Source organism: Dama dama, chromosome 11 (assembly GCF_033118175.1).
Source record: "Dama dama isolate Ldn47 chromosome 11, ASM3311817v1, whole genome shotgun sequence".
Taxonomy (NCBI): domain Eukaryota; kingdom Metazoa; phylum Chordata; class Mammalia; order Artiodactyla; family Cervidae; genus Dama; species Dama dama.
In genome coordinates, this window is record NC_083691.1 from 12,905,660 (window position 1) to 12,966,607 (window position 60,948).

General features: G+C 38.9%; 6 protein-coding genes across 6 annotated transcripts; 2 read left to right on the forward strand and 4 right to left on the reverse strand.

The window, feature by feature from the left end:
* Window positions 1-2,003: 2,003 nt before the first annotated feature.
* Window positions 2,004-3,078, reverse strand: LOC133065424 (olfactory receptor 1L1). Its single transcript, XM_061156187.1, has one exon. It carries the CDS (start codon window positions 2,934-2,936, stop codon window positions 2,004-2,006), a length of 933 nt encoding a protein of 310 aa, XP_061012170.1. The 5' UTR covers window positions 2,937-3,078.
* An 8,375-nt stretch (window positions 3,079-11,453) lies between these two features.
* LOC133065265 (olfactory receptor 1L1-like) lies at window positions 11,454-13,402 on the reverse strand. The gene is made up of 2 exons (XM_061156083.1): window positions 13,395-13,402; window positions 11,454-12,399 (listed from the first exon to the last, which is right to left on the reverse strand). Exons 1-2 carry the CDS (start codon window positions 13,400-13,402, stop codon window positions 11,454-11,456), a joined length of 954 nt encoding a protein of 317 aa, XP_061012066.1.
* A 17,717-nt stretch (window positions 13,403-31,119) lies between these two features.
* On the forward strand, window positions 31,120-32,073 carry LOC133065425 (olfactory receptor 1B1). The gene has a single exon (XM_061156188.1). It carries the CDS (start codon window positions 31,120-31,122, stop codon window positions 32,071-32,073), a length of 954 nt encoding a protein of 317 aa, XP_061012171.1.
* An 8,113-nt stretch (window positions 32,074-40,186) lies between these two features.
* On the forward strand, window positions 40,187-41,179 carry LOC133065266 (olfactory receptor 1361-like). The gene has a single exon (XM_061156084.1). The coding sequence runs from the start codon at window positions 40,187-40,189 to the stop codon at window positions 41,177-41,179; it is 993 nt and encodes a 330-aa protein (XP_061012067.1).
* A 5,831-nt stretch (window positions 41,180-47,010) lies between these two features.
* Window positions 47,011-47,955, reverse strand: LOC133065426 (olfactory receptor 1Q1-like). Its single transcript, XM_061156189.1, is given in 1 exon segment — window positions 47,011-47,955. A coding segment is annotated over 1 exon segment (945 nt).
* Window positions 47,956-53,933: 5,978 nt separating this feature from the next.
* On the reverse strand, window positions 53,934-60,069 carry LOC133065427 (olfactory receptor 1361-like). Its single transcript, XM_061156190.1, has 2 exons — window positions 59,859-60,069; window positions 53,934-58,128 (listed from the first exon to the last, which is right to left on the reverse strand). The coding sequence occupies exons 1-2, from the start codon at window positions 59,888-59,890 to the stop codon at window positions 57,138-57,140; spliced, it is 1,023 nt and encodes a 340-aa protein (XP_061012173.1). The 5' UTR covers window positions 59,891-60,069; the 3' UTR covers window positions 53,934-57,137.
* Between the last annotated feature and the right edge of the window lie 879 nt (window positions 60,070-60,948).

Here is a 60,948-nt window from a genome sequence, read left to right on the forward strand (position 1 = left end):
TCCCTTCTATTGCCCTAGGTCTTTCCTCCCTCTTGCAATAATCCTTTCAAATAAAGTCTCTTCTTACTTAAGTCTGAAGATATTTGTTAATATGACACCTGTTCCTTAAAAGTATGCATGGTCCACAAACAACAAAGATTTACTGTATAGCACAGGGAACTATATTCAATATCTTATAATAACCTATAATGGAAAAGAATCTGACATATGTATATGTGTATTTATATATATATGTATATGTATGTATATAAACTGAATTACTTTGCTGTATACCTGAAACTAATACATTATAAATAAAACTTCAATTAAAATTACACTTCAGTTAAAAAAAGTGTGTGTTTCTCTATACCTTGTAAACTAAAACAACCCAAATAGCACAATGTTTTGCTCCAAATAACGTTGTCTGTTATTTTGTTTCCTCGGGATTCCACAGATTTTTGGCCATCAGATTGTTGACTTATTAACTAACACATACTCTTTGTTTCCAAGTCTGGTAGACTGGCAAATGGTGGACAAGAAACAGAAATTAGTTGAACAGACAAGTGAATTCACAAACCTCTGAATTTCCAAATAAATGTATGGACTAGCAGTATAGACTTTAATATTTTTGTATATTAATGTAATATTAATGTATAGACGTTAATATTTTTCAGAACTTATAAATGAACAAAAGCATTTTCTCCTACCCAATTTGATTTTTCTGTAGCTTGGCTTAAATTTGTTGAGAAGGAAGAATCCCCAGTAGTTGAAAACACCTACTTCTAGAATAACTGGTACCTGATGTTTACTGCCTGGGAAATTGGTGCAGTTGAATTCAGCTCAAATGAAATGAATAAGGAAGGGCATAATATTTCTTTACTTGTGCCTGGTGGAAAGCAGGAAGAAGAACACTGAAATGATGGGTACTTGAGGATGTGGCCTGGAACTGGTTCATTAAGAGTCATCTGGTAGGCTGGTTGTTTTCTTTTTTTTTTTAATATAATAATTTTAGAAAACAGGTCCTGAGACTTTGAGGTGGTGCAGAGGAAGGTGTCATTCTGATCTTTATAATCAGAGACAGAGATCTTGTTATTGAGGAGCCTTTGGACTAATGTGCTGAAGTCTCTCTCTTTCACGCACACACAAACACACTCAGATTTAAACGACTACATAAGAAAACTCAGCCTTATGAATAAGGACGTGTGTGTGTGCTAAGTTGCTTCAGTCAGGTCTGACTCTGTGACCCTATGGATTTCAGCCCGCCAGGCTCCTCTGTCTATGGGATTCTCTTGGCAAGAATACTGGAATGGGTTGCTGTACCTTCCTCCAGGGGATCTTCCTGACCCAGGGATCAAACACGTGTCTCTTATGTCTCCTGCATTGGCAGGTGGGTTCTTTACCACTAACATGACCTGGGAAGCCCCATGAATAATGATACTCAGGAGTTTGAAGTGATTAAACTCAAGTCCAGGAGGGACTTTGGCAAGGTTAGAGTTCAGTGAGGGGCTTCCCAGGTGGTGCAGTGAGTGGTAAAGACTCTTCCAGTCAATACAGGAGATGGGGGTTCAACCCCTGGGTTTAGAAGATCCCCTGGAGCAGGAAATGGCAACCTGATCCAGTATTCTTGGCTGGAAAATTCCATGGACAGAGGAGTCTGGCAGGCTACAGTCCATGAAGTCTCACAGAGTTGGACATGACAGAGTGACTGAGCACAGGTTTAAGTGAAAAAGATTCTCCTTCTGAAAGGAGAATGAAAGTTTGATTGAGATTTAGATCCAGGCACAGAGAACAAGATTTAGGTAGTCTTTGTCCCAGCCAGATAATATTAGAGACCACTGGGAAGGAGGCATCATATTCAGGAGTAGCTTCAACATACTAGCTTCAACACATGTGACGAGCATTCTTTTTATCAGGAATGAACCACCATTGAAAATACCATCCTTCAGAATCTAATCACAGACATATTAAAAACCTTCGGTCAGGAGCAAGAGATTTGTACAATTCTACTAAGACCTCAGCTCCTCTTATTGACCTTTCACTCTGTGCATGAGTTTCATCAAGCCCTGCTTCATGTCTTTGTTTCGTAGGCTATAGATAAATGTGTTTAGCATTGGAGTCAGTATGGTGTAGACAATTGTTGCTATTCTACCTTTGACTGTATAGTTGGACAGGGGCTTGAAATAGACATAGCTGATGCTTCCATAAAACAGGGTCACCACTGTGAGGTGAGAGCCACAGGTGGAAAATGCTTTGCATTTCCCAGCAGCTGAAGGGATCTTCAGAACAGTAATGAAGATTCTCAAATAAGAGATGATGATGCATGAAAAGGGGGTCATTATGATGGCTAATCCTTCTGTCATGACTGTGATTTCCTTGACAAAATGGGAGGAACAGGACAATTTTAGCACTGGTTGGTCATCACAGAAAAAGTGGTGAATGACATTGGAGGCACAGAAGATGAGTTGGTTGGTCAGGAGAATATGCAAGAGAGAGTGGAGGTGTGGAATGCAGAAGGAGAGGACCAGGAGCAAGACACAGCGTCTGTGGTTCATGATGGTGATGTAGTGGAGGGGGTTGCAGATGGCCACATAGCGGTCAATGGCCATGGCTGCCAGCAGGTAACTGTCTGTATTTCCAAAAGCAATAAAGAAGTACATCTGAGTCAAACACTCACCATAAGAGATGATCTTTGTCTCTGATAAGAAGTTTGCTAGCATCTTGGGGATGATGACAGTCACATAGCAAATGTCAACAAATGAGAGGACACTCAGGAAAAAGTACATGGGTGTCTGGAGGTGAGTGTTTGAGCAGATGGTCAGGATGATGAGCAGGTTTCCTATCACTGTGATGAGGTAGATGGGGAGAAACATGGCAAAGAGTGGCTTCTGATCTTCAGGTCGAGAGGAGAGTCCCAGGAGGATGAATTCGGTAGGCTGTGTTATGTTAGTTCTTCCCATAGTCTTGGGTTCACCTAAAGAGAAGTCATCATTATGAAAGATTCTTCCAACATAGGATAAATTCTAAGAATTTCTCTATTTGTTCTTCTTATCAGCAATTAGAACAACTAAGAATATTACCATTACCTAGACTGTAGCTTCTTTCTATTAATGCTGAGAATTCACAAATCAATATATACTTTAACCTCCTTTCAGTTTTCTACTGTCAAGCAAAAGTAATACAGAAATGGGAAAGAGAAGAGAGACAGGGAGAGGGAATGAGAATGGAAAAATTGTTTTCTGTTTGAGAATTTTCAGAAGCTAATTCATGGAAGGGTGATCAGTAGTATACTCTCCTGTTTAATTGCCAGCTGACAGAATGATGATTTTCTTTAATTCAGATGTTTCTCTCTGCTTCAATTATTCTGGATGCTGAAAATCATCTGAAAAGACATCAAAATAGGAGATCACCCAATAATTATTCCATGTTCTTCACTTTTTGGTGAAACCTTATTGGAGTGAAACAATAAGCAAAAAGACATAAAAGATAGGCAGACAGAGATCTTCATAGGATAGTAAAAAAACATTTCTTTTTAATGATAATATTAATCCCATCCTTAGTGCCCAATCCCTGGATCTAAAATGGTATGTTCTTGTTTGTGTTGGTGCAATTCTTTTCCAGTTTCCTGTCTTAGTTATAGGCCTCCCAGAAAATCTACATGGGAAAGGCACCTGATCTTAGATAGGATTTCAACCCTCATGAATCTGAAAGGTGTCTTTCTTGCCTCCTCTGGGTCCCCCACATGCTAAGGGCACTGTAGGCACTCATAGACGTCACCCTCTCTCAAGGGAGCATCCTTTGAGACTTTCAAGAGTCCCTGAAGTTCAGATGGAGGAGACACTAGAGAACAAGGCAACAACTATTGAAGTTTTGGAGTTTCTTCCCCAAGGAGGCCTTGGAGTGTCAGTGCTTTCAATCTCTCCTGGAAATCGTCCTCTTGATTCAGCTCCTTCAGGCCAAAAAGAACACCCATCCAAGGTTGGCAGAGACCACAGTGAGTGGCTCTCCCAAACTTCCTGAGTATCATCCTTAGTATCATTCTGTACTGTTCACACCAAAAGACAATATATAAGGTGGGAGGGCATTTTTTCAGAGTCCACATGGCTTTAGACTAAAAAGACTTGAACATCTGATGCCATCAGTCATTTTCCCATCTCCCAGGCTTAGAAGAAGCCCCTGGTTGGGTAATGAACTTCAGAACATAAAAATTCATAAGGTGAAGACTTTAGATGTCAGAATTTACTCTTTACTTTTCCATTCCCAGGTCTACTTGTAAAATACTAATGTATGACCCTGGGTTTTCCAGTCAGGAAAACCACCCAGTGAGTATATTTTATGCTTTATGGAATCTTGAGTTCCATGTTCCATTTGGGGCATCTCACTTTGTGTGCACTGCAGAATTCCCAAGGTAGGACCCAAATTACACCTTCTCTCAGTACAACCATCACCCAAGAATATCCTGTTCTTCATGACTCATTGCCCCCTTACCCATTTATACTATCATGCCTTTGTTTATTTACCTTCATCTACTACGCCTAACCTGGGAGGCTTAAAATCGGCCTCTTCCAGGACACTTTGCTTGGTGATCTACCATTGGACTGGGCTTGTCTTCTGTCCTCTTTTAACACTTGGGACCACCATTCTAAGTAATAACTCAGTCTCTTTGTCTGACAGCTTATTGTTGTTTAGTTGATAAATTGTATCCGACTCTTTTGCAACCCCATGGCCTTTAGCCTGCCAGACTATTCTGCCCATGGGATTTCCCAGGCAGGGATACTGGTGTGGGTTGCCATTTCCTTTTCCAGGGGATCTTCCTAACCCAGGGATTGAACCTGTGTCTCCTGCATTGGCAGGAGGATTCTTTACCACTGAGCCACCTGGGAAGTCCCTGACAGCTTATACATTAATTTAAAAAGTCACAAATTAGGGAATTCCCTGGTGGCCCTGTGGGTATGACTTGGTGCTTTCAATGCTGTGGCCCAGGTTCAATCACTGGTCAGGCGAACTAAGATCCCACAAGTCTCATGGCACAGCTGAAAAAAAAAGAAATGTCACAAATTAATAACTTAGCGAGTACTTTCTCTGTGCTATCCACTCCCCTAACTGAAGCAAATGCAGTATCTCATTTAATTATTACATCATTTTTATAAGGTAGGTGGCCTTATTTTCTTTACTTTAAAGATGAGGAGTCTGAACTCAGAGAGGTGAAGTATGTTGCCCAATGTAACACAACTAGGAAGTGACTGAATCAGTTTTTAAAATTTCTCATGAATTTATTTCACTCATACTTGACACCATCTGCTTTTTCATGATGCTAGCAAAAACAGTTTGCTGAAAAACAATTCTCAAATAAATCATATTGCAAGAAATATGAGCTATTGTTTATTAAGATTTAAAAAGCACATTATAATTTTAAGCTATATCCCACTAGACTGAATATTCCTTGAGATCAGAAATTATGCCTGTGTTTATTCCTTCAATTAATAAATTCATAAATATTTCTTGAAGGTTGACCATATGTCAGGAATTGTACTAGGTGCTAGAGATACATTGGAATATAAAACAGAGGCAGTTTCTACCAACTTTTGTGTCACCCAATTCCTTTGTCCAAGATAGCAGTTCCTCAATAAGCAATCACAATATTTCCTCATTTTTTTGTGTGTGGTAATTTGAAATAAAATATGGAAAAGTACAAATGGGAAAATAATCAATGCTCCCATCACCCAAAAGGACTGACTACAGTAAAATTTTGTCCTATTTTCTTTCAGTCTTTCAAAAAATTCATTTGTTCACAAATTTTTATAGATATTTATAAAGTGCTTATTATGGGAGCTGTTTCATTTGCTTTCTAAGAACTGACTCATTTTTATCCTGTTAATAACCCTATTAGGCACATATTATCTTTTACATTAAAAAATTTAAAGCAATTTATTGAGGTATGAGTATTTATCTATTTATTGGCTGCACTGAATCTTCATTGCTGCATGCAGGCTTTCTCCAGTTGTGGGGAATGGGGACTTCTCTTTGTTGGGACCAGCCCAACAACGAATTGACACGAGGGAACAGTGCCGCAGAAGTGAAAAGAAAAAGAAGACTCAGAAATAAAGTGGGGATCAGGGGGCTGTTGCCATTTGCAGGCAAAAGCCCAGATCCTAATCCTTGCGTGCCTTTTATTGTTAATATCTACTTCCTTATCTGTGCTCTAGAGATATCTGTTCTTTATAATCTCAGATAGGGGATAAAGATATACAATGCACAGGCCTCAATGTCAAACCTTCAGGCCTTTAATGACTCTGTTTAGCCCCTCGGCTAGTGACGCCCTTTCTCAGCAACTCTCTCAAAGCTCTGGTTATGGAAACAGTCACGAATTGTTTTCCATCAGTCACATTAGTACTTCAACATCTTGTTTTCAAGATGTCTTTCCACCAACTTTTTACTACTCCCAGCCCTTCGCCTGGGGGTGATGAGAAAGTCATTCTTATTTTTCAAAGAAGCCCTGTTAGTTATAGTACAGGCCTGTGCATAGCATATTCCCTACACTCTTCCTTGCAGTGCACAGGCTTCTCATTGTGGTGGCTTCCCTTGTTGACAGAGCACAGGCTGTCGATGAAGCACAGGCTTCAGTAGTTGGGGCACAAGGGCTTAGCTCCTCAGTGTGTAGAATCTTTCTGGATCAAGGATCAAACTTATTTTCCCTGCATTGGTAGGCAGATTGTTATCACAGTACTGCCAGGGACATCCGAGGTATGATTAACATATAGAAGCTTTACACATTTAGTGTATGCAGTTTGATGACTTTGGGGTTAAGTATACACCTGTGAAGCCATCAACACCAAGGCCATAAACATGTTCATTACTTCCCAAAGTTTCCTCCCACACCATCTATGATGATGATGGTGATGGTGATGATGGGGATGAACACTTAACATAAGATCCACCTACCTCCTTAGAAAAATTTAAGCATACAATAGAGTACTGTTAGCTATAGGCACTATGCTATACAGTGGATATCCAGAACATTTATCCTTTGACCTTTACCTATCAGCATCTCCCTTTTTTCAACCCCTGGAACCTCTATTCTACTCTCTGCTTCTCTGAGTTTGGCTGTTTTAGAGTCTACCTACCTAAGTGAGATCATGCAAATGTTTTTTTCTGTGTCTGGCTAGTTATGCTCAACATAATGTCCTCCTGCATTCATGTGGTCACAAATGACAAGATGTTAAGGCTGAATAATATTCCACTATATGTATATACTGCATTTTACTTATCTATTCATCTGTCAATGGACATTTCAGTTGTTTCCATATCTTAGTTATTATAAATAATGCTGCATGGAACATGGGCATGCAGCAGGTATCTCTTTGAGATCTTGATTTCAATTCCTTTAGATAAACCAGGAAGGGGATTGCTATATCACATGGTGGTTCTAATTTTTTGAGGAATTTCCATACAGGTTTTCATAATAGTGCTTGTACCTAGCTGCTTAGCATTGTCAGACTCTTTTTTTTTTAAATTAAAAGGTTTTTTTTCTTTCTTGTTTATTTTTAAAAATTTATTTATTATTTTTTTTTAATTGAAGGATAATTGCTTTGCAGAATTTTGTTGTTTCTGTCAAACATTATGACCCTTTGGACTGTAATCTGCCAGGCTCCTCAATCCATGGGGTTCTTCAGATGAGAATACTAGAGTGGGTTGCCATGCCCACTCTTCCTGACCCAGGAGTTGAACCTGAGACTCCTATGTGTCTTGCACTGCAGGCAGATTCTTTACCTACTTACATTTCTTCCAACAGTGTACAAGGGTTTCCTTTTTTCTTCTTCTTCTTTTTTTAAAGTGATAACCATTCTAAGAGGTGTGTGATGATAACTTATCATGGTTTTGATTTTCACTTCCCTAATAGTGATGCTGGTCATCTTTTCATGTACCTCTTGGACATTTGTATGTCTTCTTTGGAGAAAAAGTCTATTCAGTTGTGCTTTGCCCAATTTTTAATTGAGTTACTTATTTTTCTGCAAAGTTGTATGAGTTCCTTATATATTTTGGATATTAACCTCTCATCAGATGTATGGTTTGCAAATATTTTTCATGTTATGTAGCTTGCCTTTTCATTTTGTTGATGTTTTTTCTTTGCTGTGTAAAAACCTTTTAGTTTTGAGACAGTCCTGCTTAATTATTTTTGCTTTTGTTGTCTACACATTTGATGTCATACTAAAAAAATTATTATTAAGACCAATGTCAAGGAATTTTCTCTGTGTTTTCTTCTAGAAGTTTTACAATTCCAGGATTTACAGTTAAGTTTTTATGCCATTTTGAGTTGATTTTTGTATATAAGATTAGGGTACAAATTCATTCTTTTGTATGTGGCTCTTCATGAGGAGTCCAAAGTGAAGAATTCATTCAATTCCAGCTCTGCCCAGAACTGTAAGGAACGTTTTCATTCATTCATTCAGTAAATATTTTCTGAAGGTCTGCTATGTACCAGGGACTTTAGTAAGTTCTAGAAATACAGCAGTAAATAAAATAAAGCACAGGTACTCACAGAGTTTGAATTTTAGTGAGGAAAGACAGATATTAAACAAATAAAAATATAATCCACCCCAAAGTCACATGGAGTATTGTAAAAAAAAGTACAAGTGAACATAGTGTGACAGGGGAGGCAGTCTTTCAGAAAGCAGAATCAGAGAAGAGCTCACTGAAAGAGGAATATTTGAGCAGAGATCCGAATGAAGTGAAAGAGCAGAGTCTCTCAAGCTCATACAATCAGAACGTCTGTTTTAAAGGAAGAACACAAATAACTACAACAAATATATGCACAATTTTATTGTTTTATGTAGGTATATTTTTGTGATGTTACTTAATATGTATAAATTTAAAACAAGCTTTATTCTTAATTCTTATATTGCTTATAAACTCCAGCTCTCCAAACAACAGAAAATAAAGATTTTTACAAATTAAATGTCATGTAAACTATACTAACAATTTAAACTGAAAATAAAGTAATTGATGAATAATGTTACATTGATGAGATGAATTACCTTTATTGGTATTATACAATTCTAATCCAGTTCTTTACTTAATCTTTTTTCATATTGGAATTTCAACCATGCTAATGAAGATCAGGTCTATTTACATAAAGAGATAGTAAAAATGCCATTAATAAAATGAAGAATTTAGTTTTTGGTGCAGAAAAATTAAAACTTATACTAAATCAAAACTCTGCTAGTTAACAATTCATAAATGCCAACTTTAATGAGTTGTTTCTAGACAGCTTCATATATCTGTTTTGTTTCCTTGAAGATTTTATTAGCATGGGCTTCCCAGGTGGCAAAGAATCTTCCTGCCAATGCAGGAGGAATGCAAGAGATGGGGGTTCAACCCCTGGGTTGGGAAGATCCCTTGGAGTAGGAAATGGCAACCCACTCCAGTGTTCTTGCCTGGAAGATTCCATGAATAGAGTAACTTGGTGGTCTATAGTCTATGGGGCCAAAAAGACTCAGACTGATCACACTTGGATTAGCACTGGGATCTGTTAAAGACCTTGATGCTGGGAAAGATTGTAGGCAGGAGGAGAAGGGGTGACAAAGGATGAGGTGATTGGATGGCATCATCGACTCAATGGGCATGAGTCTGAGCAAACTCAGGGAGATAGTGAAGGACAGGGAAGCCTGGCATGTTGCAATTCCATGAGGTCACAAAGAGTCAGACACAACTTCAGAAGTGATCAACAGCATGTTGAAATATGCAGTAGAGTGTACCCAGATAGGTTAATAAATCTAGCCACTAATATAACAGTAATATCTATTAACATTTTTGAGTGCTCTATACCAGAGTCATGAGAATATGACAAATATTTATTATTCATATCTCAACATCCTACAACTTCTGTATGACCTTTGCCAATGGTTATGATGATGTCTTGGAGGAAGACATGATGTTATTTACAACATAAAAAAGCATGCAATGTGACCACCTGGCCATCACCATGAACTTTTAGGAAGGAAGTCTGTGTCAGTGTTCAAATCTGCATGAAAGATATCTTTTTTTTTTTCATTTAATTTATTAGTTGGAGGCTAATTACTTTACAATATTGTAGTGGGTTTTGCCATACATTGACATGAATCAGCCATGGATTTACATGTATTCCCCATCCCGATCCCCCCTCCCACCTCCCTCTCTACCCGATCCCTCTGGGTCTTCCCAGTGCACCAGGCCCGAGCACTTGTCTCATGCATCCAACCTGGGCTGGTGATTCTGTTACACCCTAGATAATATACATGTTTCGATGCTGATCTCTCGAAACATCCCACCCTCGCCTTCTCCCACAGAGTCCAAAAGTCTGTTCTGCACATCTGTGTCTCTTTTTCTGTTTTGCATATAGGGTTGTCGTTGCCATCTTTCTAAATTCCATATATATGTGTTAGTATACTGTATTGGTCTTTATCTATGGAAGATATCTCATGGAAGAAAAATCTGGGCATGATGATCTGGTCTGAAATCAGTCACACATAAAAAGCCTAAGTGGCTAAGTAGCTATTTAAAACTTTAAAAAATATATGTATTAAAAATATGTATGAATAAAAATTCAAATAGTGGTGAAGACTAAAGAGTGATAACCAAGTTTTTCTCTTGTCCTGGAACCATCCAGAGGCAGGTGACCAAATAGCAATTTCTAGGGTAAGCATCCAGAAAATAGACAGTCTGTGCACTACAATCATTCACATCTACTCAACCATGTATCTAAAAATGCATACAGTTCTGTTCCTTAAGTTTTTGCAATTCACAATATATATATTGAACATTGTTGTATGTCAGTAAATGGAAAACTTAAACTTTACACTGGAGCATCACTCCATGATGAGATTCTGTGTTCACTGTTGTATCCTGGCACCTAGAACACTGCTTGAACATAGTAAGAACGTACCATTATTTCTTGGATGAATGAATATAGGTTCACTCATTTTAACAGCTTCTTTTTTTTTTCATAGCATTCAACTGTATGTGTATATAATAAGAAACAAGTAGATAGATATTTAGCTATTATTGTTTGGCTTCCACAAGTACAATTGTAGGCTAAAATTTTAGATGGCATTTCCGGTCAAAGGGTGTACTTTATATATATTGACAAATTTCATTTCAAAGACCTTGTGTCAATTTTTCATCATAAACAATGTATGTATTCATTAATTTCCCTACCTCAGTATAGTTCAAAATATTATTAAGCTATCACATACTTTGATGTTTTCCTATATAATAATCTAAAGAGTCAGACATGACTTAGCAATAAAACAACAACAATGATGGATATCACTGGGTTCAATGTAGGAAATGTCAGGGGAAACATTATATTCAGTTAATATTTTCCCATCATTCATGAAGTACCTTTACTAATATTTCTCAGTTGATCACAAACACCAAGAACTTGCAATCAGGCAACAGTGAATCTGCAGAATTGCCTAAGACTTAGCATAAAACCCATGTCATTGTGACTTTATCCTACCTATCAGTTTCCCCAAGCCCTGTTTCAAATCTTTGTTTCTCAGACTGTAGATGAAAGGGTTCAACATGGAAGTTAGCATAGTGTAGATAACTGTTGCTATCCGATCCTTGACAGTGTAGCTGTTCAGCGGTTGGAGATAAACATAGCTGATGCTCCCATAAAACAGGCTCACCACGGTGAGGTGGGAGCCACAGGTAGAGAAGGCCTTATACTTCCCAGCAGTTGAAGGGATCTTCAGAACAGTGGTGAGAATCCTCAGATAAGAGATAATGACGCACATAAAGGGGGCCATCACCACAGACAGTCCTTCTGTCTTGATCACTATCTCATTGACATAAGTAGATGAGCAGGACAACTTCAGCATTGCCTTGAGTTCACAGAAGAAATGATGGATAATGTTGGAAGCACAGAAGGTGAGTTGATTCAGCAAGTGGACATGGAGGAGTGAGTGAAGAAATGGGATGGTGAGGGAGATTATCAGTAGAAGGACACAACATTTATAGCTCATGATGGTGATGTAATGAAAGGGTTTGCATATGGCCACATAGCGGTCAATGGCCATGGCCCCTAGGACGTAACTATCTACATTACCAAAGGAGAGGCAGAAGTACGTCTGGGTCATGCACTCACTATAGAGGATGGTCTTTGCCTCTGATAAGAAGTTTATCAGCATTTTTGGAATAATAACTGTTGTGTAGCAAATATCAACAAAGGACAGGCTTTTCAGAAAGAAGTACATGGGGGTCTGTAAGTGAATATCTGAATAGATGGCCAGGATAATGATTAGGTTTCCCATCAGAGTGACCAGGTAGATAGTAACAAAGAGGACAAATAGAGGCTTCTGGTCCTCAGGCCTAGAGGAGAGCCCCAGTAGGATAAATTCAGAAGGACTTGATATGTTGTCCCATCTCGTGGTTTTGATTTTGCTAAAGAGAAGTAAAATACAAATTAATAGACTCCCCTTTCACCTGAAGCATGCATTTTCCTAGTGCATTTAAGCTTTATTCTCACTGAGATACGGTAAGTACAATATTTACCTGTGATGTTTCTTTCCTCCAATAATGTGGAGAATTTTTCTACCTCCTTTTTAGTTTCTCAGCTACTTAGGGATGTTGGGAAAATAGGTTATAAGAGGGGTAGTAAGACCAGAGAGAAATGGACAGAGATAGAGAATTCCTTTTTTAACATCTGCATTCTTCATTAATCATATTTTTTAGAGCAGTTTTAGGTTTATAACAAAACTGAGAGGGAGATACAGAGATTTCCCATATATTCTCTACTCCAACACATGCATCGCCATGTGTGTTATCAACATCACTCAGTAGAGTGAAACATTTTTTAACAGGATGAATCTACATGGACATACCTTTATCACTCAAAGCCCATAGTTTACCTTAGAGTTCACTCTTTTTTTAAAAAATTATTTTTTAATGGAAGGATAATTGCTTTTCAGAATTTTGTTGGTTTCTGCCAAACATGGTTCATTGTAGTAGGGCTTGGACAGAGTTTGGGGCACAGAAAAAATCTTAGTTTAGAAATTTTAGTGGATAAATTTGTCTGGGTAATTACTTGTCCATTTTTGAATCATCTGTACTTTGTATTTGTGTGATTCCCCCATCACTCATCCTGGACTTTAGATGCTGAATTCTGATATTATACAAGCTTTTCATTCCCGTTACTGTTGTAACTATATCCTTCTTGCCTCAGTGAGTTATTATTTGAGAAGAGAAGATGGAAACAAAGACAGATCCAGCATGACATGGACGGATAACTTCTTTATTTTATATTTTTTACTGTATGCTAGGCCTCCACCTTGTGGATTCTAACATTGTTGTCTGTATATGTGCAAATGTATTTATTTTTAAGTGTGAATTTGTCTCCATAACTATATCAACCATAGACGCAGATGCCCAGGACTTACCTGATCATTAAGAAACACTTCTTGAATCTGAGTGATTCCTTTCTGGTAACTGCAGGGCTCTTCCCGCCTGATGAACTATAGTGACATGCTCTGTGCCTTTGTCCTGTGCCCTGTCCTCAAGTCCCTAGAGTTCAATTTGGAAAACAAGTAAAAGGCAGTCAATTTTCTCAATTACATTTGAGAAAGTAAGGTATTCCTCTAAGGAACCAAGCAAATATTTCATGCCTTCTTCTCCAAGTAGCCCTGTCTATCCCCATGTTTCTGAAAATCCTTGGCATGCCTGTACTTTTCTGGAAAAGGAAACAATCAACAACATGCAAGGCAATTTATGGAATGAGAGAAAGCATTTTCAGCCATATCTAATAAGGCATTAATATCCAAAAAATATAAGAAACTCACAGAACCTAGTAGTAGAACTCCCAAATAACCCAGTTTTTAAATTGGCAAGAGATTTGAATAGATATTTCTCCAAAGTAGACATCCAAATAGACAATAAGTAGAAGTGCGCCACTTCACTAGTCATCAGTGAAATGCAGGTAACAAGCACAATGAAATATCACCTCACATTTATTAGAATGCCTACTATCCAGAAGACCAAATGACAGCAAGTATTGGTGAGGATGTGGAGAGAAAGGAACACTAGAACACTTCTGGTAGGAATGTAAATTGATATAGTCTTTATGAAAAACAGTATGGAAGTCCCTTAAAAAATTTTAAATAGAACTATCATTCCAAGCATCTTTTCTGACCACAATGCAGTAAGATTAGATGTCAATTACAGGAGAAAAACTTAAAAATCCCAACATATGGAGGCTGAACAACACACTGCTGAATAACCGACAAATCACAGAAGAAATAAAAAAAGAAATCAAAATATGCATAGAAACGAATGAAAATGAAACACAACAACCCAAAACCTATGGAACACTGTAAAAGCAGTAGTAAGGGGAAGGTTCATAGCAATACAGGCTTACCTCAAGAAATAAGAAACAAGTCAAATAAATAACCTAATTCTACACCTAAAGCAACTTGAAAAGGAAGAAATTACGAACCCCAGGGTTAGTAGAAGGAAAAAAATCTTAAAATTAGGGCAGAAATAAATGCAAAAGAAACAAAAGAGACTATAGCAAAAATCAACAAAACCAGAAACTGGTTCTTTGAGAAGATAAATAAAATTGACAAACCATTAGCCAGACTCATCAAGAAACAAAGATAGAAAAATCAAATCAACAAAATTAGAAATGAAAATGGAGAGATCACAACAGACAACACAGAAATACAAAAGATCATAAGAGACTACTATCAGCAACTATATGCAAATAAAATGGACAACTTGAAAGAAATGGACAAATTCTTAGAAAAGTACAACTTTCCAAAACTGAACCAGGAAGAAACAGAAAATCTTAACAGACCCATCACAAGCACAGAAATTGAAACTGTAATCAGAAATCTTCCAACAAACAAAAGCCCAGGACCAGATGGCTTCACAGCTGAATTCTACCAAAAATTTAGAGAAGAACTAACACCTATTCTACCCAAACTCTTCCAGAAAATTGCAGAGGAAGGTAAACTTCCAAACTCATTCTATGAGGCCACCATCACCCTAATTCCAAAACCTGACAAAGTTGGCACAAAAAAAGAAAACTACAGGCCAATATCACTGATGAACATAGATGCAAAAATCCTTAACAAAATTCTAGCAAACAGAATCCAACAACATATTAAAAAGATCATACATCATGACCAAGTGGGCTTTATCCCAGGGGTGCAAGGATTCTTCAATATCCGCAAATCAATCAATGTAATACACCACATTAACAAATTGAAAGATAAAAAGCATATGATTATCTCAATAGATTCAGAGAAAGCCTTTGACAACATTCAACATCCATTTATGATAAAAACCCTCCAGAAAGCAGGAATAGAAAGAACATACCTCAACATAATAAAAGCTATATATGACAAACCCTCAGCAAATATTATCCTCAATGGTGAAAAATTGAAAGCATTTCTGTTAAAGTCAGGAGCAAGACAAGGGTGCCCACTCTCACCACTACTATTCAACCTAGTTTGGGAAGTGTTGGACACAGCAATCAGAGCAGAAAAAGAAATAAAAGGAATCCAGCTTGGAAAAAAGAAATAAAACTCTCACTGTTTGCAGATGACATAATCCTCTACATAGAAAACCCTAAAGACTCTACCAGAAAATTACTAGAGCTAATCAATGAATACAGTAATGTTGCAGGATATAAAATTAACACACAGAAATCCCTTGCATTCCTATATGCTAACAATGAGAAAACAGAAAGAGAAATTAAGGAAACAATACTATTCACCATTGCCACAAAAAGAATAAAATACTTAGGAGTATATCTACCTAAAGAAATGAAAGACCTATATATAAAAAACTATAAAACACTGATGAAAGAAATCAAAGAGGACACAAATAGATGAAGAAATAAACCATGTTCATGGGTCAGAAGAATGAATATAGTGAAAATGAGTATACTACCCAAAGCAATCTATAGATTCAATGCAATCCCTATCAAGCTACCAACGGTATTTTTCACAGAATAGAACAAATAATTTCACAATTTGTATGGAAATACAAAAAATCTTGAGTAGCCAAAGCAATCTTAAGAAAGAATGGAACTGACTGACTGGCTGCCTGACTTCAGTCTCTACTACAAAGCCACAGTCATCAAGACAGTATGGTACTGGCACAAAGACAGAAATACAGATCAATGGAACAGAATAGAAAGCCCAGAGATAAACCCACACATATGGACACCTTATCTTTGACAAAGGAGGCAAGAATATACAATGGAGAAAAGACTATCTCTTTCACAAGTGGTGCTGGGAAAACTGGTCAACCACTTGTAAAAGAATGAAACTAGAACACTTTCTAACACCATACACAAAAATAAGCTCAAAATGGATTAAAGATCTAAATGTAAGACCAGAAAGTATTAAACTCCTAGAGGAAAACATAGGCAAAACACTCTCCGACATAAACCACAGCAGGATTCTCTATGACCTACCTCCCAGAATATTGGAAATAAAAGCAAAAATAAACAAATGGGGCCTAATTACAATTAAAAGCTTCTGCACAACAAAGGAAACTATAAGCAAGGTGAAAAGACAGCCTTCAGAATGGGAGAAAATAATAGCAAATGAAGCAATGGACAAAGAATTAATCTCAAAAATATACAAGCAACTCCTGAAGCTCAATTCCAGAAAAATAGATGACCCAGTCAAAAAGTAGGCCAAAGAACTAAACAGACATTTCTCCAAAGAAGACATATAGATGGCTAACAAACACATGAAAAGATGCTCAACATCATCAGAGAAATGCAAATCAATACCACAGTGAGGTACCATTTCACGCCAGTCAGAATGGCTGCTATCCAAAAGTCTACAAGCAATAAATGCTGGAGAGGGTGTGGAGAAAAGGGAACCCTCTTACACTGTTGGTGGGAATGCAAACTAGTATAGCCACTATGGAGAACAGTGTGGAGATTCCTTAAAAAACTGGAAATAGAACTGCCATATGACCCAGCAATTCTACTGCTGGGCATACACACTGAGGAAACCAGATCTGAAAGAGACACGTACCCCAGTGTTCATTGTGGCACTGTTTATCATAGCCAGGACATGGAAGCAACCTAGATGCCCATTAGCAGATGAATGGATAAGAAAACTGTGGTACATATACACAATGGAATATTACTCAGCCATTAAAAAATACATTTGAATCAGTTCTAATGAGATGGATGAAACTGGAGCCCATTATACAGAGTGAAGTAAGCCAGAAAGAAAAACACCAGTACAGTATACTAACGCATATATATGGAATTTAGAAAGAAGGTAACAATAACCCTGTATGCGAGACAGCAAAAGAGACACAGATGTATTGAACAATCTTTTGGACTCTGTAGGAGAGGGCAAGGGCTGGATGATATGGGAGAATGGCACTGAAACATGTAAAACATCATATGTGAAAAGAATCCCCAGTCCAGGTTTGATGCAAGATACAGGGTGCTCGGGGCTGGTGCACTGGGATGACCCAGAGGGATGGGATGGGGAGGGAGGTGGGAGGGGGATCCAGGATGGGGAATACATGGTACACTCATGGCGGATTCATGTCAATGTATGGCAAACCCACTACAATATTGTAAAGTAATTAGCCTCCAACTAATAAAAATAAATAACCACCACCCCAGGTTGGATGCATGAGAGAAGTGCTCAGGACTGGTGCACTGGGAAGACAGAGGGATGGGATGGGGCGGGAGGTGGGATCAGGATGGGGAACACATGTAAATCCATGGCTGATTCATGTCAATGTATGGCAAAAACCACTACAATATTGTAAAGTAATTAGCCTCCAACTAATAAAAAATGAAAAAAATTAAAAAAACATAAAAAACAAATCAATGTATGGCAAAACTGACACAATATTGTAAAGTAAAATAAATAAATTAATTAAAAAAAAGAATAGATAAACATGTATGTATAACTGAATCACTGCTGTACACCTGAAACTGACACAACATTGTTAATCAATGATACCCAATATAAAATAAAAATTAAAATAAAAAAGAACTATTATAAGATTGAACAATCTTGTTTCTGAGTATATGGCCAAAGGAAAAGAAATAAAAATCTCTGAGATGACTCATCACAAATGAACATTCTCATGTTCACATCAGATTTATTTATGATAGCCAAAATGTGAAAACAAACTAAATGTCCATTGATGGATGAGTAGAAAAAGAAAATGCGATATCTATCTAGCTATCTTACACTTATGTATGTAAGTTAAAGTTGAAAGTGAAAATGTTAGTTGCTCAGTCATATTAGACTCTTTGTGACCCCAAGGACTGTTCCCCACCAGGCTCCTCTGTGCTTGAGACTTCCCAGTCAAGAATACTGGAATGGGTTGCCATTTCCTTCTCCAGGGAAAATTCTTGACCCAGGAATCAAACCTGAGTCTCCCACATTGCCAGCAGATTCTTTACAGTCTGAGCCCTTGGAAGCCCAATTTACAGTTAGATGTCCCTTCCTGATTTCCCATTGTACTTTATATATACAAAGAGCTGAAAAAGTTTCTTTAGTGTTTTCAAAACAATTGGCCTAGGAGATAAATGTGAAGAGCAGTGGAGGACTTGGAAAGATGGAGAGATTTTATGGAAGATGAGAGGGAGTGGTACCTTCTCTGAGAATGTATTAGGGATATAGTTATAAGATATAATAGGGGATTTGATGGAATTTCAGAACAAAAACATTGTCCGAACCCCAAGAAATTGACCCTGCATGGTTAGAGCAGAGAGAAAAGGAATATTCTTGAACTAGCAGGACACTGACTTCCCACGTGGAAGACAATGATTTATTTAGCAGAGAAATTATATTCAGACTGAGCTAGTATTAGCATATTGTCTCCAAATTGTGGGGGCGGGAATGAACCTCTTCCTTTTTATAGTTTCATTCATCCATATGTAGAATAATGCTAATGAAACTTCCCTCATTTGTAACTGTACTTCTCTTTTATTTACATGACACTTGACATTATGTTTAATCTTTCATCCTCGCTAGAATGGAGGATCTATTTGGGGTACAATTAATTATTTTTCACTGGTATATCCTTAATGCTTATCAGAATGCCTTACACATAAGTGAAAGTGAAAGTCACTCAGTTGCGTCTGACTCTTTGTGACCCCATAGGTTATACAGTCCATGGAATTCTCCAGGCCAGAATACTGGAGTGGTAGCTATTCCCTTTTCCAGGGGATCTTCCCAACCCGGGGATCAAACCCAGGTCTCCTGCATAGTAGGCAGATTCTTTACCAGCTGAGCCACCAGGGAAGCCCATCCCTACACATAATAGGTTATCAATTTAAAAAAATACAAGAATGAACAATAAGGTCCTACTGTATAGTGCAGGAAAGTATATTCAATATCCTGTGATAAACCATAATGGAAAAGAATATGAAAAATATATATGTACAACTGAGTCAATTTGCTGTACAGCAGAAATTAACACAACATTGTAAATTGACTATACTTCAATAAAATTGAAAACAAAATGTCCGGATGAGTGAATCATTAGTCCATAGTCAAAGTTAGTAGGTTTTCAGATAAATGGAACTGCTTTTTCACTAATTTCCAAGAGTATCTTGAGCATGAATGGGTTGAATAATGTCCTTATGACAAAGTCTTTATATTTAACAAGAATTGATTCCTTTAAAAATTAGTAAGAGAAAGATTGGGAAGTTGGAGAAATATGTTCTTACAACTTCACTTAGCACAGTCATAGGAAAGAGCTAAAGTTGGTGGTTAAGAACATAGGTCTGGTTTCAGACATACTAAGAATTAATCATTGTTAAAATTTAACAAAGACATTTATTTATATAGCAAAGAGTAAAGAAATAATAGTAAGTTTATTAGTAAACTTATTAGCATATTATTTTAACTCTACAATAATAGAGCAACAAATTAAATTCAAGCCAAGTGTTGTAGACACATTTCAAATAAGAACACTAATTAAAAGACATATGATGCTGTTTAAATGAAATCAAATAAAAATGGTGACACTAATAGTGGAGATTTTAAATTCAGGTCCAGTTCTGAATCTCTGTTGAATTAAGACTGTGGAGAACCTCAATTATCTACTTTTGAAGTATTTCAACAGGAAAAAGAATTCTTGGGTACTGTTTCCTGTGATTAAGGCCTTGTTTGAACACTTTATATATTCTCATTGATTACTAATTAATGACTTCATGAGGTATGAACTGTTATTATCCTCATTTACTGATGAGAAAACTGAAGTCCATATATAGGTTAGAACATTTGCCCAAGATCACATAGTTGGTAAGGGATAGAGGTGGGGTTACAACTTCCCAGGCTATTAGCCTAAAAACTAAGCTACCTTTCATAGTACTAACCCAAAGTGCTATTGTGAGTACAAAATGAACAAAATATATAATAGTTTAGCATGGTGTCTGTCACATAATCAATACTCAACATATTAACCAGTATTTTGTTATCATTCTGGTGGCTTATTCACTAAGTCATATCCAACTTTTTGTGACCCCATAGACTACAGCACGACAGGCTCCTCTGTCCTCCAGTATCTCCCGGAGTTCGCTGAGATTCATGCCCATTGAGTTGGTGATACTATCTAACCATCTCATTCTCTGCCACTCCCTTTTCCTTTTGCCTTCAGTCTTTACCAGGATCTTTTCCAATGAGTCAGCTCTTCGCATCAAGTGGCCAAAGTATTGGAGCTTCAGCTTCAATGTTATTATTATCCTCTCACAGAGCCTTTTCTGTCCTTGAGAGATATGTTCCTTTTTCACCTTGCTCAACTTACAGCATGTCATCAACCAACTCTTCTCCAGCACCCATCCTTCACAAACGTGATGACCAGTCTCCTCTAGCTGGCCTGAGTCCTGAGTTTCTTTCTGGCTGTTTTGACCACAGGAATGCTGGACTCAAAATGAGTCCCAGTTTGTGGAAATTACAGCCTAGTGTAATGGACACCGAGTGTAACCTTTGCTTGGAGCAAGTTTTTGACTTCTGCATGGTGATCACAAGCTATATTGCATATTCTACAACTTGAGGAAAGAAGAGATGTAAATTAGCCCCTGATATCCTTCCAGTCCCCAGGGATTTAAGCAATATATATTAATATACTGACAGTCACTTTTGGATCACTTTTTGGTAAATCATCTAAAACAGTAGTCATCAAACTTATGCAATATATGAATTCCTTTCAAATGAAAAAATTCCCTTGGAATCCCTGGGTTAACATGTTTTGTTGTATCAGTATCATGTGAATGAACAGAAAACTATAAGCCTTAATAAATATACTAATATGCAGTTTTAACTTTAAAACTTTAATACAGATACAAACTAAATTTAAGCCAAGTATTGCAGATACATTTAAAATAAAAAGACTAATTAAAAGACATATAATGTGTTGTTTAAGTGAAGCTAAATCAATAATGGTGGCATTATCAGTGGGGTCTTAAATTCAAGTACAGTTCTGAAGTTAAATCTTTCTGGTTTTTAATTTTTCCAATACTGTAAATGCATATAGAGATTTTTATATGACAAAATGATATTAATAATTTCAAATCTTTATTTACTAGTTTCAGATAAAACCAGGTGTTTAATTAAACTTTCTAGTAATCAGTCATATAAAATCAATTTTAATGAAGGTCAATCGACAACTTTTAGTGGAAGGTAGGTATGGGTTGCCCTATTACATAAATCCACATTAAATAGTATCCAATCTAGTTATTTCTGAAATCACAGAAAATAGCATCTGAATTTATCTTTATTTATGGAAGACACTGAAAAACACTTTCAATTTCAACGTAGAATTTGCTAGTTGACTCTCAAGTGAAATAAATAAATATTAGAAATGGTAACAAAAATTAACTCACAACAAATCAAAATTCTTATAATTAATTCCATTTTTCTTTAAATTGGAATGTATAAACTAGGAAATACCTTTTTAACTAATAAGGTCAGAAGAGTAAAAGTTGTGAATTAATTTCTGTCACTCTAAATTGCTTTCTTAATTATAAATCATAGCTTGAATAACTTAAAAAAAGTTGACATTAAGGACTTATTTTATAAAATGTGTATCAATTCCAAAAGTTTAGTCTTTAAACTTAAATTGTTCAACAGCCATATTATTAAAGATGTTGGGCAATTATTTCACGCTTACGTTGGGACAAGCCATTTTAATGATATGTAGAATTACTTAACAACATCAAGATTGGGTGACCTCATTTTTATCTTATTTTGTTGTAATTGCCATTGGAAATAAATATATGGATACAAGCTATGGAATTTCATTAGTAAGGCTTCTAAAAAGAGGCTTCCAGAGTCCAGACATTGCTTGCTGCCAGAGATCAAAGCCTGGTCCTGAGTCTCTGACTCTGATGATTTAATCAAGTGAGCATTGTGTCTGTTCTGTCTCACTTACATGAAAAGGATTAAAGCACCATAAAAGTGTGTGACTGTGTATTTTATTATTATAAAAGCTTCAATAACACACTGATCCCTCTTTCTTATGGATTATGGATGTTCAAGTAACTTAGTAATGAGATTGGAGAATGAGTTAACTAATTCTTTGTGAAGGCAGAGGAAGTAATGGGGAAAAAAATTCCTTAATCCCATCAATATTTACTCTTGGTAAATACTCTGTTGGAGAATGACAGGCAAGATAGGGCATTTTTTGTGGGGGAGGCTGTAGGGAACCAGGGTGAATGAGAGAAGGATTGTCACTGGCTGGTCATTTAGCCAGCCACTCTTTCTTGAGTACTTGTTTTGTGCCAGATACCATGCTAAACACTGGATACAGAGGTGAATTAACCACAGCCCCGTCCCTCCAGGAGCACAAAGTCTAATGGAGTAGTTGAGGTTTTCAAAGTGCATCCTACCAGCCTGAAAAACCTGAACTCACTTTGGTTGTGTAACACCCACAGTGATTGTAGCAGGACTGGTGGTGCCAAAAACAAGAAAATTTATTATTTGAGCCTTTTACAACATGACAGTCTCTATAATCAGAACTTTTTATATAATATTCTAATCTTTAAAGCAATCACTTACTTAAAAATTAGGTATTATTAGCACTTTCTACATAAATAGACTACAGTCAGTGAAGTGAGGTGAAAGTTGCTCAGTCATGTCTGACTCTTTGCGACCCCATAGGCTGTAGTCCATGGAATTCTCCAGTCCAGAATACTGGAGTGGGTAGCCTTCCCCTTCTCCAGGGGATCTTCCCAACCCAGGGATCGAGCCCAGGTCTCCCTCATTGCAGGCAGATTCTTTACCAGCTGAGCTATCAGGGAAGCCCATTCTTTGGAGAAATGCCTATTCAAATCTCTTGCCAATTTAAAAATTGGATTATTTGGGGTTTTTACTACTAGGTTTTGTGAATTTCCTATGTTTTTTGGATTCTTTATCAGCTGAGCCACAAGGAAAGCCCAAGAATACTGGAGTGAGTAGCCTATCCCTTCTCCAGTGGATCTTCCTTACTCGGGAATCAAACTGAGAGCTCCTGCATTGCAGGCAGATTCTGTACCAACTGAGCTATCAGGGAAGCCTAGACTAGAGTGAAGAAGTGTTAAATAATTGCAAATGCACAAAATTTGTAAGTGGTATATCTCAGAAATATAGTTACTTCTATTTATCTCCAGAGCTATAATTTAGGCCCTTACATCATGCTTATTAAATCACAGGAAGAAAATACAGTGATGACTGAGTGAGTGATTTGGGTAATGAGACACAAGAGTCTGCCATTTGTGTTGCCTGAACATTGATGAAGTTGTCTCCCATCGCATCAGGATCAGTGGCATGAAGTTGTTGCCAGGGACTTGAAGTGCATTTAGCCTTCCCTTAAGAGTATGTCCGTACTTTCTTGCTCTCTGCAATGGCAGGCAGTATACCTCACTTCCCCCAGGTGACTCTAGAGGAGAGGTCCCTAGGGCCCCACAATCTCTAAATCCCACCTCACCTCCCTAGTCCTGGCTTCCTGTCCCATGCACAGATCTGTTATTCAGCACCATGGCCAGATCCCTGATCTCTGGCAGAAGGCTGAAGCCATGAAGTCCAGGGTAAAAGTCCTTTCTTGCCAGGTGACTGTGTGAGCTGGAAAACTAGCCTTCATTCTATGCCCTGTTTTCTCCTGACCAATTCTTATCTTTCTATAATAATAACCTGTCTCTCACTCTGGACACATCCTGTTTAACATCATCCTTTCTCCTTTATGTTCTAGCAGCCATTCTCTTCTCACCTCACCATGACAATCTTGCTCACTAGCTCTCCTTTCTGTTCATTCCCACTTGATGTTCTATTTCTCACATCTGCCTACTCTTCTCTTTCATTTGCACCATTTTATGACCCCCCTCCATTCTGTTCTCCTATTCTTTTCACATTCCCACCCTTCTCGTAGTGGTATCCACATGCCTTCCTCCTTTCTCCCCCAAATCTTTATTTTTGCTCCTTATTTCTGTCCCAATCATTAAAAAGTTTTCCCTCCTTAATTATGTTTCTCTCTCTTCTCATTTCAAAAGTTCTTCCTCTTATTTCCTCATTTTTTTTCCATTTGCCCATTCACTCTCTACACTCTTTCCATCCTATGTTTTCATCCTCCCTTTCCCACTACTTTTCATTCTTACTTTGTTTTCCATTCCCATTAATTCTTTTCTCTATTGTGTCTTCATTTCTATGTCTCTGACACTCAGCATTCCTTCTGATTATCTCTTCATGGAAGCCACACAATTATTTTTAGAAATATGGAATGTCAAGAAACAAAAGTTTAGAAGAAACTCCAATTTGAGAATAAATTCTGCTTTTCAATAATTATTTTCTGACTTTTTGTCATATACATGAAGCTCATATACAACATGCACATATGTACCCACACAGGCACGCACATAGTTAGTTATATCACATTCAGTTTATTCATACAGAATGCCAGCTGCTCATTGAGTAAAATGGAGGACAGTTTTGGTATCAACTAGAAGAGGCTTCCCAGGTGGTACTAGTGGTAAAGAGCCCACCTGCCAGTGCAGGAGACATAAGAGACACAGGTTCGATCCCTGGATTCGGAAGATCTCCCAGAGGAGGGCATGGCAATCCACTCCAGAATTCTTGCCTGGGGAGCCTGATAGGCCACAGCCCATAGGGTCGCACAGAGTCAGCCATGACTGAAGTGACTCAGCACGCAGAAGAGTTTTTATGTTACACCCTGCTATGATTTTGTTAACTCTTGGGAATCTCTTCTTTCACTCAGCCCATCCCTGACCTCACCTAAGGCTGAGACCGGACATGTTCCAAGTAAGTACCACAAGCCCCTTTGCTTATGTTTGTCACTTATCACACTGTTTTTCATCCAGTATTGGTCTTACTTTCTTTCCATGCTGTGGTTTCTTCACGATAGAGTCTGTGTAGCTTGTCTAGCTTGTCTTAATGTCCCATCACAGAAAAGAAATATTTGTATAATAGACAAATTAATAAGTAAGTGGATGATAAGTAAATGATCTTCTGGATCATGTGATTACCTTCTTCCTTGATCTAGCCAAAATTATTTCCTGGGAATTATAGGAAAATTCAGGTATTCAGATGAATCTTTTAAAACCCAGCCCTTCTGTTCTCTCTCTTCTCAGACATTTCCAAAGATGCAAATTACAGTTGCCCATCATTATTTAAAGTAACAACTGTGCTTTGTGAGAATAATAGTCTTGGCAATTGCTCTTATAAATTATTGAAAGTCTCCAATGTGGATGATTTGTAGTAATTAAACCTATGTTTTATTCCCTGTTCCATATACCACCTCCTTTTGTGCTTTTTTTTGGATGGTTCTTGTGTCTCATGTTCTCTTCCAATCCTCACTATTCTCTCTAGTTCCTTCATCTATATTCTTAGTCCTCCCTATATACTCTGCTTCATTATGAACCTTATTTTTTATCAGAACTATCGCATGGTTCATCTAGTTCTTTACTGTAGCAGTGAGGTCAGCTAGGTTTGGAGATATGGATTTATGAATAGTCAGTATTAAGTTGGTCAATAAGGCTCTAGGACTAGACATGGTTTTTCAGGTTTGCTCTTGGGGACCCTTTGTGGCGAAGCAAATGGGAAAAGAGAAAACAGTAGATAGCAAAGAACTAACCACTGAGAGAAGCAAGATGAAATTCATAGTTTTGCAGCAGTAAGGAGATTAGAAGAAAACAAATGTCAAGAATGTGGGGGGGGGGTGGATAGTGGTTAATAATGCCATAAGTAGAGAAGGAAAATGAAGAAGAGTTGAGAGAAGCAATAGCCAGGATGTCCAATTCTCTGTGTTAAAATTTCAGCTCTGCCATTGACTAGCTGTGTAGTATTAAAGCTAGTTTGCTTTAATTTCTCTGCCTCACTTTCCTCATCTGTAAAGTGAGGAATAAAATAGTGTCTAATACAGTACAGATTTAATAAAATCACACATGTAGCATGCATTGTGCTGTGTTTGGCATATAGCAAGGATTCAAAAAATGTTACTTATTATTACCACTATTACTACTAACACTAACATTGTTAAATATCATTGCATATGGTGAAGATTGTTCACTGATAACCTTGTCAGCAAAACTTTGAATAAATTATTTTGTAAGTAGACTATAATTATACTACATGTATGAAATGGAGCAAATAGTTGATAGAGCATAAGATATGAATTACAATTTTAAAACACTAATTGGCATTTTATTGTATTCTAACAACTTTGCATAGTTTCTATGTCCATTTTATGGTAAAGGAATCTGAGACTTGAACAAAACTTGGACAAGTCAAGACACTTGGTCATGTAAAAGAGTTAGTAACTTGGAGCACAGAAATATAAACTTATGTCAGCCTAGGCCCATACTCTGTATAGCAGAAACAGGTACACAACACAAATACACATCACAGTGAATGGTTAAATACATTGTGGTGCATCCACACAAAAAGCTGTTACATAGCAATGAAAGATAGCCAATAATGTCAGTGAATCTAAGTAATATAATATTGAGGCATAAAATGAGATAACCACAAATTACTTAAAGGTTTTTACCCTTTTATAAATTTCCAATCGTTTAAAACTTAATAATATTCTTCTTGGAATACCTATAGCAGATATATAGCAAATATAAGCATATATTAACAAAAGAAAGAGGTAGGAGGAGAAGGGAGTGACAGAGGATGAGATGGTTGGATGGCACCCCTGACTCAATAGACATGAGTTTAAGCAAGCTCTGGGAGATGGTGAAGGATAGGGAAGCCTGGTGTGCTGCAGTCCATGGGATCACAATGAGTTGGGCATGACTGAGCAACTGAAAAACAACAACAGCAAAAAGCCTTGTTGGTTAGATGAGGAAAGAAGTGGCAAAATTTGAGCAGGCTGCTTTGGAGTTGAGATTCAGGAGGTTGGTTATCTTAGGCGAAGACTGACAAGGAGAGGTGATGGATAATGTTCATGGAAGTAGGGATGAATTATCATCAATATTCTAGTTTCTGTGTTGAATAGTAAGTTAATGCTCGTTTAATCATACTCAAAGCCGAAGGAGCAAGCAAGAAGCTGATGCTCAGACCAATGAAGAGGCTGTAGCATCAACCAAGTGTTATGATTAACCCAGTTGTGAGTTCCTGATGCCAGAGGAACATAGGCAGTGATGATTCCTCTACTGTGTTTCTTACAATTTGGCTAAAGATTTCTCCCCGCTATTACAAATCCTGCTTAAAAATTTTCTTTGGCTCTGGATCTCTAGAATCAAACTCTAAACAAAGAGCTTCCATCAGAAAATCACTGTAGAACTTATGAGAATGAGAAGAGAAATAGGAATGGTAATTGGAAACATGGAATATACCTTAGATTGGGGAAAAACAATTTAGGGAAACTTTGTGGCTCATTGGCTTATTTTAGGACTGACAGTTACAGTGCACATGTATTGTGACATCTTTTATTTTCTGTAAGGTTTTGGAAAATTATTTTGAAGCTAAACCCAAGTATCCCAGGTCTAAGATGAATATTACCTAATTTTGGATTCTGCATGACATACTGTCTTGAATGTCCTGATGCTGAGTGTGTGATTTGACTATGGTGGATGTTATTTTGATTTAGAATGGTGTGCTTAGTCTTATGATGGAATGAATAAAGAAAATATAGGAAAACACTCTCATATCTCAGTTGCTATCCTTGCTTTTACTGTTAGTATTTTTAATTGGAAAAGTTTCACAATATAGAAAAGTATAGTGAGACAAAGGCAATGAAGTACATACACTTAATATCTAACTTTAACAAAGCTTAATATTTTCCCTTTTTGGTTTCAATTCTTATTTTGAAAATATAAACTGTTACAGATACAATTAAAACCCATAGTACTTGCTTATGTTATCCTCTACCCTTACTTCTCCCCCAAAGAAGGCACACACTATCCTAAATAAAGTAGTCATAATATATATCTGTTTTACAAAAATAACACAGTATTTTCACATCTTAAAAATTCATATCTGCCGTACTTTTCTAACAACCTGAACTGGCAGTTTTCAGTTAATACGTGTTGAAGACTTAAGCTTATTGATGCACAGGGTTCTGGTTTCAAGTGTTGTGTAACATAAATAGATCACAATTAAAATAAATATATGCAGAGTACATCATGAGAAATGCTGGACTGGAGGAAGCACAGGCTGGAATCAAGATTGTCAGGAGAAATATCAATAACCTCAGATATGCAGATGACACCATGCTTATGGCAGAACGTGAAGAAGAATTAAAGCGCCTCTTGATGAAGGTGAAGAAGGAGAGTGAAAAAGTTGTCTTAAAGCTCAACATTCAGAAAACTAAGATCATGGCATCCGGTCCCGTCACTTCATGGGAAATAGATGGGGAAACAGTGGAAACAGTGGCTGACTTTATTTTTCTGGGCTCCAAAATCACTGCAGATGATAATTGCAGCCATGAAATTAAAAGAAACTTGCTCCTTGGAAGGAAAGTTATGACCAACCTAGACAGCATATTGAAAAGCAGAGACATTACTTGGTCAACAAAGGTCTGTCTAGTCAAGTCTATGGTTTTTCCAGTGGTCATATATGGATGTGAGAGTTGGACAATAAAGAAAGCTGAGCACTGAAGAATTGATGCTTTTGAACTGTGGTGTTGGAGAAGACTCTTGAGAGTCCCTTGGACTGTAAGGAGATCCAATCAGTCCATCCTAAAGGAAATCAGTCCTGAATATTCATTGGAAGGACTGATGCTGAAGCTGAAACTCCAATACTTTGGCCACCTGATGGGAAGAGCTAATTCATTTGAAAAGACCCTGATGCTGGGAAAGATTGAAGGCAGGAGGAGAAGGGGATGACAGAGGATAAGATGGATGGATGGCATCACCAACTCAATGGACATGGGTTTGGGTGAACTCTGGGAGTTGGTGATGGACAGGGAGGCCTGGCATGCTGCAGTTCATGGGGTCGCAAAGAGTCGGACACAACTGAGTGACTGAACAGAACTGAAAATATATATACATATAGTACAGTATTTAGCTGAATAATCCATCATTCACTGAGAATGCCTTGTCAATTCTAAAAATTATGAGTTTGTTTTGGGGCCACTTTCTGTATTCCATAGGTCCACTTAGTCACATTTTATTTCACAAAGTGAGTCTCAAAATGCTTCTAAGAACTAATCTCATAGAGATTTAATTACTTGGTAACAATGCTATTATATTAAAAACTGAAAATGAAAAGATAGTTTAAGAAAACAAGCTTGGAAACTAAGATACATCTAAAAATATTATTTAAGGCCTTAATGAACATTTGGGGAGGGCCCAAGTGCAATTCCTGCCAGCGCATGGAGGACAATTTGAGAAGGCTCTATTTCCAGAATTTGTTGGAATGAGATTATGAGTTTTTCTTGGGATAACTGGATCCAAGGAGGGTGCATGAGCTGTGTCATTTTGAAAGGCTTCTAGTTTGGGTTAGACAATCTTAGAAGATTAAGTCTGGAGGAATACAGTCTGATGTCAGTCCTGAGGGAGGGTTCCAAGGGATGAGCAAGGGTTTAATTTAGTCTTTTCTGGGAAGAATGCAGCAGTCATTACCTGTGGGTGCTCTCCAATGGGCTCATATGACGCTTCAAGAAGATTTTTTAGGTAGGTGATTACTGTAAGGGAAAAGAAGTCAAGGAGTGATTGGATATGGGGAGATGATGGAGAGAGTCCCCATGTTTTTGGTTTGGTCCATCAAATGGGTGAAAATGATGATGCTGTTAACCAACCAAATCAAATAAAAGGGAAAAACGAGTTAGTTCATGACAACCTGAAGCAATTTTGCTACAATAACCAACTACTTGTAAAGATCAATTTCTTTATATGTTACCTATTAAATGATACCTTATGTTCCTTACAGGTTCATACAGAAGAAATCATGAAGATGGCCAGGTGATGCAGTGTGACTAGAACATGAGGAGCTAGAGACAGTGAGTATAGAAATTTTTTTGTGAAGTTTGTCACTGGAAGAAGGTAAATAGTAGTTGGAATGAAAAGACAATATTGAATGAAACGTTTTTATAGTACAAGGGACTTTATCAGGGTATATGGATTACACTGAACTGTGGTGTTGGAGAATACTCTTGAGAGTCCCTTGGACTGCAAGGAGATCCAACCAGTCCATTCTAAAGGAGATCAGTCCTGGGTGTTCATTGGAAGGACTGATGCTGAAGCTGAAACTCCAGTACTTTGGCCACCTCATGCAAAGAATTGACTCATTGGAAAAGACCCTGATGCTGGGAAAGATTGAGGGCAGGATGAGAAGGGGATGACAGGATGAGATGGCTGGATGGCATCGCTGACTCGATGGGCATGAATTTGAGTAAACTGTGTGAGTTGGTGATGGACAGGGAGGCCTGGCGTGCTGTGATTCATGGGGTCGCAAAGAGTTGGACACGGCTGAGTTACTGAACTGAACTGAACTGATGGGTTACATAGAAGAACCCATTAGAGTGGATGGAAAGGAAGAAGTAATGGAAAAAATGCTATAACAAATTCAAAGACTTGGGAAGGGCTGTAGTGCTCAGTTGAATTTAAGTCTTTAAAGAGCTTGAAGAATATACATAAATTAACTAGAATTGTTATGAGCTGTTATTTATGACCCATGACTTGCCTTTTGATTAAAATTCTTTCAGAAGGGCTCTGTGTCACTCATCATGGGCTGTGCCCCTAATGCTTCACATTCCCCAGTTTTCTTGCTTCTCGTGTTCTCAGGAGCTGAAGTCCCCCCCATTGTCCTCTTTGTCCTATTCCTGGCTATTTACCTGACCACGATGATGGGGAATGTGACTTTAGTGCTGCTCATCTCCCGGGACTCCAGGCTCCAATCACCTATGTACTATCTGCTCCGAGGTCTCTCGGTGATAGACATGGGGCTGTCCACAGCCATTCTGCCCCAGTTGCTGGCCCATCTGGTCACTCATGACCCAGTCATTCCTGCTGCCCGCTGCCTGGCTCAGTTCTTCTTCTTCTATGTGTTTGGCGTTACAGACACACTTGTTATTTCTGTCATGGCTCTGGATCGATACATGGCCATCTGTGACCCTCTGCACTATCATTCAATGATGAATCGCCAATGCTGTGCCCGCTTACTGGCCTTGTGTTGGGTGGTGTCTGTGGTGCACACCATGCTGCATGTGGGACTCCTCTTGCCTCTCTCCTGGGCTGCGGATGCTGAAGGCAATGTTCGCCTTCTCCACTTCTTTTGTGACCACCGACCACTTTTGCGAGCCTCTTGCTCTGACATCCATCCCAATGAGCTGGCCATATTCTTGGAGGGAGGCTTCCTCATGATGGGCCCTTGTGCCCTCATTGTACTCTCCTATGTCCGCATTGGGGCCACCATCCTACGTTTGCCCTCAGCAGCCGGTCGCCGCCGTGCAGTCTCCACCTGCGGGTCCCATCTCACCATGGTTTTCTTTTTCTATGGCACCATCATCTGGGTCTACTTCCAGCCTCCTTCCCAGAACTCTCAGGACCAGGACATGGTGGCTTCTGTGATGTACACGTCCATTACACCTTTGGCCAACCCTTTTGTGTACAGCCTTCGCAACAAGGATGTCAAGAGTGCACTCCATAGGCTGCTTAGAGGAGGGAGGGTGGCCTCCTGATTAGCCTCATGCTTTTGAACTGTGGTGTTGGAGAAGGCTCTGGAGAGTCCCTTGGACTGCAAGAAGATCAAACCAGTCAATCCTAAAGGAAATCAACCCTGAATATTCATTGGAAGGACTGATGCTGAAGGTGAAGCTCCAATACTTTGGCCACCTGATATGAAGAGCGGACTCGTTAGAAAAGACTGATGCTGGGAAAGATTGAAGGCAGGAGGAGAAGGGGGTAACAGAGGATAAGATAGTTGGGTGGCATCTCTGACTCAGTGGACATGAGTTTGAGCAAGCTCTGGGAGATGGTAAAGGACAGGGAAGCCTGGCGTGCTGCAGTCTATGGGATTGAGAAGAGTTAGACACAACTGAGTGCCTGAGCAACAACAACAAAGAGCCATGTTGTTTAGATGAGGAAAGAAGTGGGCAGATTTGAGCAGGACTGCTTTTGGAGTTGAAAAGGGGGAATGGCCTGGGCAATTTATGGAACTCCTGTTTTAGTTCTTGTTGATCTGATGCTTTGACAGCTGTGAAAACTCCCACATTCATGCCACACATGTTCAGGGCTTCCTCATCAGCAAGCCTCTAGAATTTTCCCTCTGGCCGTTTATCTTCAGAGAATAGAAATGTGTCACTAAGCCTGGGTTATGTAATTCCAGTTGCAGAAATATGTGAATAATATTGTGAAATTCTGAGCTAAAGCAAAGACAGTGAACTTAACTATAGTCACATTGAATTTCGTGAGCTGGTTTGCGGGGAGTGGATTGGTGTATGTGAGAAAGTTAGTGGAAGAGAAGTTTAGGTAAATAGAGATGTCAATTTCTTACCTTTATCATTAAGTGAGCAAATACATGCCCAGAAGTGAGTGTGAAACAGGGGCTGTGATTCTGTTATTCCACAAGTGAGCCCCAGTTTTCATGGGCGTCTCATGGTATGAATGTCTTATTCTGATGCAATTGAATTCTGTTTTGTATATTAATATTTTCAGTTAATTTTAATTTACACTTCTTAAAGTAAAATATACGAAGAAAATTCAAGCTAAATACTTTGCTGCATAATACAAGAAACAGTGAACTATTTCAACAATAGATAAAATAAATTGGTTGTAATTAGATTTTTGAGAACTAGACAGTGACCTCTATTTTGTGATCTCTTAAATTTACAGTGATAATCAAAACATTTTAAATTGATAAACAATTAACATATGGCATTGTGTAAATTTAAGGTGTACAATGTGTTGATTTGTTACATTTATATACTGTAGTTTGATTACCAGTATAGTTCTATAAATCAGCTGAGAAGATAAATAGGTCTTTTCTAGACTCTCAATTATATTTTATTGGCCTATATGTCTATCATTTTGTATGTACCATAGTCTTTTTAAAATGTATTTTTCACAAAGTGTTTATTTAAATTTTTAGCTGCACCACATGGCTTGTATGGGATCTTAGTTCCTGGACCAGGGATCAAACCCAGACCCTTGGCAGTGAAAGTATGAAGTCCTAACCATTGGACTTCCATATTATTTTCATTGCTGTAGTTTCGAAATAAATTTTGAAATAGAAATGCATGAGTCCTCTGTCTTCGTTCTTTAGTGTTTTTCAAGACTGTTTTGGGTATCCATGGTTCCTTGCAAGTCCATATGAATATTAGATTTGCTTTTCTCCATTTCTACAGAATAGTCTGTTGAGATTTTGATCATTGATTTTATAAGCCAATTTGTGAAGACTTGAATAAAATTACATAATTCATTGGATGATGGGTCAAGTTGCAATGAAGGACAAGCACAGTAAGCCAGAAGACTTTGAATGCCAACAAAGGCATTTGGAACCAAAAAAAAAAAAAAAAAAAAAAAAGAAAGAAAGAGGATGAATCTCCAGGGGCAGTTCCTCCTTCGAAACTCCAAAAAAACTGGCAAATATTGACTTGGCCAAAAAGTTCATTTTGGTTTTTCAGTAAGATGTTACAAAAACCCAAATGACCTTTGTGGCCAACCCAATGCCATCAGAATCAAGCTTTTCAGAACTCTAGTAGGTGAAAAAGATCTTCACAATCCAGATAATCACAATGGTGTGATCACTCACCTAGAGTCAGACATCCTGGAATGTGAAGTTAAGTGGGCCTTAGGAAGCATCAGTACGAACAAAGCCCATGGAGGTGATGGAATTCAAATTGAACTCTTTCAAATCCTAAAAGATGATGCTGTGAAAGTGCTGCGCTCAATATGCCAGCAAATTTGGAAAACTCAGCAGTGGCCACAGGACTGGAAAAGATCAGTTTTCATTCTAATCCCTAAGAAAGGCAATGCCCAAGAATGCTCAAACTACCGAACAATTGCACTCATCTCACATGCTAAAAAAGTAATGCTCAAAATTCTCCAAGCCAGGCTTCAGCAATATGTGAACCATGAACTTCCAGATGTTCAAGCTGGATTTAGAAAAGGCAGAGGAACCAGAGATCAAATTGCCAACATCCACTGGGTCATTGAGAAAGAAAGAGAGTTCCAGAAAAACATCTATTTCTGCTTTATTGACTATGCCAAAGCCTTTGACTGTGTGGATCACAATAAACTGTGGAAAATTCTGAAAGGTATGGGAATACCAGACCACCTGACCTGCCTCTTGAGAAGTCTATATGCAGGTCAAGAAGCAGCAGTTAGAACTGGACATGGAACAACAGACTGGTTCCAAATAGGAAAAGGAGTACATCAAGGCTGTATATAGTCACCCTGCTTATTTAACTTATATGCAGAGTACGTCATGAGAAACGCTGGGCTGGATGAAGCTCAAGCTGGAATCAAGATTATTGGGAGAAATATCAATAACCTCAGATATGCAGATGACACCATCCTTATGGCAGAAAATGAAGAGGAACTAAAACCCTCTTGATGAAAGTGAAAGAGGAGAGTGAAAAAGTTGTCTTAAAGCTCAACATTCAGAAAACTAAGATCATGGCATCCGGACCCATCACTTCATGGCAAATAGATGGGGAAACAGTGGCTGATTTTATTTTTTTGGGCTCCAAAACCACTGCAGATGGTGACTGCAGCCATGAATTTAAAGACCCTTACTCCTTGGAAGGAAAGTTATGACCAACCTAGACAGCATATTAAAAAGCAGAGACATTACTTTGCCAACAAAGGTTCGTCTAGTCAAGGCTATGGTTTTTCCAGTAGCCATGTTTGGATATGAGAGTTGGACTATAAAGAAAGCTGAATGCTGCTGAATTGATGCTTTTGAACTGTGTTGTTGGAGAAGACTCTTGAGAGTCCCTTGGACTGCAGGGCGATCCAACCAGTCCATCCTAAAGGAGATCAGTCCCAAGTGTTCATTGGAAGGACTGATGTTGAAGCTGAAACTCCAATACTTTGGCCACCTGATGGGAAGAGCTGACTCTTTTGAAGAGACCCTGATGTTGGGAAAGATTGAAGGCAGGAGAAGGGGACAACAGAGAATGATATGGTTGGATGGCATCAGACTCAATGGACATGAATTTGTAAGGGAGGCCTGGCGAGCTGCAGTCCATGGGGTCACAAAGAGTGGGACACGACTGAGTGACTTTCACTTTCATTTTCACCTATTCAGTCAGTCCAGTTCAGCTCAATTCAGTCGCTCAGTCATGTCCCACTCTTTGTGACCCCATGGACTATACAGTACATGGAATTATCGAGGCCAGAATACTGGAGTGGGTAGCGGTTCCCTTCTGCAGGGTGTTTTCTCAACCCAGGGACTGAATCCAGGTCTCCTGCATTGCAGGCAGATTCTTTACCAGCTGAGTTATCAGGGAAGCCCCTAATAGGTAAAGGTTTACATCAACAAAAACACATCACCAGGAGAAAAATCACTGAAACAGGATAGAGGATCTTTATGGAATTTTATAAATTTCCCAACCCAACCCATGGTTGGTCTTGGTCTCAACAGTCTGCATTCCCAAGAATCTCCCCAATATTCATATAATCTGAGACTTTTCATTATGGTGTTCTACATCATTCTGTTTATTTTGTACACACAGATGTTTTTAAATCAAGTGTTCTGAGGTTGAGAGTTCTGAAACAGAGAGCAAAATGACTAAATGAAATCCATCAAAAGGATGCAATCCGGTGAGGGCAGGAACTGAGAAAGTCATTGGCGAGCAGAATGGCACTATCATAACAATGAAGTTGTCCCACTGCTGTATCATAAAGCCTCGTGTCTTGCCATTAATTCAGCTGAGTTAAAATGTTGGAATTAATAACAAACACTCAATAATTATAGAAAGGCTAGGTTAGGAGAGATGGCTTCTTGAGATGCTGATATGGGAATCGAGTTCCCCTTAAGGTTTTTTCTTGTCTAACCGTTGCTGTGATGCAAGGCTGTGTGTCCCCTAAGGGGTAGACCTTCCCTACAGACACAGTTGTTTTTAGAAGCTTTACGGTCTTAGCCTCAAAGAGATTTAGATATAAGGAAGAAGGAGGAACCACCTGTGCTACCATCCCAGTTGATAAAGGAAGATACAAGGGCTCAGCCCATTCTAAATAATATTTCATCTGAACAAAATTGGAGTCTCCTGGGGTTGGTAGAATCCCAGAATGAGTGCATGTAAGTGGTGCTGCCTCACTGGGATGAGCTGTTCTATAGAAAAGATTTTATGAAAAACGACAAAAAAGGGAATCCCTAGTTTTGTGAGAATGTGGAGAAGAAACACAGTTCCACCCAAACTGTCTAACTTGAGTGTACATTAGGTACAGAGAAAAGGTGAGATTAAGGTTACACTGTGCCCTAAGAGTAAACAGAAAGGGAATAGGAAATAAGTAAACACATAACCCTCTTGTAGAAAGCAATGTGATACTGGTACCCAAAACACCCAAGAATAGAGTGAGGTTCAAATGTCACAGTCCAAAAAAGCAATGGGATGGAGGAATGGACAATGATGACACAGAAAGATATGTTTTTGAGTGAAAATATTAAGGCATAGATGAAGAATATAGTCATGTAATTGGAGAGGGTATGGACAGACATTTCAGCCCCCAGGTGCAAGAAATGTGGGACAGAGGACCTAATTTATTTTGTGAGAATGTTGAAGATTTATTCTTGGGACAGAGAAAAATTGGTTCATATTTATACATCTCAGATTCAACCTTTGTGATTCATCAACACAGGGGAAAAGACTAGAGGTAGAATTTAGATCAAGAAGGCATTATATAAAACATACATGTAACATTCAGATATTGATAAAACAGGGAAGACTATATGTTCCTTGGTGCTTTCATTAAAGAAGAAAGACAAGAATAGCACAATTGGAGCTTGACACTCTAGCTCTCTCCTTTCTTCAGGACTCTGTTATGTTCCTAAAGTACAGGTGGAAATTGGGAAATCTGAGATGTTTTTCTGTCTCATTCCAGGAATTCTTCCCTTTGTTTTGTTTCTCTCCCAAATTTCAGTTTAGTTTGGTATTTTGAGTTGCTTAAATCTATATATGTGTATTTCTTCATCTCTCTCCTAAATGAACTACTCCTCTCTGTGTCTTCTAGAATCAGCATCCTAGATCTCTCCTAGTTGTCTTGAACAGGATCCACAGAGCTCAGACTCTGATGAGACTATGTTAATATATTGGAAAATAGCCAAGATATACAGATAAGTGTTGAAAAAGTCAGCCAACAAGAATACCACCACTGCTTATGACTGTTTTTACATGTAATCGGTTTTCAAATACAGTTTTGCTTTGCTTGAGAGAAACTGGACTCTATATTATTACATTTTAATCCTCATGATGGATAAATTTATACTCTTTGACACTCTTTCCATCTCAAGGATGATTTTCTGTCACCCTTTCCCCATGAAGGGACTTATTCAATCTTTCTTTCTTCCCATCTTTTTTTTTGTTTTGTTTTTCTCTCACCTTCTTTTATACCTCCATGTCTCACACAGATGTCTGTGTGTGATCACTGGCTTGAATGTATGATAGAATCATAAGAGCATATAGTTTGAGCCATATCACTGACATGGGAAAGGATATATGAAGAAATAAAGACAAAAGAACAGACACTGGAAAACGTAAGTTTTCTTTATCTTTTAAGCTCCTGTGAGCTTTTCTTTAAAGAAAGCACCAAGAGAGATGACCTTAAAATGGTTTTGTTCTTTATCTTAATATTAGGAATATTATCTTTTGGTGTGTGGAACACTGGACTCAGTAAAGAATAAATGCAACCATAACACATGATTTGGCACTGTCATGATAAATATTGACACAGTTATACTAATGTTAATTTTGTCTACTGATTTTTAGCATTTACTTGGAAGACTTAACTATGACTACAATTCATGATTTGTATGTTTTCAATCTTGACAATATGCAAATCAAGATATAGCTTTCCAAAGTTTGGCAGGGGTAGTGGTGCAGAGGTGAGGAAGATAAGTGCAGTCTGAAGTTGATGCACTATATATTGAAGCAAATCATTTAAAAGCAGAAAATTGACTAATTGAAGAGCTAAAATATCACCAAAAAATTAAGGAAAAGAAGGAAGAGTGGTAATAATGTAAATAAGATAAAACTTTATCTTTCAGGATAAAGAGCCAAAAGATAATCTTTAATTGATAAAAACTGGCACATAATATATAAGTAAGTATATAGAAGCAGAGAGGTGTGAATCACCAGAAGAGGTCAAACTAAACACAGAGGTATGTAAACGTAGGGTAAGAGACCTCTGCTTTTTAGTATATGTTCTCTTGCACTCTACTATTTTAAAATTATTTTACTCACATTCATGAGAAAATGCTGAAAATATATAAACATATCGTTACCCCCAAAACCTCAAAATGTTACCTCTTTGATGAACTGCCTAATTTTATCTATAGGGAAAACCTGAGCTGAAAAATCACAAGAATCTCATCCACTAGCAAATTACATTATTCCTCGAAAATAAATCACTAATAAAATCAACAATTATATTTATCATTGTTAGTCTCATCCCAGGTAAATTCATTTGACTTAATGAAACAAGAGCTCTCTTATGAAAAAAAAGAAAAAAGTTGAGTTTCTGGACATGCAAAGCTAGGACCAGATCTTCACTTCAGTGCCCCAGCAAAGACGTAGAGACTCAGATATCTGGCCAGAGTCTGAGGATCTTTCCCTTTTACTTCCAACTTTGAGAAATGATGAAGTGTGATGGTTGAGGCTGGTAAAACTGCACAGTAAGTTCCCTGCATATGAACCTTCAAGCTGTGAACTTTCAAAGATGCAAATGTGCATTTGGTTCTAGCAAGGAACCGCAACTTGTGCCATCAACATCAGGTGTGAGTGAAATTGCAGCTTGCCCTCCATCTCCTGTTGCTGATGATCCTTCAGTTCTTCATCTCCCACCTCGTCTGCCTCCTTAAGCCAGAACCTCTTCTTGCCTAATCAGTTGATGCCAGCCCTTGTACGCCAGCTGTTGTACTGTACTACCACATTTTTTAAGGCCCTGTATTGTAAGATTTAATATGTTTTCTTTATTTTTTGTGTTTTCTTATTTTTTAATGTATTATCAACATATTGCAGTACAGTGTTATGTAGCCAACTGTGTTAGGTGGGTATCTAGGCTAACTTTGTTGACCTTATGAGTGCATTCTTGAAACAAAACTTGTTTGTATATAAGGGACTTATTGTACAGGGTTAAGTCCAGGTTTTGTTGCTCAGACCACATAAGATCTTCACTGGCGTATTCTTTTTGCTTTAGCTTTCTCACCTGTAGTAAAAGGTTGAAAGCAGTTTCTACCATGAGTGACTGTTGTGAGAATCAAATGACTGATATATAGAATGTACACAGGAAGCACAAAAGACATTATATGTTCAGTGATGACTTACTTGTTATACAGTGAAGTTCAAAAAATCCAGGACTGTGTGTGAGTTATCCTGTTGTCACTAGTATTAATCAAAGTGAGAGATTGTAAGTGGTCAATACATGAACCTGAAATATACTAAAGAATGGGTAGGTGAGTGGATGAGTACAAAAATAATGGCCTGGGAAAGAAATTAAAGGGAAAAAAAATTTCATTTTGGAAAACTAGAGACACCTGTGCAAGAAAAGATGTTTCCTGCAAGCTATCTCTGAGTAAATTTCAGCCTTATTTCAACACTTGCTCTTCATGGGTGATGCGGATTGAGTCTTATGGCCACGAGAAACAGGACAGAGGTAACAGAATTTGTTTTACTGGGCCTGTCCAGCTGGCCAGAGATGCAGCCAGTTATTTTTGGGATCGTCCTTCCCATGTACCTGGTGGCAGTTATGGGCAATGCTCTGCTAATGATTGCTGCCCTCTCAGACCCCAAGCTTCAGACCCCCATGTACTTCCTGCTCAGCCAGCTTTCCTTCATTGACATCTCTCTGACAACCATCACTGTCCCCCAGATGCTGACGCACACACTGTCTGTGAACAGAACCATCTCCTTTAACTGTTGCATGCTCCAGCTCTTCTTTTTTATGGCTGTGGGCAGCATGGAAGGCCACTTGTTGGCGGCCATGGCCTATGACCGCTATGTGGCTATCTGTGACCCCTTAAGATACTCTGCCATCATCAGCCATCGCCTCTGCCTACGCATAACGTTGACCTCGTGGGTGGTCGTCAGCCTCAACAGCCTCCTTTACAGTGTGTTGGTCACCCGCTTAACTTTCTGTGGCAACCAGGTCACCCACTTCTTCTGTGACATCACACCCTTGCTGAAGCTCTCCTGCACCCGGCCAGTGGTCAGTGAGATGTTAATATTTACCGAGGGGGTAGCCGTGGTGGTGAGCCCCTTCTTCTTTATTTTAGGTTCCTATGTCCGCATTGGTGTGGCCATAGCCCACATGCACTCAGTTGCTGCCCTGCGTAAAGCCCTGTCCACCTGTAGCTCCCACATCCTGGTTGTGCTGCTCCTGTATGGCTCTGTGATCTGCGTGTACCTCCGACCGTCTTCCAGCTACGACTTGGACCAGGAGCGTCAGGTGGCCATCTTTTACACAGTTGTTACCCCTATGCTAAACCCACTGATCTACAGCCTGAGAAACCAGGAGGTGAAGGGTGCCCTGCGAAGGCTTTTCAGGAAGCTCTCTCAAGCAACTTCCAACCTGGTTCCCGGGCAAACAGGGAATGGCAGCACAGCTCCTGAACCCTTTAGGTAGCATGGATGTTTTAACAATATTCATTCTTCCAATTCATGCACATGAGGTTGTTCCTTTGATTTGTGTCTGCTTTCTTTCATCAATGAATTTATGGTTTTACTGTACAGATTTTTCAGCTTCTTGGTTAAATTTATTCCTAAGTAGCTGGTTCTTTTTATTGTTATTACAAGTGGGATTGTTTTCTTGTTTTTCTTTTCAGATAGATTGCTGTTGTTGTAAAGATACACATCCCTCAGAGATGAAGGAGGTATTATCCACAATTACACTGAAACAATAGAATCAAGGAGTTCTTTTGTGCAAACATAGGATCTCCCAGAAATTATTTTCCTTAAAGAAGTCAGAATGAAAGAGAGTTCAAAAACCCAAGGGAAAATGCTAGGGCTTGGTCGAAGGTAGTATAGTGTAAGCAGTTAAGGGAATGGATTTTGGAGACAGACTGGATTTGTATCCCAGCTCTGTCCTCACTTGCTGTGTGATTGTTCTGTGCCTATGATAACCAGTGAGCTGGTCAGGCGCTTGTGATTCTCACTATGATTGTAAGGCACCCTCAGCAGCTCTTTGGGGAAATGTGGGGGGAGAAAATGTTTATTACTCACAGGTCCTGGAAAGTACAAGCACATCTTGGGCCACCCAGTGAGGTTGTTGATAGAGGCAGAGTGTGGGCTTGGAGTTCTGCTTTTATTGGGAATGAAGATACGAGATTCATCTTCAAGGTTCACTGTTTGTGGATGGATTTAAAACCCAAGAGTGGGAATTTCAACCACAGGAAGAATAAAATCAAGTGGCCCAAACAAACAGTTAATCTAAATCAACCAAGATCTTTAAACCAAGGAGGCGGGTGTGGCTGGCAATGTGTCAGGTAGCCTTTGAAATGCATGTTTCCTCAATCAAAACTCAAGTCAGGCTCTTGCATCACAAAAAGAAAAACACAGGGTTTAAATATGTATGATCTTTGGCAATTATTCAATTACTCTCTGCCTCAGCTATCCATTTATAAAGAGAGAAATAGTATGTATAATTAAGGTTTAGGGTTCATAAGGATTTGATTAGGACAATGTATGTAAAACACCATAAAAATGACCAGTCCACATTAACTACCACATATGGATTTTCTATCATTATTATTATTACTTATTATTAATAGCATAAACATGAAGAAATGATGGGAGAAAAGGACAAAGAATGGCTAGATAAGGGTTTGCATATCTGTATGTATCCAAAGACTTGATGAAAGGAGAGAAAGGCCAGAAATTAATCTGCCTCACTCTTTGTATTGACTGCACAGCAATTCATAGTATGTGTGTTGAATTAGTTTGGATTTCCTGCAAAGTCCTGAATAAGAAACAATCCTAAACCTCAGTGGCTTATAACAACAGGCTTTTATTTCCCAGTCAAAAGTCTGGAGGCTGAAAGGGCCAACCATGCTTTAGACCCCAGGTCAAGTTCAGGTCTGTTCAATTTATTTCTTATCCTGAGATCCAAGCTAAGTGACCCTAACTACACAGGGTGAGTTTTTCTTCTTATGATGAAGACCAGAGCTCAAGAGGGCAAACCAAATCTTCTAAACCCATTCAAAGCTCTTTATCTGAAGCAGCATTTGTTATCCCTATTCATAAACTGTGGGCTAAAACAAGTCCAAAGTCAAAGGTATGGAGATGTGTATTCTGTTCTCAGTGAAGCCATGGCAAGGATATGAAGGGAAGGAAGAACAGATAGATACTATCTAACTACTAAACATGATAGTGTTACTGTTAGATGCTCAGTCGTGTCTGACTCTTTGCGACCCCATGGGCTGTAGCCCACCAGGTTCCTCTGTCCATGGAATTCTCCAGGCAAGAATACTGGAGTGGGTAGTTATTCCCTTCTCCAGGCGATCTTCCCAACCAAGAGATCGAACCCAGGTCCCCTGCATTACAGGCAGATTCTTTACCATCTGGGTCATGAGGTAAGCCCCAATATTCATTGGAAGAATGGATACTGAAGCTGGAGCTCCATTACTTTGGACACCTGATGTGAAGAGCCAACCCATTGGAAAAGACCCTGATGCTAGGAAAGATTGAGAGCAGGAGGAGAAGCAGGTGACAGAGGATGAGATGGTTGGATGGCATCACCGACTCAGTGGAAATGAATTTGAACAAACTCTGGGAGATAGCGAAGGACAGGGAAGCCTGGTTTGCTACAGTCCATGGGGTCACAAAGAGTCGGACATGACTTATCGACTGAACAACAACACTGGACATGATGAACCAAAAATTCCATTAGTATGCATGATGATTTTTTCTAATTTTTCACTATCATAGACAATAATATACTGAACCTAAAATATATGTGTGTATTTACACATAAAATATATGTTTATTCATTACATATGCTCATTCTGTGTGGTAAACTCCTAGAATAGGAAGATATCTAAATACAAAATCTTTGATGGAATTGCCCAATTCTATCCATTTCTTCAAAAACATTGTTTAATTTACTCTCTTGATCATTTCTTCACCTTAAGAAAATTCTTCCCATGGGAGCAGGGAGGATTCTTGGAAGAAGCTAGAGTGCTAAGAAGTGAGGATGAAAGAAAAAAGTGAGGCTAATCCATGGGTAAAGAATGAAGATTAGTAACGAAACTGCCACCTAAAGACAGAGAAGGAGGAAGGTGGGACTTGGAGGCAGGAAATGGAATCCAGAAAAAAATTTTTTGGCATATAAGATACTTACTGGCAAAGGTTAGCTAACTAACCACAAGTTGGCTTTATCTTTTCTTATCATTTTATAAGTGCCATGGCTCTCAAAATCACTGCAGATAGTAACTGCAGCCATGAAGTTAAAAGATACTTGCTCCTTGGAAGAAAAGTTATGGCCAACCTAGACAGCATATTAAACAACAGAAGCATTACTTTGCCAACAAAGGTCCATATAATCAAAGCTATGGTTTTTTCCAGTAGTCATGTATGGATGTGAGGGTTGGACCACAAAGAAAGCTGAGTGCCCAAGAATTGATGCTTTTGAACTATGGTGTTGGAGAAGACTCTTGAGAGTCCCTTGGACTGCAAGGAGATCCAACCAGTCCATCTTAAAGAAAATCAGTCCTGAATATTCATTGGAAGGACTGATGTTGAACCTGAAGCTCAAAAATTTTGACTGCCTGATGTGAAGGACTGACTCATTGGAAAAAACTCTGATGCTGGGAAAGACTGAAGGCAGGAGAAGGGGATGACAGTGGATGAGATGATTGGATGGCATCTCTGACTTGATGGACATGAGTTTGAGCAAGCTCTGGGAGTTGGTGATGGACAGGGAAGCCTGGTGTGCTACAGTCCATGGGTCACAAAGAGTTGGGCACGACTGAGTGACTGAACTGAACTGATGGCTCCCATTACCTTGGAAGATTTATTATCCCGGTGTAAAGACTTTGGCAGTATAGCTTCTCAAACTCATTTCAGTGGTGTAAATTTTGACCAAGCGTTATATACATATATGTTATAAGAAACCCTTCTTCTAGCTCATTACACAAAAATTATTACAATTTTATTTCCTTCTTGACTTTGTGACTATAGCAATCCGTATGCCATAATAGAAACTTTATGACAGATGGACTAAATTGACTTGTACTTGTGACATCTGCTTCATGTCCTGGGAGGCCACTTTCACTTTCCCTTTTGATCCTATACCCACAAAACTGAAGAATCAACATGACTGTTGACCACACCATACATCATGTGGGTTCTTAATTCCCCAACCAGGGTTTGAACCCTGGCCCCCTGCCTTTGGAGCACAGAGTCTTAACCATTGGACCATCCGAGAAGCCCAATAATCAACATATTGGTAGACATCTTGGATTTTGGACCTGTTGCCCATGTCCAGCACTGATTGGTCAGCAAATACATTGTTGCTGTTCAGTTGCTAAGTCATGTCTGACTCTTTGCAATCCCATGGACTGCAGCACACCAGGCTTCCCTGTCCTTCACTATCTCCCAGAGTTTGCTCAAACTCATGTCCATTGAGTCAGTGGTGCCATCCATTCATCTCATCCTCTGTCACCCCTTTCTCCTCCTGCCTTCAATCTTTCTCAGCATCAGAGTCTTTTCCAATGAGTTGATCTTCTCATCAGGTGGCCAAAGTGTTGGAACTTCAGCTTCAGCCTCAGTCCTTCCAGTGAATATTCAGGACTGATTTCCTTTAGGATTGACTGACTTGATCTCCTTGTGTTCCAAGGGACTCTCAAGAGTCTTCTCCAACACCACAAGTCAAAAGCATCAATTTTTAAGCACTCAGCCTTCTTTATATTCCACCTCTCACATCTGTATATGGCTACTGGAAAAAACATAACTTTGACTATATGGACCTGTGTCAGCAAAATGATGTCTTTGCTTTTTAACATGCTGTCTAGGTTTGTCATAACTTTCCTTCCAAGGAACAAGCATCTTTTAATTTCATGGCTGCAGTCACCATCTGCCGTGACTTTGGAGCCCAGGAAAATAAAATCTGTCACTGTTTCCACTGTTTCCCCATCTATTTGCCATGAAGTGATGGGACCAGATGCCATGATCTTTGTTTTTTGAATGTTGAGGTTTAAGCCAGGCTCTTCATGTTCCATTTTCACTTTCATCAAGAGTCTCTTATTTCTTCTTCACTTTCTGCCATTAGAGTGGTATCATAAGCCTTGTGGCAAAGGGCTTTTCATAACTCAGTGAAGCTTCACTGAGTTAGTCATGCCATGTAGGGCCACCCAAGATGGACGGGTCATAGTGGAGAATTCTGACAAAATGTGGTCCACTGGAGAAGGGAATGGCAAACCACTCCAATATTCTTGCCTTAAGAACCCCATGATCAGTATGAAACCCCTTCATGGATCACAGCAAGTACATAGTAATAGACTAATTCCACATTTCAACTATAGAAAAGATTAGGAGGATCCTGAGACAGAAAGAAGTTAAGTAATCCCAGAATAATGCAGCTCATCAAGGTCAAGGAAGTGCAAGTTGGAGAGCTGTGACAGGTGATCGATTCTGAAGCATCTGTAACTCTGAGCCCCATGGTGGACATTTGTCATTTTGTCCCTCTTCCTATTCTGGAGGAGTTCCCCCATTTCCTTTGTCTTGGTGGGAGGCAGAACCTCCTTTATTTTTATGGAATATAAAAGTAGCAGTATTGTTCTTCCAGTTCCCTCAGGAATTAGAGCTTAGGTGAGTGACCAAGACTTGGCCAATCAGATGCACCACTTTATTTTGAATCTAGAGGTGTTGATGCAGAGAATAAGAAGTGAGTGCTCTTTCTGGAAGTGATCACGTCTGGTTTTCAGGCCCCTACAGGCTATGCCCAGTGACTATTTCCAGTAGTGTTGGTGGGGATTCAAGTGGCAGTGAACAGACCCTAGCTACAGTGGTGACCTCATCATACCAGTTCTGGGATATGATTTTGACTATGGTTTTGCCTATATGACCTTTCTTATTCTTGTCCATTTTGCTGAACATGTTGGCTTAGCCTTCTTGGAAATTCATGAGTTTCACATATGCTTTCAATAAACTTGTTTCCTTCATGAATAACCAGAATTAGTTTCTGTTGCCTGCATCTAAGAACTCTGAAAGTTACAATCCTGGTGTCAAATATCAGGCCCACAGAACACCTTCAGCTGTAATTAAAATCTTGTCACCGATTTACACTAAATACATAGCTCCACGTACTTCGGGTTTAAGAAATATCTCTGGGCAATATCCAATGAGAAAACTGTGATACATACCTGATATTTCTGGGAAGTTCTAAAGGAAACAGATACTCGAGGGACAAAAATCTTTCTCCAGAATCATAGATAAAACTTGAAACTGTGTTTTGGGGCTTTATCTAAATGAAGAAGTCCAGATCCTGTTCATCCAGTTCCTGAAGGCTCCCTTGACATCCTTGTTCCTTAGGCTATAAATGAAGGGGTTCAACATGGGGGTCACTACTGTGTATATGACAGTCAGGATACGACCCCCGGCCACTGAATAGCTGGTAAGGGGCCGGAAGTAGACCCATGTGAGGGTACCATAGAATATAGCCACCACAGTGAGGTGGGAGCCACAGGTAGGAAAGGCTCTCCGCTTGCCTTTGGCTGAGGGGCTCCGGAGGACTGCTGAGATGATGCAGGCATAGGAGGCCATGATGACGGCCAGAGCTCCATTGATGACAATGACTCCTTCCCTGTGAATCATCAAGGTATTGAGGTGGGTGCTGGAGCAGGAGATCTTCATCAGAGGGTAGAGGTCACAGAAGAAGTGGGGGATCCTGTTATCTGCACAGAAGATCAGTCGGCCCATGAGAAAGGTGTGCAGCAGGGCATGAAGATGGGAGAGGATGTGGCACATGACCACCAAGTGTGAACACAGCTTCCTGTTCAGAATCATATGGTAGCAGAAAGGGTGGCAGATGGCGATGTATCTGTCATAGGCCATCACAGCCAGGAGGAAGTTCTCCATGGCTGCAAAGCAAATGAAGAAATAAGTCTGGGTTTAGCAACCCATGTAGGAAATGGCCTTGGTAGAGGAGAAAATGTTCTGCAGCATCTTGGGGACCGTGGTGGAGGTGAAGCAGATGTCTGCCAAAGCCAAATTGCTGAGAAAGATGTACATGGGCATTTGGAGGCGTGGAGTAGAGATAACCAGGATGATGATGACAGAGTTGCCAGAAATGTTGATGGGGTACATGAGCAGAAAAAGAAGAAAGAGCAGGATCTGCTCTTCCTGGTGGGTAGAAATGCCCAAGAGAACAAAATGGGACACACTGGTCCAGGTGGTATTGTCCATCTATTACCATTAAACAAACAGGATTATTATTATTTTTTATTGAGATGTGATTGATATGTAGCTTTATATTAGTTTCAGGTGTATAATATAGTGGTTCAATAAGTGCATGCATTATAAAATGATCACCACAATAAGTCTAGTTATTATCCATCCCCATACATAGTTACAAAATTTGTTTTTTCTTATGATGAGGGCTTTTAAGATTTATTCTCTTAGCAACTCTCAAATATGCAATATGATGTTATTAACTGTAGTCACCAAGCTGTATATTACATGCCTATTACTTATTTATTTTATTAACTGGAAGTTTGAGCCTTTGAATCCCTTTCACCCATCTTGTCCATCCCCTCACTCCCCTGCTTCCAACCTTTTTTCTGTGAGCTTGTTTTTTCTTTAATTCAATGTATAAGTGAGATCATAGAGCATTTGTCTTTCTCTCTCTGACTTGTTTCACTTATCATAATACCCTCAAGCTTCAATCATGTTGTTGCAAATGGCAGGATTTCTTTCTTTTTTATGGCTGCATAGTATTCCATTGTGTATATGTTTATGCCTTCTTTATCTATTTGCCCAATGATGGACACCAAGTTGTTTCCATGTCTTGGCAACTGCAAATAAAGTTGCAATGAACCTGGAGGCTGCATATATCTTTTAGAATTAGGGTTTTTGTTTTCTTTGGATAAATATCCAGAAGTGGAATAGCTGGATGATATAGGATTTTTAATTTTTAAAGGAGCTTATATACTATTTTCCAAAAAGAATTATTTTTATAGACCTTGATATCTGAGCAGTCTGTTTAGTTACTTTTAGTTTTGTGCTCCAGGGTAAACTGCACATGGGATGACTTGGTATTGATGACAGGATCAAGTGCTTAATTATTTTCCAAAATAATGAACTATGGATATTTCATTATCAGTAGCATCATCACTATCATCATAGATAACATTTATAGAGCACTTACTTTGAATCAAGGCCTTGCTAATTATCATATTTGATTCTTACAATAACCCCATGAGGCAAATATTATTATTATTATTATCATATTCATTATTATTCCAGTTTTACAAACCAGAAAATGGAGGCATAGAATGTTTAAACTCATGAAGGGCAAAATCAGAACTTAAAGTCATATTTGTCTGACTCCAGAGTATGCTAGTGACAAAATATAATACGACTTCCCAAATTAAAACTAAGACATCTAATTTACAGCAATAAAACTTGCTAATGGGCTACATAACCTTGTTAAAAGAGATTTCAAAGGGCATTTGGTTAAGTAGTGTCTATTTTGGGTAATGTGTACCCTTGGCAGTACCCACAAACTTCTCAGAGTACATAGACATGGTTTTAGGAGAATCAATTTCTAGATTTTCAACTTATTCTTTTTACTAAAATCATTTTGTTTTCAAGATATCACCTCATGCATTATCCTGTCTCCCACTTACCAAAGAAAAGACTTACTTTCATCCATCACAAATCTTATTAGATGTATTGACTCAGGAAATAAAAACTTCAAATAAACTAAAGAAGCAATAGTCAGCAATATTAAGAAAATGAATGGCTTTTTGGACTCGATAGCAAGTCTATTTTGAGATCAGGGCGCTTCCAGTTCTTTGCTCTCAAAAAAATAAAAAAAGGAGAGATATCGAAGGAGACCTAATCTACTTCTCAGCACACCATTTAAGTTAATTTTTGTTAGTATGTGACACTAACTTCTGTCATATTACTTGCACAGCGTTTAGTCCTCTGGAATCTCAAAGAACAAGTTAATTATTCTTTGACATAAAAAGTCCTCAAGAAATCTAAACATGAATTAACAGAGGAAGCACTGCATGGTGGGTTTTAAAGCCCAGATACTAGACTAGAACCTGGCTCTTCCATTTAATTGTTCTATGACCTAGAGGAATTTGCTTACCCTCTATGAGTCAGCTCTTCTCATTTGTAAAATGTGGGGGAATGGTAATAGCACATTACTCATAAAGTTGCTCTGAGGATTAAATGATACTTTCTGGTCCTTGGCAAGTGTTCAGTAAATGGTGACAATTATTCTGATCAACTTTTCAGACTTTTTCTGTGCTGAGTCAATGGATTTTTCTAGGAGGACAGTGTGCTGTCAACCGGGTCCCTCTACTGTGAACCTACTCTGCTTTGTCACCTTGTGTTTTTTTAAATATTCATTTATTTATTTGACTATGCCAGGTCTTGGTTGTGGCATGTAGGATATAGTTTCCTGACCAGGGATTGAACCTGGGTCCCCTGCATTGGGAGTGGAGAGTCTAGCCACTGGATCACCAGGGAAGTCTCTGTCACTGTCTTTAAAGTGTGGTTTCCAGAACTGAGCAAAATTCTATGAGTCTGGACTCTCATCACAGGGTAAACATAATGATTTGGTCTGGCCATCATTCATAGCTTTTTGGGTGGAGATCAAAGTTGGCAGTCCACAAGCTAGCTGTGTCCATGGCTAGCCCAAGAATTTTTAAATTTCATAGTTCAGTTGTTGGGAGAAAAAGTGCAAAGAGTTAAGAGCTGCCTGGTGGAAGGCACTTTCACATGCTTTATCACATGTAACATATAGTAATCCCAACATACTTCTAGTCACATCAGTCATCCTCATCTCACAGATGAGTAAACCAAGGCTTAGAGAGGTAAAACAATTTGCTCAGCATCACTCAGTGTTAAGTGGTTCGACTGGACTTCATATTTGTGTCTGGACACCTTGAGTGCTCATATGTGTAAGGCTCTATCACAGTGCCCTTTCATTGCCCAAGCTTCTGCCCCATGAAAATGGATTTATTCATCACTCCTGGTCTATCTGCTTTCACATCCCAAATTAAAGGATGTCACCATGGAAGCACTCAAGAGAGTAAACTTTAGATGTTTCAATGACAAAAATATGGAAATTTGTAATATGCCATTGAACCATCCTGAATTGATTTCAATAGGATATGATGATGAATGAGAACTGCAAGTTGTAGCCACATTGACTGAGCACTAACTATAAATGAGGAAGTGTTCTGAGAGCTTTATATGTGTGTTGCTCATCTGGTGATCACAGCAAGTCTATGATCAATTGAAACTCAGAGGAATTCTGTGAAATGCTCAAAGACGTTGAGTTAATAAGTGGTAGAATTGATATTTGAATTCAGTTCTAGCTGACCTCAATGTCTATGCACTTAACCCTGGGCTGTGCCAGCTCTTAAATGTCCTCTTCCCATTCCAGTTCCCACTTTCCTCTTTGTTCCTTCCTTTCCCACTGTGCTGTCTTGTGCACTTGGCCAGTGATAAATGTCTACACTATTTTTTCCTAGTTTAATCCTCATTGAACTTGAGAGTAGATATTATTGTTCCTACTTTCAGATCAGGAAAATAAGGGCTGGGGGATGAATTTGCTTTCCCAGGGACACAGGGCATAGGGCTGGAGTCAGGTTGATTATAGATCTGTTTCACTCAAAAGCAAGGCTCTCTCTACCCCACTTCACTCATTTACACCTATGTTTTTTTCTCTTCCTGCATTTGGGTCCCTTTTGTTAGTCTGTCACTGTAATTGAACTCTCCTGATTGAATCAGTGGTCCTGAGTCATGGCTTAGGAAACATGGGAAGGCTGGAGAAGGGACTGAGCTGTACTCGAGAGTCAGCAGGCTATGGCTGGTACCTGGGGCAATGTCCATATAGCTCCTGTGGTAGCTGCTCAGAAGCTAGAGAGAGCCCCAGAGGTGGGGGCGGAGGGCTTCCTGGAACCTTGGAGTCCTCACTCTTCTCTGGCTGGCAAAAGTCATTCTGTCTGACCCACAGTGCAGCATGTCAGCTCCTGACATGTGGTGTGAGGCATGGGGCTGTGCAGCCAAGACTGGGGAACTACTAGTGAAAAGTCTTGCTTTTATAGAGAAAGATATAGCTAAAGAAAAAGCAGGGTGGGGTGCAGGAATGGGTCTGGCATCAGGAATTGAAAGATTTGGGCTTTAGTCCCAGGTCTTCCATGAACACTCTGAGATCTTGGGAAAAAAATCACTCCATTCTTAGGAAGGCCTCAGTTTCTTCATCTGGGAAATGGGATGAATAATACCTGCTTTTCATGCAGAAGCTCCGTAAAATAACAGAGGAGGCTATGGACATAACAAGTCCTTTAACAAGTCTTATGAAACAGTGAGAAGTTTGTTTTACATTTCTACTTGGAACTTGGTTTCTGTCTAGCAAAGGTTCCCATAACTTCTGACAGTCTGATCCATGGACTTTGGTGATAATAAAGCATTTCATTCTAAAGAGACCTAAGCATTTGGATATTACAGTCTGTTCTCTGAGTTTCTCTGTTGGAACATTAGTGCCCAGATGTGGAAAGAAAAATCTGGGTTGGTTGTTAAGCAAGACAAAGTAGACAGCCTCGAACAGGGGCTGATTTTTGGGTCATTCAAAGCTGATTACCTACAATCCCTCCCTACCTGATTGAGGTCTCTGGAATTCCATTAGATAGTTTCTTTTTTCACTCAAGAAAATGTTCATAAAAGGAAAAACTGTTGACTATGTAAATCCTTCTTTCATTTTTGTGGCTCTGTTTTAATGAGGGGAGGGGAGAGAGTCCATCAAGACACAGAATACCTGAGGATGGCATAGGGAAGAGGCACCGTGAGGGGAAAGGAAAGGATGACCTGTGGAGTCAAGGACAAATGTCGCAATACACACCACGCTGTGTGGAGGATCAAATTTGAGAAGGATGGTCCTCCCTCCAGAATTTACAGGGAGCCTGTGTAGGGATTGTCGGAGGGGCTGTGTGAGCGTGGAGTCCTCAGCAGACACTCACCTCACTGTGGACCCCCTCTGGGCTGGAATGGGCTGGGCTTGGCACTTCCATCATCCCTCAGGCGGCGTGTGTCATCCTGTTGTGACAGCAGCTCGGATCTGTCCTCTCAGGGAAGACAGAGCAAGTTGCCCAGCAGGGAAGGGCTGACACGGTTGAGGACCAAGACTACTGGGCGGTGCTTCTGCTTGGCAGGGGCAAGAAGGCATGTCTGGGAAAGGCGTTGGGAGGTTTTTTTATTACACACTTCTGCATGAATTCCATGGCTCCCACCACCTCATAGTCCCAAGTGTGTCATCGTCCAAACTCACTGCCTTCTCTGGGGACTGGGGCCTGTAAAGTAGCGCTTCCAATATTAGTGGGAATATAAGTTTTAGTGACTGTGGCTTGGCAGCTTGGCTGATCCCAGGAGGGGAGGCCAGAACTTAGGGGATCATCCTGGACATGGAGTTCTCTGATCTGTGCTCCAAAATTCGACTGTAAGGTGGAATCTCAGATAAGCCCAGGTATGATCAGGGCATAGATTGGTGTCTCCTTGCCCTGAGTCCTTGAAGATGTAGCCTCTTGTTTTACATTTCTTTCAGGTAACACACACTTATTTTAAAAAATATTTAGGGACCTCCCTGGTGGTCCAGTAGGTAAAAATTCACCTTCCATTGCAGGAAACATGGTTTTGATCCTTGGTCAGGGAACTAAGATTCCACAGGCTGTGAAGCAAGTAAATCATGTGCCACAACTGCTGAGCCCTCGTGTTACAACTAGAGAGAAGCAACAAAGAGCCTGGACACTGCAACTAAGGCCCAACACATCCAAATAAATAAATAAATAGGGAAATATATTCAGAAAAAATATTTAGCACTGAAACACGTATCAAATGAAAAGTGAGAATCTGTTTCTCATCTTTCCCATTTCTCTTCAGGGGTAATCACTGTTAGAGTTTTGACCTGTACACATTCAGACACTTTTTTTTTCCCATTTATTTTTATTAGTTGGAGGCTAATTACTTTACAATATTGTAGTGGTTTTGGTCATATATTGACATGAATCAGCTGTGGATTTACATGTATTCCCCATCCCGATCCCCCCTCCCACCTCCCTCTCTACCCGATCCCTCTGGTTCTTCCCAGTGCACCAGGCCCGAGCACTTGTCTCATGCATCCCACCTGGGCTGATGATCTGTCACTCTCTATGCATATTTATATACGTGTGTGTGTGTGTGTGTGTGTATAGAATTTTGATTTTACAAAAATGGAATCATTTGTTCTGGAGCTTTCTTTGTTTCTCTCAGATATATCATGGACCTCCTATATCACCATGGGATCTACCTCATTATTTTTTAAAGCATTTAATAGATTATTAGACGTACCATTAGTAATGCACATTTCCCTAATCATGCCACTTACCTATCTACTTTTTTGGGGGGAAGGAATGGTTATTACAAAAGCAAAGCTGCATGGATATTCTTTTACAGACATTTTGTGTACATATTTTTTCAAGAAATGGAAATGCTAGATGGAAGTATTACTGGAGGAATTTAAAAAATATTTTTCAACCATTTTAGTTTCTTCTTTTTAAAAAAATTTCCAACTATATTGTTGCCCCCTTTTTCCTATGTGGTTGCTGTGCTTTTATTATTGATTTGCAGGAGTTATGCTTTAATTATGAAAATTTCTCAGGTTTTCCTTCTTGACCTGAATTACAACCCTAATTATTCTCAATGTCCAGCTCGAATAAACATTTTCTCTTTTACTTACACTCTCTGTTCATTCTGGAAACATAAATCATTAGTTTCCTTAGAACATGAAACAGAACATTTCTTGTCAACTCTCATATTTGTCAGCTCTCAAAAATCTGAAACTCACATAGACACAGACATAACTGAATGCATATTGTTAGCAATAATAACAGGTTATATATGTTGAGAGTTTACTATGTGCCAAGCATTCTGTTTAAAGTGTTCAAATGTTTTTATATCATTCAGTCCTTTAAGTAGCTACATTAATTACACTCATGTTCATTGCAACATTATCCACAATAGTCAAAATATGAAAAAACCTAAATGACTGTTGATAGAGAAAATGTGGTGTATATAAGCAGTGGAATATTGCTCAGTTATACAAAAGAAGAAAATTCTGCTATTTGTGACAACATGGATGGACTTGGAGGGCATGATGGTAAATGAAATAAGTCAGACAGAAAAAGATAAATACTGTATGATCTCACTTATGTGTGAAATCTAAAAACACCAAGCTCATAGAAACAAAGAGTAGATATGTGATGTCCAGGGTGTGGGTAAAATGGGGAGAGTTTGGGAAGATGCTATACATTTCCATTTATAAGACGAATAAGTTCTGGGTATATAATGAACAGTATGGTGACTGTAGTTAACAATTCTGTGTCATATACTTTAAAAGTTGTTAACAGTGTAGATGCTAAATGTTCCTAACACCCATACCCACACACATAGAACATAACTATGTGAGGTGATGGATGCATTAACTGACCTTTATTGTAGTCATGATTTCACCATGGATGTTTATCAAATCATCAAGTTCTATACCTTAAACTTCCACAAACATTATATGTCAATTATACATCAATAGCACTGGAAGAATTAAAAAAAATAAAAATGGGCAAAACCAAACTATAATGTTTAAGCACACATATGTATATGGAAAAATTGAACAGAAAGCAAGGAAGGGAAGTAATTGACATAAAAAGTCAAAGAATAATTTTTACCCTTATGGGGAAGAGAGGAGTAGCACTTTGGTAGAGGCACAGAAAACTATTTTATGATGTCGTTTATATGTGGAATCTAAAAAGTAATACAAACGAATCTTTATACAAAACAGAAACAGACTCACAGACATAGAAAACAAACTGATGGTTACCAATGGGCAAAGTGAGAAGGGGAGGGATAAATTAGGACTATGGGATTAACATACAAACTACTATGCATAAAATAACTAATAGAAGTTTACTGTATAGTACGGGGAACTATATCCAATGTTTTGTAATAACCTATAATGGGAAAGCATCAGAAAAGTATATAAGTAAAACTGAATCACTTTGCTATACACCTGAAAGCAGAACTCAGAGAAAGAATGTTCCTAAAGTTACACAGTGTGAAGTGGTGGCTTTGGTTCTGACTTGTAACTTCTGACGTTGTCTTGGGTTCTTGTTACTACAACACTAAACATTATTAGAACTGGGGAACGTGTATGCAGGGGCTTCAACTCATATAATGTAATCACTTTATTTTACAAATAGGGAAACCAAGGCTCAGAAATGTTAAATGATCCCACTCCTGGGAATACACACTGAGGAAACCAGATCGGAAAGAGACATGTGCACCCCAGTGTTCATCGCAGCACTGTTTATAATAGCCAGGACATGGAAGCAACCTAGATGTCCATTGGCAGACGAATGGATAAGAAAGCTGTGGTATATATACACAATGGAATATTACTCAGTCATTAAAAAGAATTCATTTGACTCAGTTTTAATGAGATGGATGAAACTGGAGCCCATTATACAGAGTGAAGTAAGCCAGAAAGATAAAGACCAACACAGCATACTAACACATATATATGGAATTTAAAAAGATGGTAACGATAACCCTATATGCAAAACAGAAAAAGAGACACAGATGTACAGAACAGACTTTGGGACTCTGTGGGAGAAGGCGAGGGTGGAATGTTCTGAGAGAATAGCATTGAAACAAGTATACTATCAAGGGTGAAACAAATCACCAGCCCAGGTTGGATGCATGAGACTAGTGCTTGGGGCTGGTGCACTGGGAAGACCCAGAGGGATGGGATGGGGAGGGAGGCAGGAGGGGGGATCGGGATGGGGAACACATGTAAATCTCTGGCTGATTCATGTCAATTTAATCTAAAAAAAAAAAAGAAATGTTAAGTGATTATCCAGCTGTCACACAATATATAATTTCAAAGCCAGAATTGGAACCCAGAACTTATAGCCCCATCCTTATTCTTCCATCGATCACTGCTTGTTTAAGATAAAGTATCAGATTATTTCCTTTGTATTTCATTCTACTAATTACAATCACTCCTGTATTCTTGGACTAGAGATATCTTCCATAGTTCCTTTGTGACTTCAGTGAAATAAGAGTTTCACTTTCATGTTCATTTTCACTTCATTTCCACAATCCCCCTACCTGTGGACTAAAGGTAGGCATCTAGTAAAAATAAGCAAGAACCTTTTTGGAAGTGAGTAGCAAACTGCTCAGAGCATGGACACTTCACAGGGATGATTAGTGGTTACTGGTGTCAGTGGTCCCTTCCCTGAAATGTAAATATGAAGGAAAGAGAAGTCTCAGGTTCAGGGGCACTATAGTGGTTAGGCTCTTAGGAGACCATTTTTCAACCCTCAACTCCGAGTGTTGGAGATTTGGACCTTTCTGTCCCAAGAAAGAGTGTTAAGCGTGTTTCTTCTGAGTATTTTCCCCAGTGCCCCCTTTATATCCCTGTTTCTCAGGCTATAGATGAAGGGGTTCAACATAGGGGTCACCACCGTGTACATTACTGAGAAGACTCGGTCCTTTCCACCTGAAGGGGATGATGGAGGACATAAATAGACCCCAATAGCTGTGGTGTAAAACAGAGAGACCACAGAGAGGTGCGAGGTGCAGTTGGAGAAGGCCTTTTGCTTACCCTTTGGGGAATCGATTCTTAGGATAGCCAACGCAATGTAAAAGTAAGATGTAAGGATGCAGATGAAGGGTCCAATCAACAATGTTCCTGCCACAAGGATGAGCACCAGGTCATTGACATAAGTGCTGGAGCAGGCCAGCTTTAGGAGTGGGACCAGATCACAGAAGAAGTGGGGGATGACATTGGGGCCACAGAAGGAAAGCCTGGTCACCAGGAGGGTGTGCACTAGGGCATGGAAGGTAGTGACCACCCATGACCCAGCCACCAACAAGACGCAGCGTTGGGAGTTCATGATAATGGCATAATGGAGAGGTTGGCTGATGGCCACGTAGCGATCCAATGCCATCACAGCCAGGAGAAAGTTGTCCAGATCTGCAAAGAGGCCAAAGAAATAGAGTTGTGTCAGGCACCCGCCATAAGAAATCCATTTACTTCCTGAGCCAATATTATTGAGCATCTTGGGAATGACCGTAGAGATTAAACCAATGTCAGAGAAGGACAGGTTGGCCAGGAAGAGGTACATGGGGGTGTGGAGGTGCACGTCAGAGCCAATGGCCAGGATGATGAGCAGGTTCCCCCAGACGGTGACCAGGTACATGCCCAGGAAGAGCCCGAACAGGAGAGGCTGCTGCTCTGGGTGCTCAGAGAGGCCCATGAGAAGAAATCCATAGGTGCCCGTCTGGTTTCTTCTATCCGTGTCTGGAATTCTGTATGAAATAAATGTTATTATAAATAGCAAGAAAGTAAAATAATGCTGTGTTGGAAGTACTCTGAACCCCTGTATAAAAAAATAAAAGTGGTTTGACAGTTTTGTTTTGGTAAAGCTTCGATTTATAACTGCACATTTAAAAAGACAGTTTGGATCAGACTCTTTATAAAGTTATAGATGGATGTCAATATCCATCTGTCAGATATCTGAGGCTCCTTTGAACTATTTCAACTATCCTCATGAAACATGTCAGTTACCATGTAAAAGTGTGCTTTGAATTGGACTTTGCTTTTGTTTTTTTATATGTTACTTTGTTTTTTTCACTGAGTAATAATAGTGGAGCAAACAATATTTAACTTAATAAAGAATAAAATAAAATAAAAATAATTAATGTTTATAATACAATAATATGTAATAATTATAAATAAAATAATTGTATAATCACCAACTTTAAAAGGTAAAATTTCAGAACAGCATGTATATTTACAACTATTTTTGTAAAATCAAAACACACATGTTCATATACGAGCAAGAACAGTGAAAGAGCACATGTTAAAGCCCAATAAGCCATCTAATACAACTTGTATTTTATGAATGAGAAAATAATATAATCTTAAAAAGTTGCTGTAATCTGCTGTGCTGGGAGCCAGCACATGAGATCCCACCCATGACAAGGTCATGAGGAGGAGACCTGACAAGCAAGGCAGATCAGGACTTCAGGAATTTCGAAAAGCTGCCCCGGCGCTCACCTTAAAGATGATCTCTGTCTTTCTGATGCTTGCTATATTAGACTACTCCCTAATTTCTGTGACACAGGTAGAAGGCCTTCCCTGATCTCTCTCCAAACAGAATCAACTTAGAACTTTAATCAATATGTCCCCCGGATGGTGGTATCCTATAAGATTATCCAGGATGAAAGGAGTGTTTCAATTTAGACCCCTTTGCTGGCATTCTAGCCTGCTTGGCAAATGCATACTAATGCACATGACTGCTCACAACACCTTAATCATAAACAGCATAAAGAACCTGATCACATAAAGGCCCTAATAGGCACAGGGCCCTTCGGGGGTGAGGAAGCCCTATTAGAGAACATAAAATATTATTCTAAAAGTGGTTATAGTTAAAGATTTAGAAAAATAAGAGTTTAGAATTGTTCATTTTAACCAGGAATGGTAAACAGGGGCTCCCTCACCGGAGCTGCAGCGTCTTTGTGTGATAAACCTTTTAGATAAATTTAACTGATAACTTCTGCAAAAGGACTGACCTTTGTGTTCATTAAAGAATAGATTACAGGAAAACAGCTTTGCATTCACCTAGGTCATAAAATGTCAATAGGCCCCAAGGCCAGAAGATAATGTATAAGACTCTCACAAAGAAGTTGCAGGAAACACCCTGGTTTCATTAAGGACAAGCTGATGTAATATTAAACTATCTTCCCCTTAAAAATGTACTAACTTAGAATATAAAAGCTACGGTAAAAAAATAAAGATTTGCCGGACTCTGCTGCACACCCCGTCTGGTCACTCTCTCTGTCTCTCTCTCCCTCTTTCTCTCGCTGACGCTGTTCATCCTGAGGGTACCCCTGGATCCTGCCGAGGCTGGACCCCGGCACTGCTGAAGACCCACACTACAACTGGTACCAGAAACAGGTTTCCTGCAACTATTTCCAGCAGACCACTCTGTTTCCCTCACCTGACCGAGAAGGGGGAAGTATGGCCAATGACTTACAGTCTGTCCTGAGGTGGGCCAGGAAGGGTCATCGTTTCTTCACATTAAGACAGAGGTTTGACTCTTGTGCCCTCAGTTCTCACTTGTTAAAAGTAGAGAAGCCATATTTGATGGCCAGATGAAAAGACAGCCTCCTGTCCTCTATTTAAGGAAGGGACAGGGAACCCTCATCTACTCCGATGAAGGAGAAAGGAGGGCAGGCCATTCCAGATCCTTAGTCAACCAGACTGCAGAGCAGCCCAGGAAAAGAGAAGTTATCTACGTGTCGTGTCTGTCACAATCCCCAGAGCTGCCTGTTGGAAGCAGCTGAGACATCGGGGAATACCAGTCTCTAAAGTACCCATTGTGGGAAAAACCTTGGTTCCTTGCCCGGTCCCAATCCTCAAACTCTAAATGAACTTACTCTGTGACTCGAAATTCTCTTATCTTCTCTGAACTTTGGTTTTCAAGTAAATAAGTCAAAAATATTCTCCCGAAAAAAAAAAAAAACATTATCCCATAATAGAAGTACATTTTTGCCATTCTATAATAAAAGTACATGAAGTGGTACCTCATTTTGGTTTAACTTCTCATCTTTCCAATTCTTAATAATGTTGAACACATTTTCATATGCCTATTAGTCATTCTTATATCTTCTTTTTAGAAGAGTCTGCCTATTTTTATTGGGTTGATTATCTTTTGATAATGATGTATAGAAATTTTAATACTGTTTATAAGGGATATACTTTATAATTTTTCTTTTAGCTTAACCCTTTTAAAAAAGCCTAAATTTTAAAGAAATATTTGACCTTTTGTTGCCATCAAGAGGATATTTTTCATTTTTTGAGTGTTTTTTTAATTTTAATTTTTATTGAGGTAGAGTTGATTTATAGTATTGCATTAGTTTCAGGTGTAGAGCAAAGTGATTCAGTTATACATATACATATATTGATTCATTTTTTAAAAGATTCTTTTCTCATATAAGTTATTACAGGAAATTGCATAGGGTTCACTATGCTATACAGCAGATCCTTGTTGGTTATCTATCTTATATACAGTATATAAGTATGTGTGTGTGTGTGTATATATATACACATATATAAAGTATCAT

Coding starts and splice junctions, on each gene's coding strand:
- LOC133065424 (XM_061156187.1), bottom strand. CDS start 2,936: ATGGGAAGAACTAACATAACACAGCCTACCGAATTCATCCTCCTGGGA.
- LOC133065425 (XM_061156188.1), top strand. CDS start 31,120: ATGGGCTGTGCCCCTAATGCTTCACATTCCCCAGTTTTCTTGCTTCTC.
- LOC133065266 (XM_061156084.1), top strand. CDS start 40,187: ATGGCCACGAGAAACAGGACAGAGGTAACAGAATTTGTTTTACTGGGC.
- LOC133065427 (XM_061156190.1), bottom strand. CDS start 59,890: ATGACCCTTCCTGGCCCACCTCAGGACAGACT. Junction 58,129..59,858: donor GGCCCACCTCAGGACAGACT/GTAAGTCATTGG, acceptor TATTTCATACAG/AATTCCAGACACGGATAGAA.